Raw genomic sequence first — 72089 nt, forward strand, 5'->3', positions numbered from 1 at the left:
GCTGTAAATTTCTTTCTTCTGCCTTACAATTTACTATCCTGCTTGTACATCTTTATTACATACTGAAGGGGGAATATACTAGTTCATCCTGGCTTTTTCCTGCTTGAATGTTCACAATCAGTTATGAACCTAGCTTGGCTAAGCCAAATTGTTTTCCCTCATCCAGTAATGACTTTCTGATCCACTTAGAGTCAAATCTGAGCATTCACTTTAACTCAACATTGATGATTATATTCCTTACTGCCTGATATCACTAATTTTCTGAGCTCCAAGTATAACCAGTTTCTGTGTTCTGTAAGTTAGGTTCTAATGGTAACAAGAGATTAAAAGGAAATGGATCTGTGTGCATAGAATTAGAGCAGGGTGGGCAAAATGGAATGGTGCATCCAGTCTTGTGCGACAGGCAAATACCTCTATTAGATTAATGGGAAAATTCTATAAAAGGTTTTGGGAGGAGAGAAACTCACGGATCTTTTCAGAAAAGGAGAGAAGCTTGGAAGTAATATTGGAGGTCATCCATATTAGGGTGATACATTGGTTGAAAACTTTGGCATTGTTTGTAGATTTCTCAGTCAATGAGATGCTAAGAAACTGGAAGGAGATTGCAGAATTAGCTTCAGCTAAGAAGGTATCAAACTCTCGTTGGATCCCTCTTCATGGCTTCACTAAACTGAATTTTGATGGCAGCAGTATGGGTAATCCAGGCCCATCCAGAATAGGGGGAGCAATAAGAGATACCTGGAGGGCTGAGATACTTGCAGCAGCTCTTGAAGGGGTACAGAGTCAAGGATATGCATTTTAATAAAGGAGACTCTGAAGTTGTGGACTGGTTAAAAGAGATTAACTCTAGGATATGGAATTACCGCAATGAAAAGAGAAAATATAAGTGGCTGACTAAGGATATTGAAATTCAGTACAAATGGGTAAAGAGAAGTGCAAACTCACTGGCAGATGGTCTAACTACGCAAGGGGTGAACACAAACTCTATATTTTGGGCTGTGTATTGTTATTGTATTTTGGTGTTCAATGGTTGTACTCAGGAGCTAAGATTGTTTAGCCCCCTTTGTAATTTTTCATAATTACAAAGAGTGGCTCCAAGAGTGGCAGATATTGATTAAAAGAAAATGATTGTAGCAGAGATGCATATTTTTTTTTTTCCAGAAATGCATATTCTGAGAAAGATAAATGGAACCAAGAGTGGCTCCAATTGGGTGATAAAATGAGTAGACTAAGATGGTTTGATCACATGCCTGAAATACCACCTACAACATGTGTAAGCTAAGCAATCTCTTACAAGTGAATTGGCTAGAAGGGATAGGGGCAGATAAAAAAGGACATGGGTTGAAGTGATAAGAAATGATTTAAACCAATGTTTTCGAACCGTTGTTGACCTGGATGGTCGGACTGGAAACCGTTCAGGCGATCGGTTCTGTTTTACCTCAAACTCGGCATATGGTAAAAACCGTTGAATTAGTCAAGGAACCATTGACCCGGACGGTTTGATAGGTGAACCGTTTGACCCGGAGAACAATTTGCTGCTCAGATATCAGATCTGAGAAATATTTGAGATTGAGAAATTTCAGATCTGAGACTGAGAAATCTCAGATCTGTCTTTCTCATGCGAGAAGGTGAGAGAGAGGGAGTGAGATCTGAGACTTAGAATGCCGCCGCTGTAGTTCGCCTTTCCCATCGCCATCGCCATTGCCATTGCTGTCACTGTTGTCGTTGCTGCTGCAAGCCTGCAAGTCCTCTTCTTCTCCTTCTAAACTCTCAGTTCAGCCAACAGTTTTCTTTCAAGTTTTAACCCTTATTTTCTCTATATAGTATGCATCTTACCAAGATGCTCAAACCGTTTGAACCGTTTGATCCGGATGATTGAACTGCTGACCCGGAAACCGGTGGCCAGAACGATTCCGTTTCCGGTTCAGTTCTTAAAACCTTGATTTAAACATAACAATGGGTTTGACTGTATACAAAGTGTGGAATGGCGAAACCGGATTCATGTAGCCAGATCAAATATGGTAGGGATAGGGAAAGCTAAGATGATGGTGATGAGATTTAATGGTAAGAAAATGGTGGTACAAGCTTTTGATACTCGTGTTCCAAGTTACTGTAATGTGCCATCAACTTTAACTAATACGTCGTCATAGTTTGAGTTTTCCATCAAAATGATCGAGCTTTCAGATGGGAATTATTGTCCATGATGCATGTTTTTTGACCTCTCGTGCACTTCAATCTCTTCATCATTATTGTCCAAGAAATTATTGTCCATGATGCATGTTTTTTGACCTCCTATTTGATAGTTTAGCTTTCATGAAACAAAATTTGGTTAGTATAAACATATAAAATATTGGGTTAAGGTTTGGAAAAAAGTTTTGATAGATTGGATGTAGGGTTTTTTCCAATCTGCACTGTCATTTTTATCCATGGACATTCAATGAAATGGGCCATTGTGAACATCTGACACATTAAGATAGGTTTGAAATGTAAAGATATTACAAATGTGTATAAAAGCTGCATATTTAGATAGTTTCTACATGCTGTCCCAGTTTGCTAACCAAAGTTAAACCAGACGTTCATATAATCTAATAAAAATGTGTATAGGTATAATTTCTTCTGCATCATGAGTTGTGTTTGTCATTACCCACCAAGTCAGCACAGTTGGGGATAATTTCTTACCACTGCAGCACAGCACCAGACTATTTCAATTAAAAAGGTGTGCTATTTGCTACTGACTGCAGAAGTATAGCATTTGATTCTTGTTGAACAGAACGTGGGAAATGTCCTAAAATCGCTGTACTAGGCAAAGAAGTCTTCAATAATGTAAAATTCTTTCGGTATAAGATCCAAATGGGCTACTCTGATGGTTAACCGACGGATAATGAATCAACCCTATATCCTACCATTGGTATATTATATTCAAAGCACACAGATGTTTACATCAAGGTTTTAAATTTCGCAATACGTGTCGACCTGATACATGTCATTTCAGAAGAGTTTCAGAACATGAATAATTAGATTGTTTCGTATTTTTTTCGTTAGGATCTGTATTAGCCTTGTACCGATTGATACAACTTGAAATGGGCCGATACGTATTATGTATAATTTTTTTCTCCTTTTAAAATTTAATTTATCTCCTCTCATTAATATCAATTTTAATTAAGTCTTAAAGTTTGAGATGTCACTAAAATGCTAATATTATTTAATTAAATGCTCATTTGAGTTACCTTTAATTGCCACATTTAATATGTTATTAAATGTTATTTAAGCAAATAACTTAGAAGGTAACAAGTTTTGAACCCAATTTATTTGTTTACAATAATAATTAATTAACCATTATGCCAACCTTAATTACTTATTAAAATAACATGTTTTTTTATAGTTAAAGTAATCTTTATTGCCTTGGTGGATGTTTCAACAAATGCTAAAATTTGATTATTAATATTTATATAATAATAAGATGAATATAAATTATATTAACTTATTAAAATTAAGGTATATTAATTTGTATACATAATAAATATTATTTAAATCTATATATAATAAATATTAACTAGTAAATGATTTAAAAAAATATTACCTAATAAATATAAATATACATGCACATACATTTTAGTAATATTATTTTTCAACGGTTACTAATTATATACAATACTTTATATAAATCATTAAAAAATGGTTCTTATGTTTAAATAAATTAGTTATAATTACATAAAATTCATTTTTATTATTCATATTTTTTAAGGATTTTTTTTTTTTGGATTTTCTAGTGTATCCATGCATATCTTGATTTTTTGTTTGTATCTATGCGCTTCTAAAGCGTAACTTGATGTTTCTTAAAATTACTTTTTTGATGCACCTTGTGTTTTTGATACTTTGAACCTTGGTTTACATACCATGCATCCAAAGCATTCCACGATATCCATTGGATCCATGCATTCAAAGCAAATTGCAATATATACTTCAAAATTGCCTTGAGATTAGGGGTGCAAGTTAGGCACGCCGGGGGGGGGGGGGGGGGCGCTGGGTTCAAAATTATTAGCAATTAATAGTAAACTATTATGAACAATAATTATGAAAATTCTACTACTTTTGAGAAGTACTATTTAGCTTAAAAAATTATAGAATTAACACTTCTATAATTTATGAAAGTTGTATAATTTTTGAGAATGACTAAATTTCTATAAATTCTGGTAGTTCTTGGTAATTTTATATAATATTCTAGAATTTCTGATACTTTTCTATAATTTTTGTTAATAATAATTACTATGAAATTTCAATAATATTTTTCATTAATTTTCAACTAACACCAATTTACTATGAATTTTGAATAATAATTTTTAGGAATTTTCAACTAATAACGTTCAACAATAATATTCATTTTTCAAATAACTACAAATTTTCAATGATTTTCAAAAATTTTGAACTAACAACAATCATCAATTTAAATGAAGAACCTAAGCTATACATAATGAAGATCCAACCCATATCTAGTCCAAATGAGCTTTCTTTTCTCGATTTACAACTATGGTGTTCACTTGAAAGAGCAAACACACAACAATTGTAATGGATGAAAAATAGCAAGTGGAATTACCTAGAATGTGGTCCCAAAAAGCAATTCAGATCTCCTACTGACAAGAATTCTTCCCACTTGACACTACAGTTGTACATTGGGAACATTTCTCCATGAATGGTAACATGCAAATAGGGGAGATGTTCTCAATGTTCAGATGCAGTGAGGCATGGGTAGGTGTGAGTAGGGTTCTTAGGAGTAGGAGATCTAATTTGGGTGGTGAAACCACCTATAAACAAAGAATTGACATTCCATCTATCCAAAAAAGCAGTGTAATCACCCAAAAACAAAGGGACATTAAATTGGCTTACTTGGGAAAATCGGCTGAGAGTGATTCTTTAGCTTTAAGTGGTAAAAAAAAAAGTGGATGGAAATGGGGCTTATTTTAGATTCCATTCAAAAGAACGATTGGGCAAAATGATTCTAGAAGAAATACAAATTCTACCTGAGATAAACCGGGTAGATTTGAGATCCAAACACCTACATTGGAGAAGCTTGGGAAATAGTACTGTAGTATTGGGATTGAATGAGTTCATCCAAATGGGTATTTTAGTAAATTGTTCCACTAGCTTATTCATACTTTTAATAGTAGTATAACATAGATGTTTCCAATTACTTTACATTTTTTTTATATTTTTATGTGTATAAAATAAATTCTTATTTGTCACAACTGTTTTGTTTAATATGATGAATATACAACATTAGCGATGTGCCCAGATATTTTTTTTTATAAAATTTGTAAATCCTTTCACTTTTTTTTTGTATTTTTATCTTTTTAATATTTAATATTTTTATATTACATATGATGAACTATTGACTTGTTGCCAAATAGGAAAATTTGGCAACAAGTTTAGAGAACTAACTGGTCTAGCTAGTGAAATTGTGAATCAGATCACTAACTAGTTCAATCAGGCTTTAAAAGTCAGTGGTAACAAAAACTGGTCATAACTCATTAACTAGCCAACTAGGGAACCAACAAACCAGTTTCAGTTTCATAAAATTGAATGATATTTTTTTTCTCTTTTCATTTTTAAAACTTCTCATCTCACAAAACAATGTTGTTTTTAGTGAAGAGGAATCACTAAAACGGTGTCATTTAGTTTTCTAGAAGGGAAAAAAGGCCAATGGTGCAAAAGATGCCTTTTTTGGTCTAAAATATTAATTTTTAGTGCAAAATATTTTAGATGTAAAGTGTGTGTGTGTAAAAGTGCAGATGTAAAGTGAGAGTTTTTTGGACTAAAATTGCCTTCTATTTCTTTTCTTGAGAAAGGGTATAAAAGTCATTTTATTATACTTTTAATGCCAATTTTAATGGCTATTACATGCATGCTCATATTTGTGTATTTAGTTCATCTCTAATCTCTAATTGTAAGGATTGAAAATGTAACTTAATTATTACTTTCCACCTCATTTAATCTCCCCTCATTAAGTCTTATACTTAAGGTATTAGCTTCCATTTTCTTTTATTAAATTCTATATTTAAGTGATTTTTCACTAATAAATGCTACCAATTACATATATATCAATATTTTTAACTATACAAACCTATATATTTTAAAATTGACTCAAAAACAAAACCACACTTTATCCAAGTGATGGCTAAGAAATTCAACCATCTGAATGAAATTGATCAACATATGAAGTCATAGTTAGGTAATAAAAATTTTAAAATAAAAATAAATAAAGAAAATTACAAAAATGTAAAAAAACTAGACACATTTATGATATTACCATTGATTAAATTAAAAAAGTGTAATAAATAATAATTATTTTTATTGGTGATGAAAATGAAATACATAATTTAGAATTGACCCAAAATGAAATTAATTTATTGTTTGGTGATGTAGGGTGATTTGGCCCGGCCTCGTAGCACAGGGACACGGGTATATGACCTGGCATAAGCGACAAGTTAGCATGACAACTTGACCGCAACTCGGTGTAACAAGCTCGTCGAAGCCCAACCAAGCGACTCGGCGGGTGTGACAACCCGCCGAGAAGCAAAGCCCTAGTTCGCCCCAAGCCTGAAGGCGGAGCTCCCCGAGCACCTCCTAAGGGGCCCCGAGCTCTCCCTTCCTAAGAAGGGAACACCCCGGCTTTTGGCTAAGTGTTTCGAGGGAGAAACACCTCGGGGCAGCACCGTCGAGACTCTTGTTTGAAATTGCTTAAGGCTCGCCCCCAGTGCGGGCACCTCGGCACCTCGGTGCAAGGCAAACCTGCCCCAGGTGGTTTGGTGTACGGTAGCTCGGCAGACTACAGGGAGATCTGCCTAACATCTGTGCCTACCTGACATCCGTACCTACCGGATCAGGTGGTAGTGTTCGGATCCCTTACCAGGCGACGTTCTGCCCGCCATCTCTGAAAAGCATGGCACGCCTATTGGGTCCGTACCTTGCAGCAGCAGCCTGCACCTGCCGCCCTTGCCCTGGGAGTAACAGCTAGGGCTGTGGCGGTTATGCCTGACGTGACCAAGCTCCAGTATAAAAGGACCCCGACCCTCACGAAGCAAAGGTATCGAAGCTAGCACTTTCAGCACTCTTAACTTTCTGTGTGTCTTCTTTGAGTTTCCTCAAAGTTCTAATTTAGCCTTCTTTGTGTTCCTATTGGGAGAGCTCCCCGGGAACCCTTCACCTCCGTCTTCCTCTCAGGTGCCGTTCGCCACAGGTAGGAGCCAAGTCACAACCAGCTAGGAGTGCCCAGATCGTGCAGCATCATTTGGCGCCGTCTGTGGGAATACGCTTCAAAAGGCCTTCCTTTAACTTTCGTGAAACTTCCCTCAAAGAACTCATCATCACCATGGCTTCCTCCAGCAACTCCGGACGCTAGAACACCCCAGAGGAACAACTCCAGCTACCCCCTGTCTGCATCGAGTAGTTCACCGTCCCCCTCTCCGTGGACAGGGTACCTAGTCTGAATGTTCCCCTGACGGTGGCACCCGTGACCGTTCCATTAACCTCTACCGTTGGAACAACCTTCGCTGAACCCACCATCCTCCCTCTGGTGGCTAGCCAAGGTAAGCTCAAAGACCTGATGCAGTGCATGCGAGCCATGCAGGCCCAAATGCAACAGTTCCAGCAACTTCAGTTCCACCAGTAGCAAGCGCTGCACCAAATGTCCCAATACCAGTATCAACAACATTTCCCTTCACTCCCTCCTCGGCATCCAGCTGCATAGCCAACCAAGCCTCACCGCCAAAGTGAACTCCCTTCCCACCAAGGAGAAACCTCGGTATCATCCCGTGGAAGGAAGGAAAGACCCCTTACCCCTGCCTCATGGCCTGCAGTCAGGTCGGGGGCCTCCCAGCTGGTTAGGCCAGTATCTCCTCAACGCTCGTAGTTTGAACCTTCGCTTTCCGAAAACCGGTTTGAAGTGCTGGCCAATGACCTGGGACAAGGCCCCTCTGTTCGTAGCTACCGATAGCTGTCCGAGCTTTTCCCTGGGCCCATCGAGCTCAGTAATACCAAGGCCAGCAGCACCAACGTCGAGCCGGCTAAGAAGCAGCGAAGGCGTCGCCGAGCTCGCCGAGCTGTCACCCGCGACTTGCCCGAGCTCAGAGGTAAGGTAGAGGTGAGTTCGGGCGAGGTAAAAGCTATACCGCTCCTTTCAGTTCCCTCCCCCCTGTTACCAGAGCTCCTTGCTGTCCCCATGCCAAGGGACTTCAAGCTCCCCCCATTGGACAAATATGATGGGTCCTTTGATCCCAACGACCATGTGGACGCCTTTCAGTCCCAGATGCATCTGGCTAGGGCGAGCGAGTCTTGCATGTGCGTGGCCAACTCGACTCAAGGCTGATCCTAATGTTAGGAATACAAACTTGTATTGTAGTTTTCATAGAGATCATGGTCATAATACCGAAAATTGTAAAAACCTTTGCGATGAGATAGAAGAACTCATCCGTCGCGGATATCTGAGAAATTTTGTACATCATAATAATAATAATAAAGTAGGTTGGCACGGAGAGCAGAATAAAGAGGCTCTTGAGTCCAGCAAACAAGCAGAACAGCCACAGAGGCAGCCTCCCGACGAGAGACCAGTCCGGGGGACCATCCATGTAATTGTCGGAGGATCAATTGTCGCAGGCTGCACCTCGGCAGCAGCTCGGTCGTCAGCCCACGAGGCCACCAGGGAAGAGCTTAACCCCCCAAAGCGGCCAAGGATGGAGGAACCGATCTTCTTCACCGAAGACAATGCACGAGGAGTCCATTACCCCCATGATAACGCACTCATCATAAAGATTAAGATCAACGACTTCGAGGTCAGGCGTGTCCTAGTCGACTCGGGCAGCTCGACAGATATTCTCTTCAAGGCAGCCTTCGATCAACTTCAGCTCCAGGAAAGCGACCTGAAGCCCGCAAACACTCCACTCGTGGGATTCAGCGGTAAGGAGGTTAGACCTTTAGGGAGAGTCACTGTACCTGTGGAGGTCGACACCTGGCCTAGTGTGGTAAGGCTCAACCACGAGTTCCTAGTGGTCGCGACCTCCTCCCCGTACAACGCAATAGTAAGTCGGCCCATCACCTATGCCTTACGAGCAGTAGTCTCCACCTACCATCTGGCGATGAAGTTCCCTATAGACTTCGGAGTCGGAGTGACGCGAGGCGATCAGCTTGAGTCCCCCAAGTGCTACGTAGCCGCCCTCAAAGGAAAGGCCAAGGTAGCAGATGACCTTGAGCTAGAGCGACCCACGGAGCAATAAAAATATGACTTCATTTTCATAGAGCTAGAGCTGCCCTCAATAGAGTGACCCAGGTAGCAGATATTCATTTTCATCACCAATAAAAATAATTATTATTTATTACACTTTTTTAATTTGATCAATGGTAATATCATAAATGTGTAGTTTTTTTATATTTTTGTAGTTTTCTTTATTTATTTTTATTTTAAAATTTTTATTACCTAACTATGACTTTATAAGTTGATCAATTTCATTAAGATGGTTGAATTTCTTAGCCATCACTTGGATAAAGAGTGGTTTTGTTTTTGAGTCAATTTTAAAATATATAGGTTTGTATAGTTAAAAATATTGATATATATATAATTGGTAGCATTTATTAGTGAAAAATCACTTAAATATAGAATTTAATAAGAGAAAATGGAAGCTAATACCTCAAGTATAAGACTTAATGAGGGGAGATTAAATGAGGTGGAAAGTAATAATTAAGTTACATTTTCAATCCTTACAATTAGAGATAGAGATGAACTAAATACACAAATATGGGCATGCATGTAATAGCCATTAAAATTGGCATTAAAAATATAATAAAATGACTTTTGTACCCTTTCTCAAGCAAAGAAAAAGAGGGCAATTTTAGTCCAAAAAACTCTCACTTTACATCTGCACTTTTACACACACACACACACACACACACACACACACACACACACACATATATATATATATATATATATATATATATATATAATGTATATATATATATATATATAATGTATGTATGTATGTATTAGCTCTAACATATTTTGCACTAAAAATTAATATTTAAGACCAAAAAAGGCATCTTTTGCACCATTGGCCTTTTTTCGCTTCTAGAAAACTAAATGACACTGTTTTAGTGATTCCTCTTCACTAAAAACGGTGAATACATACATACATACATATGTATGTATTTATGTGTGCATTATATGTAAAATAGAATATATATTATTTTATATTATATTATATGTATGTAATTAATATTATTATGTATGTATTGTGTAATTTTAATATATGATGACATGTTATAGGTTAACCAGTTCTACCTGTGTGGTTGAATTGGTGACTCGCAATCTAGAGGATAAAACAATTCAGCCTCCAAGTTGGTTCTCTAATTATTAATGAAAATTATGGGATTTACATCTAATTAGTAGAATTTATTAGAGAGAAAATGCCTAAAACATAGGATGTAATGAGTAGTAGTTCAAATTTCATTTTCAGGCCCTTCATAGTTAGAAATTAATGGATTAAATTCAAAAAGATGAATATTTTGAAGTCTTTATATTCTATTTTTCAGAGCTTTTTACCACTCAAGCTTTTGGGAATTCGAACCTATTTTCCAATCTCATAAATTCTATTGTTTTAGAAGAGGAAAATCTTTTTTTTTTTTGACAGCTATTCCTTTTGAGGAAGAAGTTAAAAAAGCTCTTTTCAGTATGCGGAGTCTTAAGTGTATGCAGGCGTTGATTTACAAGGAATGCTCAAATATGATGGGTAATGGAATTGTTCTATTTGCTCAAGAGTTTTTCAAAATAAGTAGCTATTACGTAAATTGAACCCTATTTTTTGTCTTATCCCCTCATAAGTAGATTATACCAAAGTTCATGTTTATAGACCCATCAATCTTTGTAATGTCTTGTATAAGATTCTTGCAAAAATTTTAGCCAATTGTCTTAGTACTGTTTCCCCAACCCAAGCTGCTTTTGTTCCTAGCCATCAAATGTTGGATAATTCTATCATCACTCATGAAATGTTTCATTCTTTGAAACATCATAAAAGGGGTATAGGCTATGTGGCTATAAAGATAGCTATGTTTAAAGCCTATGATAGACTAGAATGGCCCTACTTATTAAAAATTTTACAAGCTTTAGGATTAATTGTGGATTTCTATCAAATTATTCATGAATGTTTCTCATCTCTCACTTTCTCAATCTTAATCAATGGAACTTCTAAAGGGCACTTTAGGCATACTAGAGGTCTAAGATAGGGAGACCATCTTTCTCCCTATCTTTTTATCATAGCAATGGAAGGTCTTTCGAGAATGCTTCTTAAAGATGAACAAGAAGGTAGTTTAAAACGAATTCAAATTTCCCCAAAATCTCTTCCTATATCCCATCTTTTCTTTGTGGATGATATCATGCTCTTTCTTAGAGTTCATAGGGAGGATCTTGATAATTTGAAAAATATTTTACTCTAGTTTTCAAGGCTGTTCTGGTCAAATGATCAACTTTGATAAATCGGGCATTTATTTCAATAAAAATATATACTTAAGACATTAAAGAATGATTAGGTATCAGTTATAGATCAATAATTTGAATTCTTAATCCAAGTATTTGGTTTTTCCTCTGTGTTGGTTTAGAAATAAGCATTACAATCTCAATTATATTTTGGATAATATCAAAAGCAAGTTGAATAAGTGGAAAGCTTTTTAGGCAAGGAAACATATTCTTATCCAATCAGTTTTGTAGCCAATACCTCTTCATTCCATTCCATTCCATTCCATGAGTGTCATTCGATTTCCTCAAAAAACTCTTCATGAAATTGGAAAAACAATAAAATATTTCTAGTTGGCCAAAATCCTAGTCTAATCCCAATCCTTTCCAATGGTGTGCTTGGCATAGAATTACTTAACCAAAGAGCAGTGGTCGTCTAGGATTAAAGAATATGAAATTGGTAAATCCGGTCATGTTAAAAATGTTAGCCTGGATGTTTATTAATGATCAACACAAATTATGGGATCAAGTGTGGAAATCAAAATATTTGAAGAATAAAAGTGTTTTTTCCTTACAATATTAGTGCTTCTATCTCCTTTTTCTGGAAATTAACAGCTCCTAAGCTTTGAGATATGTGCAAAGGTATTGGTTTTCTAGTTAATAGGAATTCTTCTATGCCTTTGGACTAGGTTCCTTGGATTAAATCAAATAATGGCTTCAGAATCTTATTTCAACCTTTTGTCTTCTGTCTTCAAAAATTTTCCCATTTTAGTTATAATTTCTTCTGAATCCTAGAACCAACAATTTCCCAATCTTCATTTGAAGAAATCTTTGGAATTTTAAATATGCCAAATTTTCTTGAGGAAAATACTTTGGCTTGGATTAGGATTCATTATCCATTAAGTTAATTCTTAGGCAAACAAGCTTATGCTCAACTTCAACAATCTAGTCTTACAATTCATACTTAAGATGAGAAAAAATGCATTAAATGGATTTGGAGGCTTCCTATACCCCCTAGATATCAATTGTTCTTGTGGAGAGTGGCCAATAATTTTATTCCATTTAAAGAATATTTATTAGTCTCTTGTCAAGATTGTTAATGTTGTTTGTGGAATCAAGGTATAAAGTCTGTTAATCATTTTTTACTGATGTAGGTAGTTTGAATTCACAATCATTCTCTATTGTTGTAATTTGTTTATCAACTAACTTTAACTTATCTTGTTTGGGTATGGCTAAGAATTTAGGCATAGAAGACAAAAGGTTGAAATAAGAATTTGGGAAAATTTTTGAAGACAGAAGACAAAAGGTTGAAATAAGATTCTGAAGCCATTATTTGAGCTTCAAAACTAGAATGGTTTTTTTATAGAGAGGAAAACAAACAAAATCATAAAATGTGTTGTCATGCATTACCTTCTTGGTATAAAACAATCATTTTCCATTTCTAGATTATTAATTAGTAGCAAATTTTCATTGGTTCCTTTTCACATGGATGTGAGACACCACCATCATTATATTTAGCATTACCTCATACTAAGATTTGGAGATTTAGTCATACCCATAACCCATTATTCTGTACATCTTTTTTATGAATTCTTATTCTATATAAAAATTAACAAGTGTTCTACTTTATTGTTAGTTGTTAAGAAGTTGCAATTACTAAACTTATTAATAACTATTTTTCTTTTAACAATTCCACTTTTTTATTGACCAGGAAATATTGTTCTTTAGATATTTACATCTGTTTCAAGTTTTGTATTTTCCTTCTTTATTGTTTGTAATTTAGTTTTCCTTAAGCTTTAATTGTATCAAATAAAGTCGGTGAAAACTTATCAATGAAAAAAAGTGGATGAATCTGATGATTAGTCAAAATTGGTACCATGAGAAGGACCATTGGCTAGGAACAAGAAAAAAAAATACATGATCACCAACATCGGACAAGATGGATGACCTGGATGTTGGAAAATAAATCCAACTGTTCCCCCATCCAGAACCAACAGTCAAAATGAGAGCTACACTTTTGCTAATGTATGATAAGACATGGAAAGGACAAAAAATGCACAAGGTGTAGGGTGCAGAATGTATGCCAGAAGTTGAAATGTGCAACCTAAATGTGATTGAGTTGGGTTGGGTGAGCAAGTCTATCATATTGAATAGGTTGGGTTGGGTTCATCAGGGTTTTAATAGGTTCAGCTAAGTTTGACTAGGCTCAGCTAGGCTGGGTTTGGTTCAGGCAAGTTTAAACAGCTTGTACTGGGTTTAGGCAAGTTTACACTGGTTGGATTGGGTTTAGCTAGGTTATGTTAGGTTGGGCTAAGTTGGGTTAGGTTCAATCAAGTTTAAAAAGGTTGGATTGGGTTCGGCTGGCTTCATCTAGGTCCAGTTAGGTTGGGTTGGGTTCAAGCAAGTTTAAACTGGTTGGATTGGGTTTAGTTAGACTCATCTAGGTTCAGCTAAGTTGGGATGGGTTCAACTATGGTTGGGTTAAGTTTGGCTAGGTTCAGCCTAGGTTTGGACTAAGTTTGGACAAATTGGGTTTGGTTTCCTATTGCAAATTGTAGCTGTTGGATGAGGTAAAGGGAGTGGGTTCAGGTTTGGCTTACTGCTGTAAATTACAGTAGACAGACGGGTTAAAGGAAGTGGTTTTGGGGCTGATTGGGTGTTTGGTTTTTTGCTGCAAGTTGTAAAGTTGCAGAAACAAGTTGTAAAGTAGTAAAGTTGGTAGAGAGAGGAGAGATGTTGCAGAAACAAGCGAGTAGTAGTGTAAAACTAAAAAGTGGATGGATGAAGATGAGTTATATAAACAAGTTCGGCTTCAGTCGAAGCACCCTCAGTCAGGTGATGGTAGCCATCCACTCGGCAGCGACTTAACAACCATTACCGCTGGTGATGGTTGTTTGTCGTTGGCGGTAATGGATGTTAAATTGCCACCCTCCAACTTGGTTTGGCAGTTTCTCCTAGAAGGGTTTCTATAATCCAGAAATTGTGGTCAGTAGAACTTTAACACCTACTTTGAATGTTGTTTCAAAGTTACATTTATCACAATATCCATTAATGGGTAGCACCATGTTTGAAAATCACATATTAGATTTCTTACTAATGAATTTTTAATTGTTTGAAGTTTAATTCTTGGGTTATGCTAACTTATTTTTTGTTCTTATTTTTCTATGACTTGTTTTAATTAAACCAGTAAATATCAATGGATACACGACAAAGTCTACGAAGATCACGTAGTGGCCAAGAATTAAGAACTTCTAATCAACAGCAACAGATAAGAGATCATAGCCAATCCCAATCGCATCAAGAGGTTGAGGGTCATCAACCCTCACCAACACATTCAAATGCAGAGCACTCAGATGGTCCAAGAAAGAGGATTCGAGGGCGCACACATCGGAGTGATTTATGGGGAATGGATCCAAATAAACGAATTGAAATTCAAATTAATGATAGAGGACAAGGTTATGGCGATGGGGCTAGAAAGGTTGTTGATCTCATGAGAACCTTTGCAAGAAATTGCCATAAGGTTCCAATTGAAATCTTTGATTGGCAAAAAATGCAACAAGAGATTAAAGATGAGGCATGGCAGCATGTTAAGGTATATATATTAAATAAATTATTTCTTCTATCATGTTACATTACTTAATATAAATGATTATAAAATTGTATGCTTTTAAATGTCATTTAGGAGTGATTCTAGAGCAAAAAAATGGGTTATGGACACCCTCGCTAAAGCTTGGAGGGAATGAAAGCATGCATTAAAAGCTGAGCATTATGATACTGATCCATGGGTTAATCTTAATCAATGGAAGAAGTTGGTTAGATTTTGGCATTCAGAAGAGGGAAAGGTACTTACTTCACTTTTTTAGATAGTATAATATGTGTATGACTTTCTCTTTGTAATTAATATCACATTTTAGACCAACATTCATTGTCTCACCTCTATTTACTAATTGCAAATTACATTATTTTTATTAATGTTATATTATAGGTACGTATAATAACAAATAAATCCAATCGTACAAAACAAAAAATGGGTCATAGCACAGGTTCCAAGAGCTTTGGAAGGAATCGAGAAGAGGAGGTAATTTTATTAACTTTGTTCCTTTAATTTAGTAAAATATTTTAACCTTTATATATAATTATTAAATGATTCCATATATGCAAGTATAGCGGGAAAAAAGGGTGGAAAGGAAATATCATGAGCAGAGTTATTTATTATAACTCATACCAAAAAGGATGGACAACATGTAGATGCAACATCGAGTGAGGTGATGGTATGTAAAATATTTGTGTTTAGTCTTATATAAAGATTTTTCTTTTTAATATAACAATTGCTTCTTGATTTGGCTCGACCTCATAATTGGGTGACACATGTGTGTGATTCGACATAAACGACAACTTGATACGAGTAGATCAGCACGTGGACATGGCTCAACACAGGTGACAATTCAGCAAGTATCAGCTCTCTACAGAACGAGCTCGAGTATACTAATGTCCTGAGTTGAAGGTACTTCAGGTTGAGTCCATCCCATTTCACGAACAAAAACAACAACACCAAGTTCTCAGCAGTCCGAACCCAAGCAAGTGGGCCACCTCGAAGATGACTTTCCTCGGGTAGAATCACCTTGGCACGCCACCAGCAGCTCGTCACGGATAGCTCGCCACCAAGTAGCTCACTACAGGGTTGCTCGTTGTCAGGTAGCCTGGCGTCGCTCGAGAAGCTTCCTGCCTGACATAACCGTACCTGCCAACCTTGAAGACTGCACCGCAGTATCTGCCAACTCTGAGGATTGCACTCATGTCTCTCACCTGGCGGCGTCATGCCTGCTAACCCCGGAGGTTGTCTCCCGCCTAGCAAGACCGTACCCTACAACGGTCACATTAGCCCACCTGCTCCCCAGTCTTGATGATGACAACCAGTCACTTCGAAACGTTACCTGACAACAGAGATTCGGGATCAATCCCACCAAACCTGTCAGGATGCCAATATATAAAGACTTCAACCCTCCAGGGGCCAAGGTATCGCATATTCACCACTCTCTAGCTTTCTTATCTTCTTGCAAACTCATTCTCTTCTAGCTCGCAACCGAGTACTAACTTAAGCATCGGAGTGCTCCCGTTGGGTGAGCAACCTTGGGTTCCTTCATCTCTCTTCATGCAGGTATCTCTTGCCCATCGCCAACTAGGAGCTCAGTCATTTCCAGCTAGGAGTGGTCGGATTGCGCATCATCAATTGGCGCCGTTTGTGAGAAGCGCTTTGAAAAGCCTTCTCTACCAAACTTTCACCAGCATCAATGGCGTCTCCTAGCAACGTCGGGTAGAACAATGAAATGGACACTTTTGGGGGCAACTTTAGGCCCCCACCGAGCGTATCGGTCAGTTTACTGTACCTCTTAGCACTTTTGGGGTCCCCATGCTGAACCTATCCCAGGCCGCCGAGGCGGTGAACACCCCATCCCCTCCTACGGTGAACACCACCTTCACCGAACCCTTCGTGGTTCTGCCCGCAGTGGGGCAGAACCAGCTGGGTGACCTAGTACCGTGCATACGGGCCATTCAGGTCCAGATGTAGCAAGTCCAGTAGCTTCAACACTACCAGCAGCAAGTCCTGTGTCATTTCTACCAGCAACAGTTCCCAACGCTGCAGCAGAGCCGACAGCCAACTCCACCACGGTGCCCAATAATGCCGCAGAACCAGCAGCCGCTCAACCGCCGCCGAAGTGGCCATCCTCCTCGCAGAGGAGAAACCTCCCAAGCCTCATCTCGTAGCGGGAGAGAGCTAGTAGCTCCCACCGCCTCGTGACAACGAGGTGGATCAGAAGACACTCGCCCCGCCAAGGCTGGTTCACCTAAGCGCGCGCAACTGGAAACCTCACTGACGGGCAACCGATTCGAAGTCCTAGCCGCGAGCTCTGAACGAGACCCTTTGGTTCGTGAAAGCCAGTATCAGCCTGATTCTCACCAGGCCAAGACCCGGCCTAACAATATTGAAGCAAGTAGCACCAACACGGATCCTGCCAAGAAGCAACCAAGATGGGAGCGAGCTCGGGAGTCGTGAAGACCGCCCCTCTCCTCTCAGTGCCATCTCCCCTCTCCCCCAATCTCCTAGTAGCTCCCATGCCAAAGGACTTCAAGGTACCCCTTTAGACAAGTATGACGGGTCGTTTGACCCAAATGACCATGTGAACTCCCTCCAATCCTAGATGCACCTCGCCGGGGCCAGCGAAGCCTGCATGTGCGTTGCCTTCTCCACGACCTTCAGAGGAGTAGCGCGCACATGGTATAGAAACCTCCCATCCAGAGCAATCCAGAATTGGGCGCAGTTCGTACAAGCATTCACCTCGCACTTCGTTACTAGCAAGAAGTGTCTGAGGTCACAGGAAAGCCGTCTTAGCATAGTCCAGAAAGAGGGAGAGTCCATCAGGAGCTACATCAAGTGCTTCAATGGCACTTGCCTCCTGATCCCGGACCTAGACCCCGCTGTGAGACTCTTCGCAACAAAGAAAGGAGTCACCACCGGGAGTTCAAGTGGCACGTAGTGGTGAACAAGCCCAAGGACATCACCACGTTCCTCAAGCTCGCTGACCAATTCATCGAGATTGAAGAGGAAATGAATAAAAAAGCCGGAGCTCCAGCAGAGAAGAGGAGGAGAGACGATGACAGGACGCACCACGGAAGCGGCAAGAGGAAGAAGAGAAAGTCCCCGACCAGGGGAGACATCAAGTCAGGTTGGCACTCCCAAACTCCTCCAATTGAAATGACGAGTTACACCCCCCTCAACGCGAGGCGAGGGGAAATTCTTATGATGATTAAAGATGCTCCGTTTGTAAAGTGGCCACCCCAGATGAATGGGGACCCCACTACCAGGAATAAGAATGTATATTGTCATTTCCATAGAGATCACGATCATAGTACCAAAAATTGTAAAAGCCTCCGCGACGAGATTGAGGAACTCATCTGTCATGGATACTTAAAAAATTTTGTACAAAAAAGTAATAAAAATCAGATAGATCAACAAGGGGAGCAGAGGAGAGATACTCCCGAGTCCAGTAACAGATAGAATGAGTAGGGACAACCGCCCGAGGGAAGACTAGTCCGCGGAGTGATCAACACGATTACTGGTGGGTCCATCGTCGCGGGCTGCACCTTAGCAGCAGGGAAGACCTCAGTCCACAAACTAGAGCATAAAAGACAGAACCCGCCAAAATGCCCACGGCCCGTGGACCCCATATCTTTTACAGAGGACGATACGCGAGGAGTCCAGTATCCTCATGGTGACGCGTTGGTCATAAGGATGAAGATCAACGACTTTGAAGTAAGACGCGTCTTGGTGGATTCGGGAAGTTCGGCCGACATCTTGTTCAGGAGCACCTTCGACAAGCTGCAGCTCTGGGAGAGCGACCTCGAGCCCACAAGTACCCCTCTAGTGGGCTTCAGTGGAGAAGAAGTTAGGCCCCTTGGCCGAATCTTGTTGCTTGTAAAGGTCGGAACGTGGCCCAGCATTGCGAGGTTTGAACACGCCTTCCTAGTAGTTTTAACGCCTTCCCCATACAATTCCATTATAGGACGGCCCATCACCCACGCACTTCGCGTGGTGGTATCAACCTACTACTTGACAATGAAGTTCCCCACGGACTTCGGGATAGGGGTAGCCTGGGGCGACTAGCTTAAGTATCGGAAGTGTTACGTTGCGGCCCTCAAAGGGAAAGCTAAGCTAGCGGAAAGCAATGAGCTCGAACGGCCCGTGGAGTATCTTGAAGAGCGAGTTACACCGACCGAGAGAATGGTCCTCGTCCCAACTTCAGAAGATAATCCGACCAGGACACTCCAGATCGGGGCAGCAGTCGGAAAACCTCTTCAACTGGTAAGTTTCCCACTCAATAATTTAGACATATTTGTATGGTCCGCGGTAGAAATTCCTGACATAGACTCAAAGATAATAACTCACAAGCTAAACACTGATCCCCTAGTCAGACCCATTAGACAAAAGAAACACAACCTCGCCCCGGAGCGCTGGAGGATAGTCGACGAGGAGGTCGGGAAACTTCTCGCAGCCGATTTCACCAGGGAGGTCCATTACCTGAGTTGGGTAGCTAATCCCGTTCTGGTAAAGATGGCCAACGGTAAATGGCGCATGTGCGTCAACTATACCAACCTGAATCGGGCTTGCCCAAAGGACTGTTTTCCTCTCCCCAAGATCGACCGTTTAGTGGACGTGACCTCAGGGCACGAGTTGCTGAGTTTCTTGGATGCATACTTGGGCTACAACCAAATCAATTTGTATCCTGCTGATGAAGAGAAAAGAACCTTCATTACCGAACTGGGCTTGCATTGTTATAAGGTCATGCCCTTTGGACTAAAAAGTGCTGGGGAAACCTACCAAAGACTTGTGAACCGAATTTTTGGGCCGTTGATCGGCGGAAAATTTGAATGCTATGTAGACGACATGGTCGTCAAAACCCAATTCTCGAACTGTTTAATAAGTGACTTGCAATGTGTGTTTGAAATCCTGCGCAAGTATAATATGAAGCTAAACCCTAACAAATGTGTCTTTGGTGTCACCTCGGGAAAATTTCTGGGTTACATAGTTAACCGACGTGGCATCGAAGCCAACCCTGAAAAGATAAAGGCTATCTTGGACATGAAGCCCCCTTGCAAGATAACAAAGGTTTAGAGGTTGAACAGCCGTATGGCTGCCCTAAGCCACTTCATGTCCAAGTTAGCAGATCGCTACTTGCCTTTTTTTAAGGCAATTAAGAAAAGCAAAGACTTTGAATGGACTGAAGAATGCTAGTTCGCCTTCGACGAACTGAAGAAATACCTAACTAGCATCCCAATTTTGACCCAACCCAAGGAGGGTGATGTTTTGAAGCTGTACCTCTCGCGAGCGATGAGGTGGTCAGCTCAGTACTAATAAAGGAAGTAGATCGGGTCCTACGACCTATCTACTATGTGAGCAAAGTTTTGCAGGGTGCCGAAACTAGACACCTAGAGATCGAGAAGTTGGCGTATGCGGTGATCACAACAGCTCGAAAGCTCCGGCCATACTTTCAAACCCACACAGTCATCGTTCTTACCAACCAACCCCTGAGGCAAGTCCTACTCAAGTCCGAGGTATCTGGAAGACTGACTAAGTGGGCTGTAGAGCTTAGCGAGTGCAACATCCGGTACGAGCCCCGAACAGCAATTAAGGCCCAAGCCTTGGCCGACTTTGTGGCAGAATCTACTTTCAGCACTACAACCTCCGAATTAATAGAGATCAAGCACACGAAGGAAGCCTCAAGCAGTGTAAAACCAGTCCCGATTAGAATGAAGTCAACCTGGGACGAGGAACCCTAGATCTTTCACGTAGACAGTTCATTGAACCAATAAGGAAGCGGAGCCGGAATGATCCTGTATGGGCCAGGCAGAGCGAAACTGGAATACGCACTCCGGTTCGAGTTCGTAGCATCCAACAATGAGGTAGAATACGAAGCACTGATAGTTGGACTCATGATAGCAAACGAAGTACAAGCGAAGCACCTCGTCATTTGTAGTGACTCCCAGCTCATGGTCAACCAGGTAACCGGCGATTACGAAGCTCGCGACCCCACCACGGCCGCTTATCTAGCCAAGGCCAGGGAAGTTCTATGCGGCTTCCAATCGTACTTCATCAAGCAAATCCCAATATCTGAGAACGCTGAGACCGATGCATTATCCCGGTTAGCCAGCACGAGCAACAACTCCATGAGGACCGTGTTTATAGGGAACCTGCCTCGGCCTAGCATTCTTGGGGGAGGGGGGCAGAAGAGGTGGCTCCTGTTGCACAAGCAGAGCCGAGCTGGATTGACCCACTCGCGAGCTACCTACTTCACGGGACCCTCCCCGCAGATCGCAACGCAGCTAGAAGGGTAGAGCGACAGGCAGCCAATACGTCATTATAGACGGATGACTTTACTAAAGATCCTACACGCTCCCCTACTTGTGTTGCTTATGACCCTCAAAGGCCGAGCTCGTCCTCCGTAACACTCATGATGTGCGGTGCACACTTGGGAGGCAGAGCCCTTGCCCAGAAAGTATTACGACAAGGATATTACTGGCCCACGATGAAAGCATCTGTGCTCGAGCTCGTCAAGAAATGTGATAAATGCTAGAGGCACGCCAATATCCATCATCAACCTGTTGCCGACCTGAAGTACCTCACCAACCCATGGCCCTTCGCACAGTGGGGAATTGACATTCTTGGACCATTCCCACCAGCGACAGGACAGAGGAAATTCCTAGTGGTAGCAGTTGATTACTTCACAAAATGGGTAGAGGCGGAACCCCTAGCGACAATCACAACTCGAACTATGCAAAACTTTTTATAGAAGAACGTAGTATGCCGCTTCGGACTACCCCGAGTACTTATCTCTGACAATGGCAAACAGTTCGAAGATATCAAGTTTCAATACTGGTGCGTCAAGATGGGGATACAACAGAACTTTACTTCGATGGCACACCCTTAAGCAAACGGGCAAACAGAAGTCACGAACAGAGCTATACTCTGTGGACTGAAAGCCCGCCTAGCCCGGGCAAAAGGACTATGGGTAGACGAGCTGCCCAGCGTATTATGGGCCTATCGAACTACTGTCAAGACCGCCATAGGTGAAACCCTCTTTAACCTCACCTATGACACAGAGGTAGTAATTCTAGCCGAACTCGGGGTACCTACATTACGCTTGGAGGCGTACGACAGAGAAGCAAATGTTGACAAACTCCGCACCAACCTCAACCTGATAGAAGAGGTACGGGACCTTGCGTATATCCGGACCGCAACCTATCAGCAAAAAGTAGCTCGGTACTATAATAACCGGGTTAGGAAGCGACACTTCCGTGTCGGCGACCTGGTCCTTCGAAAAGTAATGGTGCCTGAGCTCGGTGTGGGTAAGCTCGGACCGAACTGGGAAGGTCCCTATCGAGTAAAACGGGTACTCGGGGAAGGTACGTACGAGCTCGAAATGTTAGAAGGAAAGCAAGTACCTCGAGCTTGGAACATTAGTAATCTAAGACAATACTACTTGTGATCGTTGAACCAGGGGAGCAGACTAAGAGTCATTCCCAAAAAGCCTAGGAGTGGACTATGAGTTGCTCCCAAGGCCTAAGAATTGATGGACTCGTCGCTATATAAGCCCCAGTTGCCTCTTCGGCATGGGCAAATTATAGGAGTGGACTCCGATTCGCTCCTAGAGCCTAAGGGCTAAAGTGCCGAATTGGAAAAGACCTCGGCACCGCATATGCCCCAGTTGCCTCTTCGGCATGGGCAAACTTTAGGAATGGACTCCGAGTCGCTCCCAGAGCCTAAGGGCTAAAGTGCCAAACTGGAAAAGACTTTGGCACCGCATAAGCCCCAGTCGCCTCTTCGGCATGGGCAAACTATAGGAGTGGACTTCGAGTCGCTCCCAGAGCCTAAGGGCTAAAGTGTCGAACTGGCAAAGACTTCGTTACCGCATAAGCCCCAGTCGCTTCTTTGGCATGGGCAAACTTTAGGAGTGGACTCCGAGTCGCTCCCAGAGCCTAAGGGCTAAAGTGCCGAACTGGCAAAGACCTCGGCACCGCATAAACCCCAGTTGCCTCTTTGGCATGGTCAAAGTTTAGGAGTGGACTTTGAGTCGCTCCCAGAGCCTAAGGACTAAAAATACCGAACTGGTGGAAACACATAAGACCTTGTTGCCTTGCTACTAGAATCGAAAGTATAGATAACCCAGGCATGAACCCTCAACGACAATCTTAGTCTAGGTCCGTCAAAGGACCAATGCTGAAACAAGTGGCTCATATACAAACAACTCGAAGTGACAAACATTTAGAAAAATTTTTCCGTGGTTACCCTCACTCGTTACCAAGCCTGGTAGCCTGATAGTTCGGGGTGACTCGTGCAGTTTGGAGTGACGATCCACACTTCGGTTACCCTCGCTTGTTGCCAGCTCGGTAGCTCGATGGCTTGGGCAACCTATACATGTGTCATCTAGGTCGAAAAAGAATCCTTTGGGTTGAAACAATATTCTTTCATTAACAAAAGATCTAAGTACAAGAGTTTTTACTAAAACTCGAGCTCCGCAGCTCGGGAGAGTACATCCACAACTCAAAAAAAAAAAAAAGAGATAGAGCAAGGAGCCATCATGCGGAAGGATCCACCACTTCAACCTCGTTATCACTCTCCTCTTCTGACGAGTCGGGCTCCTCCTTCGCTGCATCTGCTGCCTCCAGAGCCAGGCCCTTCATCGTGATAGCACCGAGGTCAAGATCAGGGAACTCCTGCCGAACCAGATGTCTACAGAGTTTGAACCCGGAGCGGTAAGAGCTTGTGCTATACTCGACCTGAAGATCGTGGAATTCCGAGGACTCCTTAAAGCGATCAACGGCCTTGGCCCTCTCTTCTGACCGCGCCTCCTCAACAGCAACATCAAAGATCTGAGCCCTCTCTTTTGACAGTGCCTCCTCGGTCAGCGAAGTGATTCGCCCCTCTTGGTCCTGGATCAGCAACCTTTGGCTTTCACTCCCCTTTTTCGCCTGATGCACTTCACCTTGGGCCAAGTTCATCTCGCGATGGAGCTTCTGCGTCTCTACCCTAGCATCCCGAGCCTTTTTCGAGTGAGTCGCAGACTGACACGCCAACGCGTGAAGGGCGGAGTTCACATGTCAAAAGAAAATTGAGGTAAAACAAAAAAAAAAAAACAAAAGAACGGGGCCAAAAGTAGAATGCTTACCACCATGTAGTGAGTAGCGGCTAGCCCCAGAAGCCGCCTCGAAAGTATCTCCGACCACTGCACGACCTCATTCAGGAAGACTACATCCCGACTCTTTCGCATCGCGAGCACGTGGTTCGTGATGCTCTCCTCTCCCGGAACGGGAGCGAGCTCTAACTCCGGAGCAGGCCCCTCTGAAGCTGGCGCGGGCACATCCTCTGATTCCTGAGGATGGGCCTCCTCGTCACTGCCCTCTATTATCTCCACCTCGGGGTCCACAGGTTGGGCCTCCTCTGTGGGGAGCTCGGTAGAGATTGGCTCTACGACCTAGGCTTCGGGTGCCCTAGACGACGAAGCCTCGTCCAGACGCAGCCTCTTCGCCGCCCTCGTTTTCCCCTTTCGGGAACTCATCAGGAGGCTTCGTGCATCGACCTCTGGCATTGTAACTACAAAAGGCAAAAAATAAGGTTAGCACGAGCTATCAAAACTTAAAAAGGAAAAAACCCAAAGCAACCTACAAGGACTTAAGCCGGCCTGCACAAGCTTATCTTCGACAAGGTAGTCCGCATAGAGAAAGTTGAGCTCTACCCAGGACTGAAGCGCCTACCTCGTCTTCAGGTCTAGCCTAACACCAGAATCCTGAATGGCAGCCCTTTAGTGGGTTAGAAAAGGCCATCCCTCGGGGTTGCGGACCACAAAGTAGTCCCATTTTCAGGTCGGGATCTCATTGGGTAGCCTATGAAGAAGCTTGTAGTCCGGGCGGGGGGGCAGATAGTAAGACCGCCTGTGCGTTGGGGCACCGCGGGAAGCATTTTTTATAGACAAAATCGAAGAGAAGATTTCGAGGGTGAGAGGGAGACAATACTTGTGGAAAAGCGAAATAGTCCCTACTACGTTACGGACAAAGTTCGAGTGTAATTGATCTATGGTAACGTTAAAGTGTTTCAGGACCTCTACGATCAACGGGTGCAAGGGAAGGCGGAGGCCAACCACGAGCTACTCCTCAAAAATCATGATCTCGTAGTGATTGTGCTCCCAAGGAAAATTGCCCCCGGGGAGACTATAGGAAAGCTCCCTCGGGAGGTGATACCGAAGTACTAGAGCCCGAAGCCTGTTCGGGGTCATTGAGGAAGGACCAAAGTTGTATGGCTCCCGACCTCGATGAGAAGCGGATGCTAGGTTACCATAGGCCTCTCGAGCCTCTGGGGGGAGACTGCCCCTCGGGAAGATCGTGGGTTACCCCTAAGCCCGAAGTAGGCTCGTCTCGGCTACCGACCCGGGCCGAGGTACCCACCTCGGCCTCATCTAAAAGGCTATCAAAACTAGAAGACATAACTGAACCGAATTGAAAGGAAGCAAAGGGACTCACCAAAGAAAGACGACCAAACTGGAGAAAAGACGTGAACTGGGAAGACCGAGCTAACGGAGCTAGAGGGCGACCTCAAGTCGAAGGCAAGACAACTTTTGATATAAAAATGAGTCTCAGGACCCCCTATTTATAGCCATTGTGCCGAAGAAGCAACGATCCAGATCAAAGCAATTTGACGACTCACAAGAAAACCGACTGCACGACCCTCGAGACCGAAGATAGTTTAGCGCGTTTTTTGGCATCCGTGGGACTTATAGTTCGTGTGACGTCAGTGCGTAAGCCACACGCAATCTGACGGGGCAGCCTGAACTCTGAGCTAAATCCACTTGTCACATCATGAACTCCTTGCACCAGGTCCAAACCCTTAGCTCGAGGGGTGGGGGGCATTTGATAAGGGGTGATTTGGCCCGACCTCATAATTGGGTGACACGTGTACGTGACTCGACATAAACGACAACTCGACATGAGCAGATCGGCACGTGGACATGGCTCAATGCAGGTGACAACTCAGCAAGTATCAACTCGCTACAGAACGAGCTCGAGTACACTAATGTCCTGAGCTGAAGGTACTTCGGGTTGAGTCTATCCTAGTTCACGAACTAAAACAACAGCACCAAGTTTTTAGCAGTTCAAACCCAAGCAAGTGGGCCACCTCGAAGACGACTTGCCTCGGACAGAATCACCTCGGCACGCCACCAGCAGCTCGTCACGGATAGCTCGCCACCAATTTGCTCGCTACGGGGTCGCTCGTTGTTAGGTAGCCCGACGTCGCGCGAGAAGCTTCCTGCCTGACAGAACCGTACCTGCCAACTCTGACTGCACCTACGTCCCTTGTCTGGCGGCGCAGTATCTGCCAACTCTTAGGACTGCACTCATGTCTCTCGCCTGGCAGCATCGTGCCTGCCAACCCCGGAGGTTGTCTCCCGCCTAGCAGGACCGTACCCTACAGCGGTCGCATTAGCCCACCTGCTCCCGAGTCCTAACGATGACAGCCAGTCACTCCGAAACATTACCTGACAACAGATCGCTGCGGCAGAGATTCGGGATCAATCCCACCAAACCTATTAGGATGCCAGTATATAAAGACTTCAAACCCCCAGGGGCCAAGGTATCGCATATTCACCACTCTCTAGCTTTCTCATCTTCTTGCAAACTCATTCTCTTCCAGCTCGCAGCCGAGTACTAACTTAAGCATCGGAGTGCTCCTGCCGGGTGAGCAACCCCGGGTTCCTTCATCTCTCTTCACGCAAGTATCTCTTGCCCATCGCCAATTAGGAACTCAGTCATTTCCAACTAGGAATGGCCGAATTGCGCATCATCAACTTCTAAATTTTGTTTTTTTTTTCTATTCTTTAACTTGTTTATTTTTTTTATTATAGACACAACTCAAAAACTTGATATCTGAGCACCAAGAAGAATCATCAAACAATACTACCAGGACTGATATCTTTTCCCAAGTAATGGGAGAAGAAAGACGTGGTCGTGTACATGGTTATGGATTATGTGTTACTCCATCATCTCTTTGGGGTTCAAAGAGATTGATGCATTAAAAGAGAGCAAACGAAAAATGGAAGAAAATATTGAAACTATGCAAATTGAGATAAGAGAGATTAGAGAAATGATGATAAATTTAAATGACAAATTGGTATATTGTCCTCTTAATTGCACATATATTTTTGTTACTTGAATTTCAATACATATTACATTTTATAATATATAATTATTCTTTTCAGGATCACAATGGCTTTAGAACTCCTAATGCATCAAGGCCGCAAGTTCCATCTTCAAGTGCAAGTTGTACAATTCCATCTAATGAGGTGATGATATTTATTTACATGAATATTTTTATTACATAATTAGAAAGTTTAAAAAACTAAAATTATTGTGGCAGGGTTTAACAACATTAGGCATGAATATCAATGTCCCAATTCCTAATGTGTCCCAACAATCTCAGGTACTATCATGAATTAATTTGATAATGTATACATATTTGATTTATTTTTTACTAATAATTGATATATTAATAATTTGTAGGCAATAAATGAATGTAATTTGTTGAGCTATTCTAGTGGGTCCAAAAAAGTTATAGCAAAAGGAATAATTATTAGTGAAGACCCACATAAAAAGTTGGTGGTATATTATTGCGACATGGATAGAGTGAAGTATTAATTCTGTTTCAATTGCTAAGGATGAACCTTTAGAAGTTCAATTGGAGCATATGTTGCTTGGCTTTCCATATTTGTAAGTGCTTTAAATTAGAAAAGTTTTTTACATTTAAAAATGATGCTTAATTATTGTCATTAAATCAATTTTTTATAATTTTTTTGTTTGCAGGTTGAATGAATATTGAGTTGAGGACCAGCCTTCTCATAGGAGGATGAGGATATGCCACATTTTTAAATGTAGAAGGTTGTGTTGCTACTACTGACAAAGATGGAATAATTGGGGGGGGGGGGGGGGGTGGAGTTAGTAAAATCAAAATCTAAGACAATGTAACCATAAAACCCATCTCTCTTATACTTTTTAACAATTAGGAATGTTTTGATTATAAAGCGAAAAAACTTATGGATGATTTACAAGGATTAATTTTTGTCCGACATTATTATTATACACAACTATTGCCACCAAATTAAGGAAGTCAAGGAATAGAAAATGGGGCGGGTATCCATATAAAATGTCACCTATTTTAACTTTTATCGACAAATTTTAATCGTCATTTAATACCTTTTATCGGCGGTCATGTTTGTCATTAAAATTGCAATGTGTTTCATCTATTTCAAGTTTTCCCGGTGAATTTTTAAATTGTATTGACGTTTTTAATCGTCGTTTGAAAATTTTTCTCGACAAACAAATCTGTCGCTAAAATTATTAAAAGCGTCATTTATTTCAACATTTTTTTGGCATAATTGTTACTTTAAATGGCGGTTTTGAGCGTTGGCCTAACCATGTTTTGGTCAGTGGTCTATACATCCGCCGGCCAAAGCTACCACGACACAAGATTATATGACGCTCACAGGACTATCGTCCATCTACCGGGATATCCTTATCCCGACGGTTTTATTCACTTTGGCTGGAGGTTCAAACCGCCGTCTAAAAGCCTATTTCTTGTAGTGGATGGTCTGGTTCTAGGCCCCATGCCCCATTTGCACTTTGCCCATTAGGACCAAGCTCAACTTATTAAATGAATAGATTTCATATTACCTTAATTGAATTATTGTATTTTGGAACAAAAATTGCATACCATTCACAGCCCTACCAACTACTATTTTTCTTCTTGTTAAGAATAATTTTGTTTGACCATGCTAAATTAGCCAATTTGAAAACAAGTGTTAGAAGGGGGAAAACTTCACAAACACTTCCACTTCTCACTAATCCAAGTAAAACCGTAAAGCTTGTACCATGAAAATTGAAGGGAAGTTCTTAAAGGCTCTGTTTGGGAAGAATACAAATATAAAAATGTTTAGTATAAAACACAAATATGTTTAGTTCATAAAAATGCAAAGTTAGTTTAGTTTTGTATGCAATGACAATTTTGTATTCTTGCCAAATGATTTTTGGTTTTGATGGGTACAAATAAAATCTTTAGGGCGAAACCCACCTTTTTTACATTGACCAACTTTGAGTGCAAAAGTTTAATTTTTTTTTAGATGTAAACTTTGCTCTTATTTTGAATGCAAACATGTTTTGGAATTTGCTTTGATGTTATTTTCAGTACATAAATGCATTTTTACTAAAAACCAGCAAAATTAAACCAGGATGCATACATGCACTGAACCGGCATTTGCATTCTTCCCAAATGGAACCTAAAGACCATCTTTACATTTCTCCCTTGTTTTTTTGCCAAACCAAACATCATTAAAGAGAATTATATATATATAGATATATATATAACAATTGTGTGCCTTTGCCTTTTCCATTGTTTTATTTTTCATTTTCTTTTATTTTTTTTTTCAAAAAAATTGTGAAATCCAATTCACATATGAGATTATGTTTGTATTGATAGTGTATGCCCTTAGCCCTAATCAGCTTGATGTACATAAAATTTTATATGTAAATGAATAAAGTACTTTGTTGTTTCATGTTGATATTGGTACATTTTTGTGTATTACTTCTTAAACTGGACACTTAAGAGACTAATTTTAGTTTAAAATGTTCGCAACCATTGGATAGATTTGGGGAGTTTATCTTAACAAGGCTGACACTGGTGTGCTGCTAAGGAGTTGGAGCAACTTGTTTCAGTTGCTAGGGTTAGACTCTAAGCACAACCAATGGGTGTTTATTAGAAGCACTGAACATTGACCAATTTTTAGTTTTGCCTTGGACCTTGGAGATAGATGGGCGAAACTGAAAAGTTGATTTGATTTTGATCATTTATGTGTGATGTGCTATGTGAATGTGATTCGTACATGGGCCATAAGTGCTTGGCCCATGAAAAGACTTGTGTGGCTCTCTACGCCCATCATGGATGAATGCACATCATTGCCATGATGTCCATGGATCATTGTATGATCTCCCTTTAATGGGTCATTCCCTTGTTTCCTTTCCAAAGAGGAACTCCACGGGAACCCTAGCCCATTTAGGGTTAATTTAAATATGATTTTATGAAAAGTCAGTGGGAACCATTATGGTAAGACCTAAATCTAAGCTAGGGACTGATATACTTGTTCCCTCATGATTAATATGAGTGCAATAAGATAGAGAATATCATAAGATGATATCTCTAAAGGCTTTCCATCATTAACATGAAAATATGCTAAATTGGTGAGTAGACATGCACCATAAAATTGAGTTATCCGTTTTACTAAGACAGTCAGTGGGATTGCCAAATGATAAGGGCATCATAAACTAGTGGCTTTCAATATGACGGGTCAACACTTACTAGCTAGAAAGGTTTAACCTAAAATGACAATGAACCTTATCTGATGAAGGCCAAGGGGAAATCTCATCAAATGGGTGGATATGTGATCCTTCACAAAAAGTGATGGGGTTATGAATAATGTCTCCGTCCTTGAGATAAAGGAAAATCTCAGAGATGAACAAATGGAAATGGAACGTAGGTAAAAGTCCTTTCTATGATACATAACATAAAGCAATGATTAGGTTGTGGACTAATATATTTGTGTTATTTGTCAGAAATGGCACATAGACTGTTCGCTAGATTGTTAGACGACAACAAACTCAAGGGACCAAATTACATAGACTAGTTTTGTAACCTTAACTTGGTTTTAACGTCAGAGAAATTGAATAAAATTGCCACCAACTCGGCACTATAACATCCATTGATAGAGATTCTGAGGCAAGATGAAGGGAATATTTGGAATGGGAAGAGAAAAACTCTTGCTTGATGTTACATCATTGCTTTAATAGAAAACTCTATCCAAAGGCAGTTTGACAAAGTAGAAAGCTGCAAAGATATTCTGGATAGTTTATAGACCATGTATGAGGAGCAAAATCGTTCTACATGGAAAAATGTCCTCAAATTGTTAATGACCACTAGGATGACCAAGAACCAGCTAGTTCATGACCATGTCATGAAGATGATAGGTTTTATTAATGAATTGGAGGCTCTTGGTTCCAAGCTGAATGATGACACAAATACTGATGCCATCTTAAATTCTCAACCTACATCCTTTAATCAGTTTGTCATGAACTACAACATGAACAAACTAACACCTGGCTTGCAAGAGCTTGGCAATATATTGTAGAGAGACGAGAAACTGATTAAAAAGGACAAGCTAGTAGCCATGCTTTTTGGAGAAAAATTTGGTAGGAAGAAATGAAAGGTCAAGAAGAGGCCTCAGAGGAAGGGTGGGAAACAAAAGAAGTAGAAAAAAGACAAGTCAATAGATGAATGTCACTTCTGCAATGAGATCGGGCATTGGAAGAGGAATTGTCCTCAATATTTGGAATCCCTCAAGAAGAAGAAAGAATGTAATTTTGAAACTCAATCATAGAGACCAATATGTTGGTCACTTTTGCATCTTGGTGTATTAACTCTAGAGCTCTACTCATGCACATAACACATTGTAGGGGTTGAAGGAAAGCAAAAGGCTGAATGATGATGATGTCGTGTTTTACTTGGGGACATATGCAACCATTGCATTTGCTGCTATAGGAATAGTAGGTTTAGTTTTTAAAGAAGTGACTATTACTTTAAAAGATTGTCTTTATGTTCCATTACTTAGAATAAATTTGATTTTAGTTTCTAAGTTCTGTAAGGATAGTTATTCTATTTTATTTAGTTATGAGATTACAATTAAATTGAGTAACAAATTCCTTATTGAAAAATTGAGAATGGTCTTTATATTCTCTACCCTTATCTAGAAACAAATGATGGAACACATCCCCAAGAAAAGAATATGAGAAATGATTAATCCCACATGCATGTACCATTATTAACTTGGCCATATAAATAAAGAATGTATTACAAGATTAGTGAAAGATGGTCTTCCAGATTTTCTCATAGTGGAATATCTACCAACTTCTGAACCTTGCCTTCAAGGCAAGATGACAAAAATGCCATTTACAGGTAAGCCTAGAAGAAGTACGAACACACTTGACCTTATACATACTGATGTATGTGATCCAATAAATGTTAGGACACGGAACCAACACTCTCACTTTATAACTTTCACTGATGACTATTCTCGGTATGGTTACATGTACCTAATGAGACATAAGTTTGAATCCTTTGAAAAGTTCAAGAAGTTCAGACTTGATGTTGAGAAATAGTTAGGAAGACAAATCAAAATCCTTCGATCAAATTGAGGAGGTGAATATCTCTCTGACAAATTCAATGACTATTTAAAGGACAATTGGATTATATCACAATTGTCTCCTCCTGCTACACCACAATTAAATGGTGTATCAGAGAGAAAAATTGAACTTTATTGAATATAGTTCGGTCACTTCTTGTCCACTTAGAGTTACCCATATCCTTTTGGGGACATATATTAAAGACTACAATCTATGTGCTGAACCATGTTCCAACCAAGTTAGTTCCTAAGATTCCTTATGAGCTTTAGACTAGCAAAAAAAATCAAGTGTTAGGCACTTGAAAATATGGGGTTGTCTAGTATGTCAAAAAGATAAGTGCAGGCAAATTGGAATCCAAAGCAAGTTGCCTATTTGTAGGCTACCCCAATGACACTATTGGGTATCTTTTCTATGACCCCCGAGAACAAAAGGTTTTTGTTAGTCGAAATGTCTAATTCTTAGAAGAGGACTACATCTTAAACAATCATCATCAAGAAGTCAATCTTGATGAGGGGGCTCAGGGGTAGTGGGAGTTAGTCTACAAATTTCATATGACAATATCCAACCTAGAAGATTTACTTGAGTATTTATACATCTTGTATGATTTGACTATGATCAAGAAAATTACTTGATGAAAGTAATGGATAATGAGGAAGATCTCATGACTTATACGGAAGATATGTTAGATATAAACTCCTTAAAGTGGGTAGATGCCGGAAAAGTTGAGATGGACTTGATGAAAACCAAGAGATTCTGGACTTGTAGACCCATAAGCTAGGGTAAAAGGTTGAGACCTATAAAACTCAGGTTGTGGTGAAAGGTTATACTCAGAAATGAGTTGATTATGAGGAGACCTTTTAGTCTGTGGCTATGCTCAAATCCATTAGGAAACTATTAGTTATAGTTGTACATTACGACTATAAAATTTAGCAAATGGATGTCAAAATGACATTCTTGAATGGAGATCTTAGTGAAGATATCTATATGTAGTAGCCGGAAGGCGTTATTGCCAAGGGTCAGAAACACATAGTGTGTAACCTGAATAAATCCATATATGGATTAAAGCAAGCTTCCAAAATCTTGAACATCCGTTTTGACTCAACTATCAAACAATTTGATTTCGAGCAAAATTTCGATGAACCCTGTGTTTATAGAAAGACAGTGGGAGATAATGTTACATTCTTGGTTCTATATGTAGACGCCATTCTACTCATTGGGAATGATGCATGAGTGTTGACCATAATGAAAGATCTTGGCGAAGCCTCTTACATCTTAGGATTTCGACTCTATATAGATAGATCGAAGAAGTTAATTGGATTATCCCAATCTACTTACGTTGACAAGATCGTCAAAGCAGTGTCACTTAAGACCCCCGAGGAGATAGAGGACATGAGAGAGGTTCCCTATGCCTTAATCGTTGGGAGCATCATGTATGCTATGTTGTGCACTCGGCTAGATATTGCTCAGGCCGTAAGTGTTGTGAGTAGATATCAATCTAACCCAGGACGAGAGTGCCGAACAACTGTAAAGAACATATTAAAATACCATCTTGTATTCGATGGTAGTTTACTACAGATGGTCGGGTACACAAATGCCGACTTCCATAGTAGACTCCACAATTGAGGCCGAGTACATTGCCACAAGTGATCTATCAACGAAGCGATTTGGATGAAGAAATTCGTCTAGGAATTATGAGTCATACCATCCAGTACATCACTCATTCCACTATTATGTGAAACACTAGAGCCATTGCTTAGGTTAAGGAGTCTAGAGCCCACTCGAAGTCGAAGCACATCGAGAGAAAGTACCATATTCTATGGGAGATTATTAGTAGAGGAGACATCCATATTTAGAATGTAGCATCAACGAAAAATGTGGTAGACCCACGACTAAGCCATTGACACAGAAAGTGTTTGAAGAACACGTGGATAGTATGGGATTGAGACTTATACCCGATTGGACCTAAGTGCAAGTGGGAGTTGTTAGAAAGTGTATGCCCTTAGCTCCAATCAGCTTGATGTACATAAATGTTTATATGTAAATGAATAAAGTACGTTATTGTTTCATGCTGATATTACTACATTTGTATGTATTACCCTTTAAATTAGACACTAAGAGACTCGTGTTAATTTAGAATATTTTCAGCCATTAGATAAATTTGGAGAGCTTATCCTGACAAGACTGACACTAGTGTACTGCCAAGGAGTTGGAGCAACTTGTCTCAGTTGGTAGGGTTAAACCCTAAACACAGCTAGTGGGTGTTTATTAGAAACACTGAATCGAGACCAATTTTCAGTTATGCCATGGAAAATTATATCCCCTACTTTATCCCTTCCACCCAAAGTTCTTCATTTCTTGAAAATTATCTCCCATACTTTCTCTCACATCAAATATGCTTTTCCCTCTGGAAAATTTTCTTGTTTGTCTCTTAACTCTCTTTAGTAGTTAAACCTAACCTCTTGTGTTCGATTTTTTTTCTTTTTTCTTTTTTGTTTTTTTGTGGCTCACATCACTGTTCTCTTGCTAAAGAGGGACCGCCTCTTAAATTTGAAGAGGCATTTTCAGAATTCAGAGGTGTGTTTGAGATATTCATACTTAGTGAGCACTTTTTTTTTGTTCTTTTAATTTCATAGGGCTATAGATAGAGTCTGACTTTATTTACAAGTCACTACAGCTGCACATTAGGAACATTTCAGTTATCATTCATAGGAAGATGCATGTCTGTAGTGTTGTATGAGTAGCGTTTTTGTGGGTAGCAGATTCAATCTCCTACACAGGGGTTAGCACATCCCCCAAACCAACCACCTCATCCCAAGTCTCAGATCCAGCCAAAGACTTTACCAACTGAACCACTTGACACACTTCCATTCTAAATTTCTAATGATCATTGACCTCTGAAAACAAATTTTTTAGAGTTTTGAGGGTGATTCAGGAACCACACACCATCCTAAACCGAGTTCAGATCTGCACCCCACAAATGCCCCACATGCACATCTCAGCATGCATTGAGAGTATCTCCCAAAATTGTCAGTGAGAGATATTCCCAATACACGGTTGGGATATGTTGTAAGAAGTTTATGGGGCGCAGATGTGAATTCTCTTAAACCTACATTCGACTCGTAGCTACAAGCTAGTCTCATTATATTTAATATGGTACATAAGAGAGAGATGGGGATATTGAGGGTCTTCCCCAATGTGAATGATTTTATTTTCTAAAATAAAAATAGCTTCTGCATCAACAAATTTTTGGAAAACAAACGACAAACACCCCTACGCAATTGATTTGGAAACTGCAAATGACCTTGGATTCCTACCTTTAATTAATCATCCATTTAATGAGTTAGTTCTCCACTCTGTCATTGTAATTGGGACTTCCATATGAGATAGCTTGTAAGTTTGGGAACTACTATAAATTTATATGATAGGGATAAACACTTAAGCCCACTTAAATTTTTCACAAACACTAAAACATACCTTAACTTTTCTGAAATGACTATGCTATCCCTTCAAAGTAATGTCGTAGGACAAAGACCACCTTCCATCAATCACCATTTGCATAAGATAGCACAAGACCTTTAGAAATTCCTTTGTAGCCCATTGTACACAGCTTGTTTGTAGCGCATATCTAAAAGTGTAGTGAATTGACACAACATTAATTTATGTGTATGGATGTGAGGTATGCGAGGGTTCAAGATTGCAGAAGGGTCCTTTTGTGAATGGATATATTTGTCATTTGGAATTTGAGGTCCCAACCATCCAAGATAGTTTCAAAATAATTTTTTAAATTCAAGTTATGTTTCAATATTTGTAATTTATCTCAAGGGATATTTTGATTTCAGTTTGGGAAGAGTGCAAATATAAAAATTTACGGTGCAAATACAAGGTTTAGAAATACCGTATACAAGGAAGAGTGCAAATACAAGTTTGGGAAGAATGCAAAATCTTGTATTACAATATTTCTAAACCTTGTATTTGCACTTTAAGGCTTAATTTGGAAAGACTATAAATGCAAATATGTACAGTATAAATACATACAAAATAATATAAAATATAAGGTTTTGCACTCTACAAATTTATATTTATACTCCTTCCAAATTGAGCCTTAAGTATTTAATCATAAATCATATTTTTACCACATTAGGTTTCCTGCTCACATCACTCTACCCACATTTTTTCGAAGATAATATGGTCTTACAATGTATACTTTTATTCAAGGATTAAAATATTGATGAAGCATATCGCCTTCTATCAATATATCCGGATGTTTTTGGATACCTCAATGCATAATTTTTTTAAATATTTAAAACATTCTAACCTTATTCCCTAATCCACTTATCATTATAAAATAAAAAAAAAAGAAGGAAATCTAAACACCATTTTTGTCATGTTTTAATTGAGGTTTTGACAAATAAAAGGCAGAGACCTAACACGCTTTGTCAAGTGCCTCCTGGTGGGATGTGATGATACGAAAGTCAACTCTTCTTGTTGCAACTTGTGAAACGTGGACCATAAGGGGGAAAAAAAGGTGATGATGATCTTTTTAATTAAAATCAGATACGGACCTAGATCCAAATTCAAACCATTAATATTTGAATGAGAATTAAAACTTAGGGTTCAGATATTATAATATTGTTAACAAATCAAGCGGTAAATCAGAAAAAATATATATTATTAATAAATGAGCTCGGAATGACTTGGATATTGCATATGATCATGAATAAAATGATTTCAAATAACTTATCTTACAATTGAACCTTTGACCCTCTATTAGAAATACAACACTCACACCAAGTCACCTACCTGACCCAAATGCATTTTACGCCTAAGTTTCAGGGGTTTAATGATTTATGGGTTGAGTTAAGGTTTTGGTTTAGGGTTTAAAATTTAGGATGTAGATACCAAGAGGGGGTAAGATGCCTTTGTCTGACCAAGGTAGGAGTGACCTAATTGTATAAATTTTAGGGGTAAAATACAGATGCCACCCTATACTATTTTGGGTAGGATTGTCAATGGATCGAATACTGGTTCAATCTGATCCGGTCCATTATGAGTCCATTATAGATGGGCCAGGTTCAATCCAATGTGATGGATACTTTGAATTATTCTGGATTGGTCCAATTCAATGCTTGGACCATCCAAACTATTCAATTTGATTTTAATTCAACCTGAATCATTTTCGTATTGAGTTCTGGAGAGGGCTGGTCGCCGTAGACCTGAACATCCTCAGGAACGAGGATTCCTCCCCCCCACTGGGTGATGTGGGGATCCCATATCCGGTTTGTTGTAATAACGTGCGAGTGAGGAATTAAAGTAGAACCATGCGAATTGGAGGCTTCAGGGGCAGGTTCGGGTGTAGGCACGTGAGGCATCACCGTATGGGCAATTGGATCCAGCATACAATAAGAGGTTGGGTTGACATACATCAGGTCTCCACCCTCCTCCTCAAGGTTCACCAACTCACGCTCCCTCTCAACCGACCTCCTTTCTGCCGACTCCTGCTCCATTGCTAATGTATGGGAAGAATCACCGGCCTTTCTCTTCTTCTTGGAGGGCCTCTTAGCAGCATTCAGGATAGATGGGGTGTTGGACATATCTGCCATAGGAATAAGGAAAAGTTAGTTAAGGAAATAAAGCATAGCAGACCAGGAAAAAAGCCAAGTATGACAAGGATGACCTACCCTGAGGGCTCAAACTAGCTCCGATAAGCATTATCTTGGTTAGAAACTCGTTGACCATTGATTGCCAACCAACGGGGAATTGAACCTTGTTAACCAGTTCTTCGTCGAATTCAACTTGTAGGACCTTTCTAAGGTCAACCCTCTAGGTCGTGCCCATAGGCTAGTCATTCTCCTAGGACAAGAAGAAGAACCTCCTATTCTATTGCGCTACCTTAATAGGGAATCTACCCAAAAGTTTGAAGCCAACTCGGTAACTCAAGTAAAAGTAATAGGGAAAACTCAACGTGATGGAAAAAGGAGATGGTACCGACAATGGTCCTAATGGAGTTGACCTGAAGTGATGTTGTAAAACCTAAGCAATTCATAAATAAAAGGGTGGAGAGGAAAATGGAGTCTGGCCACCAATGCCTCCTCGAAGGCACATAACTCATCTAGTATGTAGTAGGTATCGATTAAGTCTACTATTTTCTCACTACTCAACTCGGTGGGTCCAAACTCTGACCTGGTCTTTGGTTGGCGATGAGAGGTCGAGGCCAATTTTTGGGATCCTCGCCTCTCTTGAGCCAAGGTCCCCTCCTCGGCTTGAGTGTCCTGGTATTATTCCCCCTTTAACTCACCGGAAAACATAAATACTAGAACAAAAAGCAAAAATGACTCATCTACGGGACTGAGAAAAAACTAGACTGACCTCGATAGCCTCACCTGTGTTTTCCGAGCTCTCCAACCTCCCTCACTTATGCTCCAAAAAACTCCAGGAAATTGTGCAAATGGGACCCCCCATGGGCCCCCTATATATAGATAGAAGACTTGCGCAACTGATGGCTATAATGCATCCAATCTGATCGTTCCCAGGGGAGCGCCGCTTCAAGTTTCAAGAACGGTTTCAAATTTAAATTTTGCACACCCTATTTGAAATTCAAATTTTCTACACAGAGTCTTTATGCCCCCCAACGCGACCTATTAGACCGGTTCGGACGAGTGAACTATGTTGGCACAAACGAACCCGCTGAACTACGTAACTTTGGGTTAGAGACCTCCTACAACGGGCTACTCCCTTCCCCGAGCTAACATCAACTTGGGAGTGTGGGGCAATTGATTAGGGGTAATTTGACCCTCCAATGACTTTGCACCACATGGCACTTTTGAACCGTTGCACAACACCTCAATGCTACATAGGCAATGACGTGTCCTTATCGGATGAGTCAGAACCACCTCAGTTCTGTCTCGGGCACACCTTGGACACCTCGAGAGACTGGTGCGAGTGCCTAGCATCACCTTGGCTAGGACAGAGGAGGGAATAGCCTTATGCAACTTATGCACCTCGGCAGAGCAGACCAAAAACCTTGGCAGGAGGGCCAACCTCCTATCAGGTACTTACCGACCTGACTGAGGTTCGAGGTGGTGACCTCTGTGCCACCCGCTTCGGAGATAATCGTATAAGCCTTATCACTTTCTGCTAAAACCACCTCCAAGGATGGTGGGCCGATAAGCCATGCTCACTCGGAGATCTCAGATACGCTACGTGAGACCGATGCCTATATAAAGGCACCTCCTTCACCTACAAAAGGTACATACGATTGTGCACTAACCTTGCTCATTGCATTCTAAGCTCTCTTTCTCTCTTTCTATTCTCATTAATGACTTAAGCATCAAAGTACTCATCCCAGGTAAAACATCCTATGTACCTTGACTCTGTCTTCTTACAACTCGGTCTACCGACCTCATCAGCCCAACGTCCAAGTTGTCCTCCAATAAGGAGTTTCCAAATCATGCACCATCACATACAAACACTAAAAGTTGCAAAAGACTAAAAACACAACAAGAGATATCGCATTGTAACATGCCTATTTTCATTATTTTTGTATTTTCCATAATTTTCAAATCTGCATCGGACTAGACGGTCAGACCGAAAAAACTAAGAACCGGTCAGGTGATCAATTTCGATTTTCCCCAAAACCGAAATTTCTTCTAAAACCATTGATTTTTATTAATAAACCACTGAGGCGGGCGGTTAACCGTTCGAACGGTTTTAAAAACCACGGTATTTTCTTCTCTCTGCCTATCAAAATTTGAATGAGCAGGTGCAAAATATTGAAATTTGAATTTTGAGGATGAGTCTGTCACAAATGAAAGTTGGGGGCTTAGCATCACTACCCCAAAGTGTTGTATGGCAGTCTATAATTTAATATAACTTTTATATTTAGATAGAGTTGGATTAGATCAAATGCAATTAGAGTTGTTCTGTTTTCAATCCAGTCATAAATAGATCAAAGTCATATTGATTTGATCAAATTCAAATCCAAATCCACAATTTCTTCCTTGTTGATGGAATTCACTTTTTTACTGTATCTGTATGTTTGATAGGCATTGCTAAACCCTAGACTAATAGTAATAGTAAATGTAAATGTATGTATTAGAAAAGTGAGTCTAGATCAAGTAGGCGCATTTAGTGAGCACGTAAGCACAGGGTAAATTTTCTGCAGACAGTTGTCCCATAAGTACCCGGCCTATCCTTAATTACTCTTTAGTGTTCCTGAGCCAAACACAACCCTAAAATTGGTGTCATCACTTATTGCTCTTTAATTAGCTAAATGAAGGAATAGCTAAAATCAGGAAAGCCAAATGGAGGTGGGAAATTAGGGCCCCAACAACCAAACAAATCCTTCAGTCTCAACCTGAGCAAAACAAATGAAGAGCCTTAAAAAGGAAGAATAAAATGAGAATAGGAGTTGTAGGACACAAGCATGAAAGTTGAAACCGAAATATTTAGAAACTACTATCTTGATCAACAAAGGCCAAATAACCCTGACTGTAGATCCTCAGCACACTACCTGTATAAGTCTCCATCCAACAGTTAAGAGGACAACACTCCTGAAGGAAAAAAGAAAGATGGAAACGGAAGCCTACAATGACATGGACATGGTGACTGGGGCCTCTGGGCCCTGGGTGTTGAGAGGACACTTTGGCTGAATCCCATTTTAAAGCATTTTAAGTCTGATAAGGCCAGAATTGAGCTTGATATTAGTATAGGAGGAGGGGGGAGTTGCTGCTATTTCTCCTGTAATAATTCCACCGTATTCCCACTGAAGGTTTCTCGGCAATGGAGCCTATGAAGGCTTCTCTGCAACAGAAATCATCTCATGGTGGATGGAGATCGGCCAGATACATCATTGGTAAGCAGTTTTATTGTTTAATTAAACTTGATGCTAATTCTTGTAGTTTCTCAAAGACAAGTGGTTTCTTAATTAAACTTGTCTCGTATAACAGGAGTCGAAATTGCTGAAAGGTTTGCTTATTACGGCATGATGGGGAACCTCTTCACCTATCTCACCCAGTCCCTTGGTGAGTCCAATGCAACAGCAGCCAAGAACGTGAATATCTGGTTTGGAGTATCGACTCTCCTTCCCTTGTTAGGAGCTGTGATTGCTGATTCCTACTTGGGTCGTTTCAAGACTATCTTCATCTCATCTTTGATCTATCTACTGGTGGGTCTGATTGAATTTGTTTTGTTTGAGTACTACTGGTTTCTTTCAAATGACCCTGATCATGATCATGGGTGTGTTTGATTCAACCACAGGGATTGGGTCTGTTGACATTCTCAGTGTCGAGTGCAGTTTCATCACAAATTCGGCCACCATTGGTCTTCTTATCTCTCTACATCGTCTCAGTTGGGGCAGGCGGGCACAAGCCGTGTACTCAAACATTTGGGGCGGATCAATTTGATGAAGATGATCCAGAAGAGAAGAAAGCCAAGAGCTCATTCTTTAACTGGTGGTACTTTGGGCTGAGTGGCGGAGCCATGGCAGCGTTGTTGATAGTAACTTACATCCAGGACAACAAGGGATTTACTCTTGGCTATGGAATTACAGTCGCAGCCATGGTGGTTGCGCTTGTTTTGTTTTTGTTCGGACGACAGACGTATAGGCAGCCGGCGCCGAATGGGAATGCATTAACTCGAGTAGCACAGGTGTTTGTTGCTGCTGGCCGGAAGTGGCGATTGTCTGCTCCGAAGGAAGAAGGCCAAGGAATAAATAGTATTGAAGAAGGGAGGAGAGTTGGTGTGGCCATGAACAATCAGCCCATGAGTCGAACCCTGGCTCCTACCAATCAATTCAGGTAAGAAGTCTTGATCATTTAATCGATCAGTGGTCTAACTAAATCCGGTAGCAATAACGGGTTGAAACTACCAAATAATAAAGCAATAACTGGTTAACATCTCTGCCCCACAGCACATCCCCGCCATGTAGTTAGAACATCTCCCGATGATAATACCAGTCTCGATGATAACGATATTCATCAGGTGGGGCGGAGATGTGATTTCAACTAACTGACTGATCAATAAGGTTGTATTTTTAAGTGATAAATTGAAATTCAAATCTTTTACCCACAAGAATCCTAGCCACATGGCATTGCAGCACAAGAATCCTACCCACATGGCATTGCAGCTGTACATTGAGAACATCTCCTCACTCCATGAATAATAACATGCAAATATTAGAGATATTCAATGTGCAACTGTACTGAGGCGTCCATAGTGTGGGTATGAGATCCAAATTGGTGTCTCTTATGAGAGTTGAGTTGAAATTTCAGTAAAGGGTCCATTTGGTTTGGGGCCCAGAATTGGAATTGGAATGCTAACTGTTAGGTTGGGCGTAATCAAAATCATTTCCATTCTTGGTAGAATAACATTCTCACACTTGTGAGGGAATGGCCATTCCTTTTCCTTCCTTGGGAACAAAGAAAGAGAATCCATTCCAACTAATTCTAATTCCGATTTTGATTCTAATTTGAACCCAATAGGTGAGAGGAATAGCTCATTCTGATTCCGATTCTGAGGAATACTTAAGCTGATTCAATTGCTTTAAAGCATTTCATATAAGCTATTTAAAGAGACCGAAGAGAACAGTTTTTTAAATAACTGACTGACAGCTGGCTCTCCAAACATAACTTATAAGCTGTCCAAGAGAGAACCACTTAGGAAAATCAGAAGCTGTTATTTATCAAAAAAAAAAAAAAATCAGAAGCTGCTGTGCTTCGGCTTTCCCAAACGACACTTACTAATTAGGAAGAACTCTTGTGTTTCGAGCTGTCCTGAGAGGCGGTTTGAGAGCTCTAATTAAATGGTTGCCAAAGTTGACCTGAAAAATCCATAATGATCAGACAATATGTGGGTCTGCACATTGGAGTCTCAATTATCAATTTTTTATCTCTGCATGTCGAGTTTCAATTATAATAAATTATAATAGGGTCGGGTTCACATGCTTTGCTTGTACTTATTTTATAAAATGTCTGAAATTGTTACTTTATGGGGAACATATAACGGGGTCTTATCGGGTCCACCTCATAATCTGGATCAATAATAGGATCAGTCATAGGTCCATTACATACATACATACCTTACAGGGTCTGGACTGATGGGGATGGATTTGGGTATATGTGTTTCATTACCCGGCCCGGACCAGATTGACACGTATATAGCCCTTGTATTAATCCATACAAGGCCAAAACAAGCCTGTCAAGTCCATTCGATGCGTTTCAAGCTGGACTTGTGGAAAGCATATGGACTTGTCTAGAAACCCCTCTTTGCACCATAAAGAGTGTAATCTCAATGGGAGGGTCCACTTGTTTAACTACATCTTCTTTTCTTTCCACGTGGCAAGTTTCACAGAAATGCATTTTACCATTCATTCGTGATCTGCTGTTTACCTATTACTGGTACCCAAATGGGTCCCCATTAGGAATGCACCCTCGAGCATGTAATTGCTTTGTAAGCAACCATATGGAGTATTTTTATGCTCAAAGGTGCATTTCCTATTAGTGATTATTACGCACATAGAGTTCTTATGTTGTCCTCCTTTTCGATTAATTCATAATAATTTATAAAATAGTTACCACAACTTTCTTAGTTTTCTCTTCTCTTTTAGTCACACATGAAAAGGTTATAAGCATCTCTTACATTTATTTATGGGAACTTACTTAATGAATACAAGGAGAGTTTATACTGTTTATTATGCAATGTGTATGGTGCATTATGGGGCTTTAGAGTCACACTTTGTTTGCATTTTATACATTTCCACATGATCCGATGCTTAATCTTAATTATTGATTTTTAAGTACAAATTGTGGTATAAATATAATATTTTTTTTTTGGAAAATTTATGATATTGGAAAGACATGATACCAAAAGAATTTTCACTAATTAAAATTCACCCGTGAATTTTGATAAATTCCACCATTAACACATTTATGATACCGATTGATTGGTCACAATTTTTTTTGGATATCATATCTCAAACCCTTGTACTTGGGGGGCGTTCTTTTTTTGGATTTTGAAAGGGGGGAAAGTTGGTCAATGAGATTTTGATTTCCATTGACCAAGAAACCCATATTCGTTTTTCAGATTTATGTAGGGGCCAGATAAAGTTTATTTTCCTGGTTATCACTTACCCGGGTAAGTGATACCCATCTCCTAGGTGAATAAATAACTTTCCCACTTGGGGGAAAGTAATCAACACTTAAATGGGACAAAAATGCCTCTTTTAATAATTAAATTATATGGATAAAATGGCTATTGCCTTATTTACATGCGAAATAAAATAACATGGATAAATGCACTTACCCGGGTAAGTCTTTCTTGGGAAACACTTACTTGGATAAGTGTATTTACCTGGATAAATAACTTACCGAAAAACGAACGGGGCTTTGGTGTAAACTGTATAAATATAATACACGGCTTGTATTTTAAATTTTTAATTGTTGAAGGTGCTTTCCCATTGTGGTGAAATTATGAAGGGTAGTTTACAAATACACCCCTATGATTTTATGTAATTACTAAAACCTACCTAACCTATAATTTGTGTATCACTTAAGACAACCTCACTTCGCAATCACTTAATGCTGGTTCTCGTAGATGGAAACATGATATGACGTTTTGCAACCCTTATATTTTGTTCAGCGAAGACAAATAAAAGAAAGGGTAAATTACAACGACCCCTGGTACAGACCTCCCTTGACCGTTAAGGCAAATGACGAAATGCGTTAAATTACCAAAATATTCCACTAAACATTTTTTATTTTTTATTTTTTGCCCTTTTTCTCTTAAAACCTATTTAACCTATTGTTTTCCCTTTCTTCTCTTCTTTTCCCCTCTTTCACCGTCTTCTCTCATTCTTTCTCTCTCCCAACTCTCTGAAATGAAGGGACGGAGGAAACCCATTTCTCATCTTCCCTTTCTTCTCTTCTCCGTCTTCAATCTTGCCTCTATAGCTGTCGTCGACGATGTCGTGATCATGAGAAACTGCAAAGCTTGATAGCCCAACAACAGATGTCTGCCCATACCTCTGTTTTCTCCGTCTTCTATCTTTTCCTCATCGTCATCGTCGACTTCTTATGCTTCTATGGCAACCAACAAAGGGAGAAAAACTTGTAATTGACAGAGCCAGAGACTCTCCTCCTGCAACACTTGCGGAACCGCCTCTCCTGCAACACTTGCGGAGACGGAGCCGGCGTCACGTCTCAACCTAAACGTGTTTGCTGTGGTTGGACTCATGGACTACTTACTAACTAGCAAAACCATTTAAAGAAGATACGTGGTTTTGGCATCATCACGCCCATCGACTGACTACTTACTAACTACCAAATCTGTAGACTATGCACATTTCCTTTCCAAGCTTTTGATTCTCCAATTTGAGAAATCTACATGGAACAAACCTATTTCCTCCCTCCCCCTCTCACTCTACCCTTCCTTGAAATTTCTCTCCCCTTCCCATCTCAATCCTTTGATCCTTTCCTATATATCCTCACTTCTTCCAACATTCATTGGATTATCAGCCTCGTTTACTTGGTTCCTCTTTTCTTCTTTTTTCTATTTATCTCCATCTCAGGATTCCCTCTCCCTCTCTGCTCAAATATCTTTGAATCATCAAAGGAGAAAAATGGAGAACAATCAGTAGTTGTTCTAGCAATTCAGCGATTAGCTGAGGCTACAATTGACAAACTTGGCAAATCTTTCTCTTAACAATTCAATATGGGGGAATTCAGCGATCAACTGAGTCCACGAGCCAGAGTAGGTGTCACATCGTGGTTGGATTCGTGGACTACATACACCAATACCGCGTATCTTCTGTAAATGGTTTCACAAAAGAGAAGCAATGAAGATATGTATTGTGTTCATTAGTTTCCAGAGGCTCCATAAGGCATTGAAACGTTGTCCCCAACTCAATGGAGAGAGAGAGAGAGAGAGAGAGAGAGGTAGGGATTGAATTAAATGGGTTCAATCCCAACGCTGTTGGGGAAGGGCAAGAAGAGAGATAGGGGGAGAGAGAGGAGAGAGAGGGAGAGGGAGAGAGAGAGAAATGTGAAGGAACGGAAGGGTAGTACGTATCAGAAGGTCGGGAAAGATGAGGAGTGTTTTTCTCGTCTAATTATTACAAGGGTAGTATGGGGATTAAAAAATATTGTAATGGCTTTTTGGACGGAAGGCTAACAAAAGGGGGTCTTTGTCTCACGGTCATAGTACAGGGGGGTTTTTGCCGTAAAACAAAGTATAGGTTGGTCTTTGTAATTTACCCTAAAAGAAATTATCTTCATTTGTTTTAACTTTACTTTTTGTTTTATAGCTTTTCCTATTATATTTTGTTTTATTTTTACAATAAAATAATATGGGGTGAAGGATTTATTTCTAAAAGTATGAGACTTTTTATGGGTATTTTTGGAATAAAAACCATTTCTAAATGGATATACAAATGGTTCCTAAGAATAGATAGGGTAGGTCTTAGTATTTATGTGAAACCATAGGAGTGTCTTAAATGACTCCCAATTATAATGTAATTTACATGGTTTTAAAAAACGATTTGGAAATGGAACCGTTCTGGTCACCAGTTTTCAGTCAATGGTTCGACCATCTGGTTCGAACAGATAGTCCATTCTGATAAAAAAATGAAAAATAAAAAAATAATTAAAAAACAAAAAAATGAGCAAAAAACCGTTGAATGGATCGACGGTTCGACCGCCCAGATCAACGGATTGTTGACTAATTCAACGGTTTTTGTCCAAAGACCAAGTTTAGAGTAAAATAGAATCGATTGCCTGTTTTATTTATATTGTGCTATTCAAATTTCAAACCTCCTGTTTTATTTATACTAATTTAAAAAATAAATATAAAGCAAAAAGATTGCGAGGAATGATAAACAAATGGACAAGTAGACATTTTTAAGGTGTTTGGTCTACTAGTAATGACCTTTGAAAATCTGTTTGGTTGAGACAAGCAAATCGAGTGTTAAAGTGTTTGACTTCATTATTATAGTATTTTATACCAAAAACATTTTTATTACAATAAAAGTATGATATCTAACTTGTCAATTTTTTTTTTCAATTGTTGTTGAAGATTATTTTGGCATTATATTAGGGCAAAGCATTTGCAGATTACATGTCCCGAAAATTAATTATTTTCAATTCAATAATTTTTTAGCCGTTTGAAAAACCACATTTGTTCAAATCCGGATTTACTCCTCAAAGATAGCGCCTCACACCATCTTTACAGCACTTTCTGTACATCAAAACTGAATCTATTAATGGGTCAGGCTTGAATTTGGCTTTCGCCAAAATTTGAATGAGCTCAGCCCAGAGTTTAACCTGAAACAGTGTAAAGTCAGGCTCGAAACTCGGCCCTTGAACAGGTCTAATGAGAACATATCCCGTACTTAATTTTGTCATTCATGAAAAGATATTTCAAATGAGACCAAATCAGCCCCTCACAATGTCCCACAATACATCCCTACCGTGTATTAAGAACATCTCCCGATGATGATATTATCATTTTTGGGATTATCATCGGGAGATATTCCCACTACACGGCGGGGGTGTGCTGTGGGACGTTGTTGGGGGCAGTGAGGGGCTGTAAATCCGATTTTCCTTTGCTGTACATCTATTGCTTGGAGTCCAAAGTTCTAAAGCAAATTTAGAGATGGAAGATTATTATACAAATAAATAAAAAAGAGTATTAATTAAAAATGTTGAGGTGAATCAAGAGTAATACTATTAAATTGAAAAGACAAAATTGTCCTTGAGAAATTAAGAATCAACTAATTGCATGGTGTAGCCATGAAATCATCTTACGTAAAGGTGTGTATACGTAACTACAGGTTTCTGGACAAAGCAACAATCATAGACGATGTGGATTTCTTGAACAACTGTAGAAACAAATGGAGGCTTTGCACAGTGACCCAAGTAGAAGAAGTGAAGCTCCTCCTTCGCTTGGTTCCAATCTGGTTCAGTGGTTTGATGTACGCCGTGGTATTCGCCCAGATCAATACCTTCTTCGTTAAGCAAGGTAGCACAATGGACAGAAGGATTGGATCCAAGTTTCTTGTACCTTCTGCATCACTTCAAGTCTCAATTCCCCTAGTCATCATCTGTTTCGTGCCGATATACGACCGGATTTTTGTTCCGATTGCAAGAAGATTCACCGGAATTCCAACTGGTATAAGAATGCTACAGAGGATCGGAATTGGCCTGGTCATTTCGATAATCGGAATGGTCGTGGCAGCTCTGGTAAAGGCCAGAAGGATTCAGATCAGCAAAGATCATGGACTGGTTGAGCAACCAAAAGCACCCTTGCCCATGAGCGTGTGGTGGCTACTTCCACAGTATATGGCTTGGGGAGTTTCAGACGTATTCACAGTGATCGGACTGACTGAACTCTTCTACGATCAGATGCCGGAGGACATGCGCAGCGTTGGGTCTGCAGCTTTCCTTAGCATATTTGGCGTTGGAAGCTTACTGAGCAGTGGAATCATATCCATTGTGCAGTCGATCAGCTCAAGGCATGGAGAAGAATGGCTGAGCAACAATCTTAACGAGGCACACCTTGACTATTACTATTGGGTGCTAGCAGGGCTGAGCTCTCTGTGGCTTGGGCTGTATATGGTTATAGCCAAGTTGTTTGTTTACAGAAAAATCCATACTGATGCTCTTCATAGAGGTTTTGATGGATGATTGGCTGTTGCCCTGTTGGTTTCTTTTGGGCCTTTTGGGCCCATCCAGATAGAAGTGCAGTGCACTGGTCTTGTAGTTGTAGACATAGCAAATAATGGGCCAAAGGGTAATAGAAAATAATAATTTTATATCAACATTTTATGTGTTTATAAATATATGGTAAAAAATTGAATACAAATTTTGGTGAAATATTCAAATATCAACAAACTGTGTCTTTGTTTCATTTAATCTAGAGTGAATACACCACCGTTCCAAATATGTAAGGTGTAGGTCCCATTGTGTGTTCACTTTTGATTGGTTATGTAGCCCATTGTATACGCCTTTGTTGGCAGCAGACTTAAACCTGCTAAATGCTTATACCAGTAAAGAACAAATTTAATTCTCGAGATTTGACTTATTGAAAGTTTATCAACAATTTTTATAAATTTAAATTGTATTTAAACTAAAATAATAATTATAATAAAAATTAAAAAAAAATTATCTAATAATAATTAATAAAAGTAAAATTAAATTAAAACCCATTTAAATTCTATTTAAACATAGTAAAAAATTATAACAAATTTATTTGACAATACATAACCAAAAAATAATGCTTAGGTTGGACTTGGTATGGCTTGGCCCAATTGGGAATATCACAAAGCTCCTTTTGCCTCAATTGCACTTAACAAAGTCCGTGCATCAAACAGGGTCTCTCGACTTATAAATATATACAATCATGCACAAATTATATGATTAAATTCTCTCAAACAAAGAAACTTTTAGGGAGATGAGCAAGGGCGTAAATGAATCCATTAATCAATCCAACTTAAAAATATACATATATACATACATGTGTATACATACATATATTATATATACATATATATAATACTTGTATTTTCTTACAATTATTTATACTGTAATTGCTTAATGGAGCAGTGTCATTTTCAGATCCTTGGGCAATTAGTACTTAGACGAGTATAAGTATTTTTGCATTGATATTTTTTCATCAGCTTTCAAAGAACCCAGCCTAAAACTATTACTTAAACCTTATTTGTAGTTTTTGACAATTGCTTAAACCTCTTTTGAATTTTGATTTCTCCAAAAAATCTCCCTCTACCTTTCAGGTGAATTAGACAAACCAACCCTTCAGTTAGTTTGATGTTGAGGATGTTAACATAAAAAGACGATAACCCACACATTTGCCACCCCTACACTTACATGCACAAACAATACGTTAGGAAACTTTCCTTTCTGGTCTGTTTGGTTGCCAAGAAAGCAAGGGATGAGAAGGAATTGTTTTCCCAAATTGCACCTCATGTTTATTTGTCGCGAAATAATATAATTCATTTTCCAAGTTTGGTTGCTGAAAAAATTCAACAGGATTCATGAGATAGAATCCATTTTAATATCTTTACATACTTGTTCAGCCCATAGTATTGACTTAGGTTTTGTTTGTTTGCAGTGCAAATTCGAACCAGATACAAGTTTTTCACCCTGTTCAGTTTTGCATCTTTCTTTTATAGTTATTATTGTATTCCTGCTTGATACAAAATTTATACTTTTTGTCTCATTTTCACTCATTAACTATATAAATATGCAAAATTTGTAGCACTTTCCTCCAATTAATATCAATTCTCTCTCATATAAAGTGGTTATTACATCATCTTGCTACTTTCACACATTTCCAAACAAATGACACCCTCTCTCTCCATTCCATATAAAGTTGGCACCACTTCATTTTAATTACTTTTTATTTCATTTAACAGGAAGTTAAAATCAAATGATTCAAATTTGAAACAAACAAGATCTAGAATTTATGTTCAGCCTATTTGTACTTTCATATAATTACACTGATGGTCTGGTGCAAATGAAATTCGCAGTGCAAACAAACTGATCCCTTCTCTTAGCACAGAAGAGTTTAAATTAAAGGAGAATAAAAGGTCATTGAACTTTGAATTTAGTGGGTCATTAGATCATGGAGACTCTGATTTATTTTTTCGATAAAAAACAAAGATTAGAAACCTATGGTCAAAAACCTAAAATTTTCCCAAGAACAAAATAAGTAGAAATACAAGAAGTCAAAAAAACAGCAAATAAAAGAAAACCCTGAATTGATTAAAACCAAGACATATGCATTATCTTCAATTCATATTAGACAGATTTCTTGCTTGATTAAAAAAAGTTTCTTATTGGATCAAATAATATTTTTCCAGCCTAATTTCCACCACTAGCTATCATCACTGTCTGCACATTAAACCACTCTATAAACTAGTGTTGGCAAATTTCCCCATAAAATCAGAGCCCATCCCACCCCCCTCTGAACGGGGTGGGTTTTTCCCAATCTTAAATGGGCACAGGGAGGGGATGGATTTTGCATATAATTCTCCAAACCTGCCACAAACCCAATGATAAATTAGTAAAATGTGATTAGATTTAATATTGACTTTTAAAATAGTTCTAAATTTCCCAAATTCTTAAAATCCTAGGATCTCATAATTCCAATTATAAAATACCCATAAATTATCATAGTCTAATTCCTAGAATACCCTCAAACTCCCATAGCCCTATTTGTAAAATGTCCACAAATAAGATTATTTTTAGATGATTGCCTCGAGATAGGAAAATTTAGGGATTCCCTATCCTCATTGGGGAGTGAGTGCCCTGCCATGCCACTGGGGACCAGTTTGAGTGCCTTAACTACGGGACAAGGATGGGGTGCCCCTCTCCAAACCTGCCCCATTGCCATTCAATTCCTAACATAGACACTACTCTTCGACCAACTTGACATGCAGAGAGGAAGGGTGGCCATGAGTCAAGCTTTTCACGAGTTGTTTGAGCTCGTCTCGTGCAAAGCTTGGCTCGGTTTGAACCGAGCTTCGATCCAAACTCAAGCCTTGTATATAGGTTCGTTTGCTAATTGAGCTGAGCTCAAGCCTAATAAAACGAGCCTAATCGAGTTTTTACATATATACATGCATATATATACAAATATATGTTTATATATTAATATATACATATAAAAATATTATATATATAAAATTTTAATTTTTATATAATAATCATTATGTTTTTGTAATTTTTAATTTTAATTTATAGTTGAGCTCAAGCCAAGCCAAACTCGAACTTTCAAGCTAAATTTGAGCTCAGGTCTCTAGCTCAAATCAAGCCCGAACTCGAGCCCGATAATATATTGGCGAGCTGAACTAGAATAGCCAAATATTTGGCTTGATTCGGCTCAAATCCACATGACACCCTCTTGGGTTAGAGAGTCGAAATACCCTCTTGGGCTCAAATCCACATGACACCCCTTGCAACCGACAAACAAACTTCCCTTCTCAACTCTTGCAATTCCAAGCCTTCCGACAAGCCTGAGATGTCATCTTCAATGAAGCTTCATTTCCCTTTGCTGCTACTACTGCATCTCCTTCCACAAGTCCTCCTGCGCTCCCACTTGCACCTCCTCATGTCTTTCAGCCTAGTGATCATGCTCAGCCATCAATCCCACTATGCATCCTACTAATAACAACCCTTCTGATGACAGTAATACTTCCATTCCTCTGTGCTCACCTACAGCTTGCTCACACTCTTCCATCGGTGTCAACACATCCTATGCGAACTAGGTCAAAGAGTGGATATTCAAACCTAAAGTTTTTAATACTGTCAAATACCCACTTCATGAAGCTGAACCAACTTGTTTAACACAAGCTCACAAGGATGCTCGATGGCAAGCTGCTATGTGTGATGAATATGCTGTGGTCACGTGCAACAATACTTGGGTTCTCACTCCACCCAAATCTGGTGCTAATGTCATTGGATGCATGCAAGTGGGTTTACCGTATCAAACGTAAACCTGACGGGACTATTGATGGATTCAAAGCACCTCTGGTTGCAAAAGGCTTTAGCCAAGGTGAAAGCATTGACTATTCAGAGACATTTAGTCTAGTTGTGAAGTTCACCACCATTCGTGTTGTTCTAGTCTCGCCATCTCTAAGAATTAGCTTTTTCGACAATTAGAAATACAGAATGCCTTTTTGCATGGTGAATTTCAGGAAAATGTTTACATGACCCAACCTCCTGGGTTCATTGATAAAGATAACTCTAGTCATGTTTGTCATCTCATAAAATCCCTTTACGAGCTTAAATAAGAACCTCATGCTTCGTACACCATGTTAGTCGCTTTTCTCATTCATAAAGGCTTTGTGAATTCTGTGGCTGATTCCTCTTTATTCATCAAGCACTCCTCTGCTGATCTCATATTAGTTTTAAATTATTATTAATTTTAATAATATGTTATGATTTTTTTATTTTAAATTCTTTAATTTATTGCATTTTGTTATTTAAACTATTTAAAACATAGTTATGTTAAATATTTTGTATTTAAATATTTAAATAGTATATAAAATATTTAAAAATACTCATTATTTGAATTTAAGATATTTAGCTATTGAAATATTTAAATAATATTTTTCTATGTAGTTATTTAGCTATTTTTAGTATTTTATTATTTAAGAAATTTTAGTTATTGAAATACTGAAATAATATATTATTTTTTAATGTTAAATTTATATTATTTGAATAACATTTAATTTGAATAATCTGAAAAATAATAATTTATATTGTTAGTACATAATTTCGTGATGAATTTTGTAAGAATATAAATCTATTAATAATATGAATATTATTAAATCTATTATAATTATTTTGTGTGTTTTTAAAAAATATTTTAAAGTTTATACTCTTATTACATAATTTCACTATTAGTTTTGTAAAAATATTAAATTATTAATTTGAATATTATGTTTTTCATTTAAGATTTGTTTATTTTATTGCATAATTTCATTATTTTATACTATTTAAAATATAGTAATGTTAAATATTTCGATATTTAAAATAATAGGTTATTGAAATATTTAAATAATATATCAAATATTTAAAAATACTCATTATTTGGATTTAATATATTTACTTATTGAAATATTTAAATAATTAAACATTTTTCTATGTAATTATTTAACTATTTTTAGTATTTTATTATTTAAGGTATTTAGTTATTGAAGTATTGAAATAATGTTTTATTTTTTTTAATGTTAAATTTCTATTATTTGAATAACATTTAATTTGAATAATCTGAAAAGTCATAATTTATATTGTTAGTACATAATTTTCATGATGAATTTTGTAAAAATATTAATCTATTAATATTATGAATATTATTAAGTCTATTATATTTTTTTTGGTTTTTAATAATTATTTTAAAGTTTATACTATTATTACATAATTTCATTATTATTTTTTAAAAATATTAAATTATTATTAATTTAAATATTATGTTATGATTTTTTATCATAAGAATTTTTTTTATTTTATTGCATAACGTTATTTTAACTATTCAAAATATAGTTATGTTAAATACTTCATTATTTAAAATATTTAGTTATTTAAATAGTTAAGTAATATATAAAATATTTCAAAATACTCATTATTTGAATTTAAGATATTTAGTTATTGAAATATTGAAATCATATTTTATTTTTTAATGTTAAATTTCTATTATTTGAACAATATTCAATTTGAATAATCTGGAAAATCATAATTTATATTGTTAGTACATAATTTCGTGATGATTTTATAAAAATATAAAACTATTAATAATATGAATTATTTAATCTATTATAATTATTTTTTGTGTTTTTAATAAATATTTTAAAGTTATTATATAATTTGTTAAAATATTTAAATAATTTTTAATTTAAACTTTCTTTATATATATAGATAAAAAGTGGCAAAGAAGATAAATAGGAATTAGAGATAATTTGGAGAGAAATTCTCTAGTAAATTAGAGATAAGTTAGGAGATAAATAGGAATTATAGATGATTTAGGTGAAAGTGGAGGAGGTAGTTTAGGATAAATTTTAGGAGAAGAGATTGTGGGGGAAAGAGAGCATCTCATTGGTTCTTTAAAAAATTGACATTGAATAAAAAAATAAAAAAAAAATTAAAAAAATGAGAAAATTTCTTGACTACTTTGTTTTAATATATATACTAGCGGGGATCTCTGTGATGCATGGAATTTATTAACCAAAAGCTAAATAATAGAAAGGGTCATTTATTAAAATACCCTTATAGTTTCATGGATTTACTAAAATCTACCCTATTGTTAGCATTTTACTAAAACACCACTTATAATTTGCAATGGATTTAATTAATCAATCTTCCATTAGATGACAGTGGAAAATGACGGTGTTGACCCTAATGCTCATTTAAATAAATTTAATCAAAAGAAATAAAAATTAAAATACCATTTTTGCCCTTAATAAGACACGAGCAACCACTCTATTGGCTATTTTTGGTCAATTTTGATTTTTATACAAAAAAGTGTTAAGGGTATTTTTGGAATAAAAAATCATGGGCCTAATGGCAAAACAAACACTCTTTAATGGAAGGTTGATTAAGTAAGTAAGTTGTAAAATATATGGGATGTTTTAGTAAAATAAAAACTATAAGGTAGGTTTAAGTAAATATGTATAAATATTAAGTGTGTTATAGTAAATGACCCTAATAGAAACACATAAGAGTAGAATTCACATTTGTGCTTCACAAGGGGGCACCCCATAGGGTTGTGCAAAAAAAACCGAAAACTGAACCGAAAAATTGGTTAACCGATCCGGTCGGTTTGGTTTCGATTTGATGTTTTTAAAAAACCAAAGGTACTAGTTCGATTTCGATTAACCAATATAAAAAACCAGCGGCTAATTGAACCGACCGGTATACATATATTTGTGTATATTATATATATTTTATATTTTTTATATATTATAAATTAATAAATATGCATTATATATATAAATATATATTTATTATTTAAAATATAATATTTTATATATATTTAGAAATTTTTATTATATATTTATATAGATTTTTATAATTTATATTAAAAAAATAAAAAACTGAAAATCCGACAAACCGAACCGATGGTTAAGCAAACCGGTTAACCGATAGGTTTCGGTTCGATTTCGGTTATCGGTTCAATTACAAAAAGTGCACCATGATTCGATTAACTGAACCGTGAGCACCCCTGGCACCCCACGACGTCCCATAGTACATCTCCATCGTGTATTGGGAACATCTCCCAATGATTGTATAAGAACTGATGATGTCATCATCGGGAGATGTTCCCAAAAAATGACAGGGATATGCTGTGGGACGTTGTGGGGCACAGATGTGAACTTATATTTTCAACCTTTTTAATAATTAACAATTATTCATATTTTATATACTACTTTTAATAAATTTTTTATAATACAAAAATATCAATAATTAATTTCAGTTAGGTTTATTCATCAAACTAATGAAACCAACCAACTCGATCAACTTGACCCGAGTTGATCGATTTTCTAGGAGGTCGGCTTTGGTTCAAAAATTTCCCAGTTTGACCAAGTTAGATCAGTTTCACTTTGGCCATTTGTAAACTGACCAAAATTGAATGACCTAACCATGGATATATATTAATATTTTATATTTTTAATATGGAAAAGTGGGAAATTTCCCATATTTCTTAGTCTAAAATGTTTTATATCATAAATCTAATTTTTAAATTTATTTTTTAATAATTGCACTATAATTTTTTAAATTAAATTAAACTTTTAAGTTTAAATCTTTGAACCGACTGACCAAACCAATACAACTTGAGTGGGTCAGTTTTCACAAACCAACTCCCCAACCTAACTAGGTCAATTTGGTTGGCAAAATAACCTACGACCGAATCGATCCAACTCATGAACGCTCATAATTTCAGCTAAATTAGTAGTTTCATCTCTAATAAATAACAATAGTTTAATGTCCAATAATTATTGAAAATTTATAGCGAAAATACATAATAATTGAAAATATATTGATAATGAAAAAAAAACAATGATTGCAAAAATATAATAAGTACTAAAAATATATTAGCTTAATCAATAAATAGTATAATTTCAAATAATAGTTTAATATCTAATAAATATTAATCAATAACTTATAACAAAAATACAATAAGTACAATAAATTAAATTTAAAATTTTCAATAATAGTAATTTAATCTCCAATAATTATTGGAAGTTTTCTATTAATAATTGAAAATACATTTATCACAAAAAACAATAAATATTAATTTAATTTATATAATTATATAATAAATATAGCTTAAGAGTTTAAAGTTATTATTAATAAATATTAATTTTTTGAAAGTTATTTTCTCGAATTATTATTTGATATAAGTGAAATTAATTATTTACAATATTATGTAAAAATGTTAAATTGTTATTAATTCCAATATTATGTTATAATTATTTTTTTACTTTGAAGAAATTTTTTAAATTTATTACATAATTTCATTATTTTAATTATTTAAAATCTAGTTATGATAAATATTTAGTTTTTTAAATATTTAAATAATCCATAAAATGTTTAAAATTTTTTGTTATTTGAATTTTATTTATTTAAAGCTATTATATATTATTAAATATTTAAATAACATTTAAATTGATAATCCGAAAAAACATAATTTAAATTGTTAGTACATAATTTCGTAATATATTTTGTGAAAACATAAAATTACTTTTTGTGTTTTTAATAAATATTTTAAATTTATTTTATAATTTTGTTACAATATTTAAATAATTCTTAAATTTTTTAATCTAAACTTTCTTTAGATAGATATAGATAAAAAGTAGGGGAGAGGATAAATAGGAATTAGAGATAATTTAGGAGAGAAATTCTCTACTAAATTAGAGATAATTTTGGAGATAAATAGGAATTAAAGATAATTTAGGAGAGAAATTGTCAACTAAATTAGAGATAATTTTGGAGATAAATAGGAATTAGAGATAATTTATAAAATAAATGGGAATTAGAGATAATTTTGGAGAAAGTGGTGATAGTGGGGGAGGTAGTTTATGAGAAATTTTAGGAGAAGAGATTATTTAGGCTATTGGGAAAGTGCATCTCATTGGTTGTTTCAAAAATGCCATGGAATAAAAAAATAAAAAATTCTAAAAAATATATTAATTTTAGTATATTAAATATAGATTGTTAGTACATAATTTTGGAAAATCATAATTTATATTGTTAGTTCATAATTTCGTGATGAATTTTGTAGAAATATAAAACTATTCATAAAATGAATGTTATTAAATCTATTATAATTATTTTTTTTGTTGTTAAGAAATATTTTAAAGTTATTATATAATTTGTTAAAATATTTAAATAATTCTTAAATTTTTTAATTTAAACTATCTTTATAAAGGTATAGATAAAAAGTGGCAAAGAGGATAAATAGGAATTAGAGATAATTTGGAGAGAAATTCTCTAGTAAATTAGAGATAAGTTAGGAGATAAATAGGTACAAACGAAATTATGTAATAATAGTAAATTAAAAAACAAACTTATGTTATAATAGTAAATATGTAAAAACGAATTTATGTAATAAATTAAAAAAATCTTCAAAGTAAAGAAATAATTATAACATAATATTGAAATTAATAATAATTTAATATATTACAAAATTATGTAATAATAGTATAAATTATGATTTTATGGATAATTAAATTCAATAAATAATTAATATTTTAAAATTTAAATATTTTACATGTTATTTAAGTATTTAAATAACTAAATAATTTAAATATAAAAATATTTAACATAACTAGATTTTAAATAGTTAAAATAAAGAAATTATGTAATAAATTTATAGAAATCTAAAAAGTAAAAAAATAATTATAACATAATATTGATATTAATAATAATTTAATATTTTTACATAATATTGTAAATAACTAATTTCGCTTATATCAAATAATAATACGAGAAAATAATTTTAAAAAAATTTAATATTTATTAATAATAATTTAAACTCTTAATCTGTATTTATTATATAATTATATATACTAAAATTAATATTTATGGTATTTCAGTAATTATTTATTGTTTTTTGTGATAAATGTATTTTCAACGATTATGTATAAATTTATTTTGTTTTGTTATTTAACATAAAACTTTCAATAATTATTGGAGATTAAACTACTATTATTGAAATTTTTAAATTTAATATATTGAACTTATTGTATTTACTGTATTTTTGTTATAACTTATTGATTAATATTTATTAGATATTAAACTATTATTTGAGATTATACTATTTATTGACTAAGTTAATATATTTTTAGTATTTATTGTATTTTTTCATTATTATTATATTTTCAATAATTATCTATTTTTGTTATAAATTTTCAATGATTATTGGAGATTAAATATTGTTATTTATCAGATATGAGGCTATTAATTTAGCTGAAATTATGAGTGTTCATTTGTTGGTTCAGTTTGGTCGTAGGCTATTTGGGAACATCTCTCGATGATGACATCATTGGTTCTGGTACTATCATCGGGAGATGTTCCGAATACACGGTGGAGATGTGCTATGGGACGTTGTGGGGTGCCCCCTTGTGGGGCGCAGATGTGAATTCTACTCTTATGTGTTTCTATTAGGGTCATTTACTAGAACACACCTTATAGTTTTACATATCTATTTAAGCCTACCTTATAGTTTTCATTTTACTAAAACATCCCAAATATAGCCAATAGAGTGGTTGCCCGTGTCTTATTAAGGAGTGTTTGTTTTGCCATTAGGCGCATAATTTTTTATTTCAAAAATATCCTTAACACTGTTTTTGTACATAAAACAAAATTGACCAAATATAGCCAATAGAGTGGTTGCCCGTGTCTTATTAAGGGCAAAAATGGTATTTTAATTTTTATTTTCTTTTAATTAAATTTATTTAAATGAGCATTAGGATCAACACTGTCATCTAATGGAAGATTGATGAAATCTATTGCAAATTATAAGTAGTGTTTTAGTAAAATGCTAACTATATAGTAGATTTTAATAAATCCATGAAACCAGAAGAATATTTTAGTAAATGACACTTTCTATTATTTAGCTTTTACTTAATAAATCCCGTGAAAGTAATAAGGTGTACTCCCTTTATCTGGTTAAGGTAGTGAACTAATCTTCAAGACCCGCTTCAACACACATAGACTCCACCTGAATGCATTTATGGAATTACCTTCAATTAGACTTGTTCATGTATGGGCCAGACTCAGGCTTAGCTTTTGCCAAATTTTGAATGGGCCTGGCCCAAAGCCTAAACCCAAAATAGTGTAAAGCCAAGCCTATGAACAGGTCTACCTCCAATTGCCATGGAGATTAAATGTCTCTACCCGGCAGTCCTAACCCCAGTAAGAAGAGAGACAACTACGGCTCTAGTAATAAAAGTACCAACCACTGAATGTCCACATGGTATACCCATAGGAATCATTAGAATCATTGGCATCATCATCATTGACCACAGTGGCCTTTTCATAGGACTTGTTGGGAAAAAAAAAAAAGAACAAATTTAACAGTTTCATATTACAAGGAACATAATCAAGAGATGGTCCGGATTGACCATGCTCTCCCATTTGTCCTTAGTGTGTGCCTAACTTGGCATTGCGCAGATGTTGAAAATACTCTATCCTTGTCAATTTGTCAGGGCCACTAAACTTAAATTCTGGAGATTCCAACTGTTGATAAAATCAAAATGCATGCTTTCTGAAATGAACTATAACTAGCAGGGGAGAAATCTCCATCATTGTAATCCATAGCAATCAAAATTCAAAAACAATGAACAACAGAGCTTGCTATAAAGTACTGAACTGCAAGAACAGAAAGCTAGTTTTGAATTCAAAATTTTACCACCAAGAATCCTGTCATTTCTTCATATCCTGTTACTAAGTCATTTTTGACTTCTTGCATTTACCAAGTTTATTTACTGATCTATTAAAACTTCAATATAAAAGTGATGGAAACATGCAAATTTATTCATGAAAGAGCATAGCCAATATATTTTGATCAGGGAATTAAAGGAACAACGATTACAAATGAACTAAAGAAGAAATCTGAGCAACTTCAAACAAAGGAGTTGAAAGGGCCTACAGAGAGGACGAAGGGAGATGGCACCAATCGTCTATGCTCTGCTTCGAACGTCAGGCCTCTATTAAAATTTAAGTTTCATTCCTCCAATCCTTCTAGGGCTTCTCTATATCTCCTTGTTCTGAGCTCAGCTTGTTCTCCATCTTCTAGGCTTCTAGGTCGAACAAAATGCAAGGATTGATGCTGGAGCTTTCACAATTGGTTGGTTCACGAAAATAGTGGAACCTTCTCAAGCTTGCAATGCCGATTTATCACCAGTTCTTAGGCATTTTCTCAGTCAATGGTTCTCAGCGGAAAGATGATTGTATGAAGCCTTCACGAACGCGGAAAGTAGCAGAGGTATTCTTCCCTTTCTTTGAACTTGAATGCAAGGCGCGAAGAGTAGAACAACGCCGGGCGGGATTCCGTCTATTTGAAGTTTTGTTTAGTCCATTGGAATGCAATAGGGATGGACCGGTTTAAATTTGGTTCAAACTTATGCACGATGGAAAGACCGCCGCCCAATACGTTTTGGTTTTCTAGCGGTTCTATGGCGGCGGTCAAAAGGACCGCCGGATATAAACCGCCGCCTTAGAACATTTTTCTTGTAGTGTTCAAAAGGGAAAAATGCTTATTATTCCTTAATCAGCCCGACTCATCTATCATTCATCTGGTAACTGGTACAGACTATGTGAAACCAGAGCTGTGGAAGGGAAGCCGGATCCACTAACCTACTGAGCTCCATGACCCATTTTTGTACAGCCTAGAGGTTATAAGTATTGATTTTCATTCTGTCATTTGGCTTTCATAATTGTAAGTTATAACTCAACAAATATCACTGACCTTTAACCCGACCCGAACCGGATTAGATGAAAGGACAAGTGTGGGTTGAAGATGAAAAACTATAATAGAATAGGGACAAAATAAAGTGCAAATAAAAAATTGTAAATAAAGAGTAACTCCACTTGAACTTGATGGATCCGACAACACTTGAACACAACATTGGACTTCACAAAGCTGATGATACAATCCAAATTGGGCAGAACCTTGTTGGAGGTTTTGATAGCCTTCCAATAAAGTGAATAATTTTGTTGGGGGGGGGGCTTTGTGACTTCTGCACATTCCCTTTTATAGGCGATTGCCACAACGTCTCTCATATGAAAAAGGAGATAAGAGCCATTGCAAAAGATTTACTCACCAACACTTATCTTGTTCTACCCCTTCGGATTGAGACAAGTGTCTCAATGATCATGGTTTTAAACCACATGATCACTCAGCCCATTCTAAGCCAAACATCCTCTTGCTGACTTAGTCAAAAGCTGAAATGGATCCAGCTTAAACCCAATAACCACCCTGAACAAGTCAAAAAAAGTTTATAGAAAACAGATTTATTTTTTTTATTAGAAAATAAATAATAACATATAACAAAAATTATAATTGGTGTGTGTTGTATTGTGTTCACAAAGATGATATCATTAAGCTACTCCATCAACGTGTGGCTTTTCACATGGCCAGTGGATTCTCCTACAGATTGAGGATTCCAAATCGAGGGCCTATGGCCACTCGTTCCAACATCTCCCACTTGGCCAGTTAGGCCCGAGATGTTTGGTTGGTTCTCAATCCCATTGACACCACGTGCCTTTTAAAATCACTAACCCCAATGGGCTTTGTCAATGGATCAGCAACCATATCATGTTGGCATGTGCTCTACCTGGATCTCATTCCGTTGGTAGATATCATGAAGATACCAGTACTGCAAGTCAATGTGCTTTCCTTTTGGACCAATTTCTCCATTTTTTATCGTCTTGATGACCGCTTCATTATCATTGAACATTCTGATAGCTCCTTTAGGTGCACCTGGTATTTTTAATTCTTCCAAGAACCTTTTTATCCAAATTCCTTCTGATGCTGCCGTGCTGCAAGCTATGAACTCAGCTTCCATAGTATATTTGGCTACACAACCTTGCTTTTTGCTTGCCCAAGAAATGGCTCCTCCTCCCAGAAGGAAGATGAACCTAGTAGTAGATTTTCTATCATCCGGGTCTCCTGCAAAATCAGCATCACAGTAACACATCAATTCTAATTGACCACAAGAGTATGTTAGTCTATAATCCTTGGTTTGTTGTAAATATCTTAGAATTCTTTTAATGGCTGACCAATGTGCAGTTCCTGGATTACTTTGGTATCTACTAACAAGACTAACAACATAAGACAAATCAGGTCTTGTACATAACATTGCATACATTAAACTACCAACTGCTTGTGCATAAGGAACATTCTTAATGTAACTTACTTCTCTTTCATTTCTAGGTGACATGTCTTTAGACATTTTAGTTCCTTTGCAAATAGGAGTATCGATTCCATTACAATCTATCATGTTAAACCTTTTAAGTATTATTTGTAAATAATTTTCTTGTGAAAGAGATAATGTTTTATATTTTTTGTCTCTTTCTATTTTTATTCCAAGTACATAGCTAGCATCTCCCATGTCTTTCATTTCAAAATTAGTACTTAACCAATGTTTTGTTTCATTTATCATAGATATATTATTACTAGCTATTAGAATATCATCAACATATAAGGAGAGTATAATAAATGAACTCCCACTATTCATTGAGTAAACACAATGATCGAATGGATTTGGGATAAACCCAAGTTTTGTGATGGAATTATGAAATGTGTAATACCACATCCTAGAGGATTGCTTTAGTCCATATAGAGACTTGTTCAATTTATATACTTTATTTTCCTGCCCTTCTCTTATGTATCATTCTGGTTGTGTCATATAAATTTCTTCATTTAACTTTCCATTTAAGAAAGCGGTTTTTACATCCATCTGACATAACTCTAAATCAAAATGTGCAACTAAGGACATTAAAATTCTAATGGAAGTAAATCTTGCTACCAGTAAGTAAGTTTCATCATAATTTATACCTTCAACTTGTGTATACCCTTTGCTACAAGCCTAGCTTTGTATTTTTCTATAGAACCATCTACTTTTAATTTCTTTTTGAAGATCCATTTGCTTCCAATTGGTCTTCTATTACTAGGCAAATCTACCAATTCCCACACTTGATTTTTATTTATTGAATTTAGTTCTTCATTTATGGCTTCTTTCCATTTTTCTTTATCGGGTGCTTTCATAGCCTCCGAATAACTTATTGGATCATCTATTGATTCTTCATTTAAGAAGGTATAATAATCTTTCAATTTGGAAGAGGGAAAACTTTCTCTTTGAATTTTTCTTAATGTATCATTCTTTGTTGTATATGTTTCTTTTTGTATATCTTCCTTTTCTATTTCAAATAATTGAGTCAAGACACTATCATTTTCATCTTTTATTTGGTCTTCTAAGAACACGACATCCTGACTTTCTATGAATTCAATAGATCCATCAGATTTATGATTTATGAATTTGTAACCTTTGCTGTTTTCTGAATATCCTATAAAGGTGCATCTTATGCTTTTGTTATCTAGTTTGTTTCTTAGTTGATTAGGAGTTCTAACATAGGCAGTAGAACCCCAAATTTTAATATTATATAGGTATGGCTTTCTACCAGTCCAGATTTCATGAGGTGTCAATTTATTCACTTTAGTTGGTATTTTGTTTAGAATATAAATTGCTGTAGTTAATGCTTCACCCCAGAAATGTGTTCCTAGATTGGAGTGTGATAACATTAACCTTACCATGTCAAGTAGAGTTCTATTCCTACGTTCAACAACTCCATTCTGTTGTGGAGTATAATTCATGGTTAATTGATGTTTTATCCATTTTGTATACAAAAATCATTAAATAGATTAGATATATACTCACCACCTCTATCACTTCTTAATATCTTTATTTTTCTTCCTAATTGATTTTCTACCTCTAACTTGTATTCTTTAATTTTTTCTAATACCTCAGATTTTCTTTTAATCAAATAAACATATCCATATCTAGAGCTTCATCAATAAAGGTCACAAAGTATTCCATTCCCTTGTGTGTCTTGACATTTAGTGGACCACAAACATCTAAGTGTACAATATCTAACAATTCTTCTGATTTTCTTCCTTTATTAAATGGTCCACTGGATAATTTTTCACTAAGACATGGTTCATAGTATTTAAAGTTAATTTCCATCTTAGGTATTAAGCCACTTGAAGACATCCTCATCATTTTGTCTTTATTAATATGGCAAAGTCTCATGTGCCATATATAGGCATTTTCATCCACATTATATACACAATCAAAATAAGCAGAAGAGACATTCACTTTATTAATAGATAAATGATACAAACCATCAGACTTAGTTCCAAATAATAAGACTCTCCCATGTTTTCCAATTGACACTTTTCCTCCCCTAAAACGAACTTCAAAACCCTTTTCATCCAAAAGGGGTATAGACAAAAGATTCCGCCTAACACTAGGCACATACATTACATCATTTAAGATCAGATTTGTATTTTCATTGATGACTATTTTCACTTTCCTAACACCTAGTACATCACAATAGGTATTGCTTCCCATGAAGATCCTATGTTCGCCAGGCTTCATTTCCTTCATCTCCATAAATAGTTCCTTGGATTTGCATACATGGCGAGAAGAACCCGAATCAATGCACCAATCAACATAATCAATATCAGTAAGTAATGATTCAGAAACCACACAAATGATATCTTTCTTTGCTGATTTATTATGATTGTTGTCTTTATTCTTCTTGTTTTGATAACAATTATATTTGGTATGGCCTGGTTTCCCACAAATAAAACATTTGCCTTTAATTTTCTTGAACTTCTTTGAAAAATTAGGTTTATTATGATACTTCTTTCCTTTACTTTTATAGTTCTCAATTTTTTCAGTAGTTTTATTAGTTTCAATTGGACTAGTGGCAACTATCAATGATGATGATTGAGCCTTTTTGCTCTTTCGTTCAGCTTCCAGGCCTAGCAAGGTTGGTAGGTTTTTCATATTAATGTCTCTTCCAGAAAGATTTAAGGCAACAACCACATTATCCCAAGAGTCTGGAAGACTATGCAATATAGTAGACACCTTAATCTTTTCGGGGATGGGATTCTCAGTTGCTGCTAATTCTTTTGCAATAACATTCATCTTATTAATATGATCTATTACTGAATCTCCATCTTTCATCTTACAAGTATAATATTTTTCTATTAACATCTGAACATAAGATTCAGTTACCTTTCCATAAGCTTCCTTAACTGCATCAAATAATTGTTTAACATTCCCATATTCTTCAAACAAAACTTCAATGTTTGGTTCCATAAAAGTTAACAAACAAGAGCGTGCTGTTTTATTATCTTTTAGGTATTTCTTATAGGGTTTTCTAACAGCCAACGATGCATCATCATCAGGAACAGAGGGAACATCTTGTTCTAATATGTATTCAACATATTCTGATCTAGTATAAGTTTGATCCTACGTTTCCAGAGAGAAAAATTACTACCGTTAAGTTTTTCAATTTTGCTTAATTCATTTGCTATTGCAGATCCAACCATTATGTCTATGAATAAACAAGGAGGCTGCAAGCAAAAATAGAATGAAATTTATAGTGTAATGGTAAGCTAATATGAGCAAGCAGCTATTTTCAGTCAAGAAAATTGGTGAGATCTAACTATGATTAACTATGATTAACAGTTAACTGAAAATCATAAAAAAGAAATCAGCTTTCTTAAATTTTGCTCCATAAGAATGAGATTAATATTTTACCCAAGATAAAGCTAAGAAAATTTATAGAAGCACAAAATAAATGCTTAGCACACAATAGTGCAGAATAGACTTCGGTAGAGATATCAATCATACCAAGCAATAAGTATTTAGGAAAAAAAAATTATTAAACACTACCTGAATGTTTTCTCAAAAAAAGGGTTGAAACCTTAAATGTAAAGAAAAAGTTTAGAAAATACTTGGATAGATCTTTGTAATAGAGATCTCAAACCTTTTATGCTTTCACCGAATCTCGATGTCGTTTCAGTAAACCAGATGTTGGAGTCGTAAATCAAATAGGGTAAACTTTGTCCTTATTGATAACAAATATTTTCTTTTGGGAAGACAAATGTGTAATAGTAGTGAAGAAGAGAAGACTCCCTTTTTGGGGTCTAAGAAAGAAAGCTGCCAAACCACTTTTGCTCTTTCTTTTTACTTGTCCACGGTCCCTTTTACTTTAAAGGACTGATATGGTGTAGCACATGCACATGCACACCATAGATAACAAAGCTCTGATACCAATGAAAAACTATAACAGAATAGGGACAAAATAAAGTGCAAATAAAAAGCTGCAAATAAAGAGTAACTCCACTTGAACTTGATGGATCCGACAACACTTGAACACAACCTTGGACTTCACAAAGCTGATGATACAATCCGAATTGGGCAGAACCTTGTTGGAGGTTTTGATAGCCTTCCAATAAAGTGAATAATTTTGTTGGAGAGGGTTTTGTGACTTCTGCACATTCTCTTTTATAGGTGATTGCCACAACGTCTCTCCTATGAAAAAGGAGATAAGAGCCGTTGCAAAAGATTTATTCACCAACACTTATCTTGTTCTACCCCTTCGGATTGAGACAAGTGTCTCAATGATCATGGTTTTAAACCACATGATCACTCAGCCCATTCTAAGCCAAACATCCTCTTGCTGACTTAGTCAAAAGCTGAAATGGATCCAACTTAAACCCAATAACCACCCTATGAACAAGTCAAAAACAGTTTACAAAAAACAGATTTATTTTTTTTACTAGAAAATAAATAATAACATATAACAAAAATTATAATTGGTGTGTGTTGTAATAGCCATTAGCTTTACACATGGCTAATGGGTTCTCCTACACGTTGAGGATTCCAAATCGAAGGCCTATGGTCACCCGTTCCAACAGAAGACGGTTGGCAAGTCAGAGTCAAGAGTTGGTGCCGCGACTGAAGAGGAGGAATCATAGTCAATGAAGCTCACAGCACAGAGCAGAAGGTGAGGGTGAGGGAGGTTAAAAGCGTGATCAGGAACGGGCCAGGACTCGTTACAACATTTAATGAGATATAAAATATTAAAATTACTATAATGTTGTAGTGGTTCTTACGGCATTGTATTAAGATGCGACGATTATTTTTGATCATTGATTCATCTTCATTACCTAAATACGATTGCTACGACTCCATGGAGTCATTTTTACCCGGCCTAATAAAATGATTATAATACCATTTACGGAGATTGACCACAAGAAAAGGTAAAGACAATCATGCTACCGTCGAGGGCCCACAGACAGACTATTCGACAATACGACATTATCAATTAATTGAAAAGGTCAGTTAACCAATTAATTGATTAATCAAAACTAAATTGACGGTCCCAATGAGATTAAACTTTAATCTGGTCAACGACGGCACCCGTAACGAATAACGAGAAAGAACATCGTAGATCTCACATATATATATATTTAAGAAAAATTTCCGATAGGTACCTGTAATTAAGTTCGAATGTCAAATTAGTATCCCAACTTTTAATTTATGACAGTTTAATATCGGGTGTTAAATTTTCGTCAGTTAAAAGATTAAAAAGTCCTAAATACCCCAGCTCTTCTTCTCCCTCCCGCCTAGTCTTCGGTGTTTGCACTCCAAGAGCAGTTCATTGCATACTTCTATAAGCTTTCGAACAAGGTAATTCCCAAAAGGGTCCACCATTAACTGGCACACATGGCCCTTCACCTCCGAGAAGATCATCTCTATCTCCTCTTCGCTTCCCTCCTCGAATTTCTTCTGCAAGAAACAACACCCATTTTGATCCTTGGCCACCTCCATTATCCAGCCCCTTAATTCTTCCAAAGACGAGTACTCACGATGAAGATAGCGACTGCATGACAGGGCCCTCACCATATTCGAATTCTCCAGCTCTAACGCCGGACCATCTATCTTTTCTGTTCTGCAATGCGCGCCAGAGTCTAAGTGGAACCCGTTTGCATAAGAAGAGCGCCTCTGCTTCATGGACTCTCGTGCAGATGGTGTCCTCTGCTGAAAGCAAGATTGATTCCTAGAATGGCGATTACAACAAGATCCCCCATATCCATCCTGAGATGCCACTACGTCTAATCCTTCTCTACGGTTCAAGAACTTCATACGTGGATTGTTGCTGAAAACGGTTGGGGAGAAACAATCCAAAGTGTAAGGAAGAGTAGGATTACGGTCATGGTTCCGCATAAATGCAGCGATCTGGCCTAAGACGGCATCTTGTAGCCACAATTGTTGCAACTCGATCGCGGTTTGTTGCATCTGATGAAAAGAGAAAGACGATAAGCCTTCGTTTGTAGAAGTTCGATTGCTAACGGATTGATTTCCTAGCATCGGTGCACCATCGTAAGCGGGGGGTGCCAATGGAAGGAACGAAGACTGGAGAGATTTAGACGGACAAATGCTGATTCAAGAGACGACGGTTGGGGGAGGGGTTCAAGTAAAGCATCTTGAAAGGATGATGAGTTGTTGAGATACTGATGAAGGAGACGGTCATAGTTTTCTGGCGAAGTTTGAGACATGGCGATCGAAATTTCGCCCAACAAATTAGACTTCTCCTTCTGAAAATATCTATACGAAAGAAAAGGGTTTACAGAGGTTTTGGAGTGTTTGAAGTGTTTTGGCCAAATAAGAGGTGCCTTTGCGCGTTCCCTTCAGAAGCCAAGAAGGCGGCATTGGATGGACTCGAGGATGTGCTCCTGGAACCACCGCAAAGAGCTCATGTGGAGTCAAACAAGTACTTGAAGAGGACCAAATTCCTGCCAGACTTAACAGGGTACTCGCTCGAAGGGTACCCACGTCGCGTCTTCGTCGATGTTGGCTTGCCGGAGAGAAAAGGTGGCAGCCCTGGTTGGTTTGAGAAGAATTACCCAACAAGGAATCGGGATTCCGAAATTTACAAGATAGAGACAGTGTCCACGGATGAACTGTCAACTGACACTGCAGTGCCCCAACTGGAGATGCCAGACTGGTTAAGGAAGAATGTGAAGGAAGAAGAGTACGTGGTGATGAAGGCAGAAGTAGAAGTGGTAGAGGAGTTGGTGAAGAATAAAGCCATATGTTTGGTGGATGAAATGTTCTTGGAGTGCAAACACCGAGGATTAGGCAGGAGGAAGAAGAAGAGCTGGGGGTATTTAGGACTTTTCATCTTTTAATTGACGAAAATTTAACACCATTAAATTGTCATAAATTGAAAGTTTGGGTATTAGATTGTCACAATTTAATGTACTAATTACTAAATTGGCACTTGACCCAAAATACAACTACAAGGTACCTATCGGAAATTTTCCCATATATTTAATACAATAATTTAATACCATATATATACGGTATTTAATATCATATATATGGTATATGATGTAGCGCAATCCGGTCACTCCTATCTGGCACTCACGTGGTTCCTGAAAGATACCTTAGATATAGAAGAAGAAGAATCCCCGGGGGGTTACCCGACGGGAACACTCCGATGCTTAAGTTAGTATTCTGTAGGAGAAGCAAGGAGAAGACGAAGGCTAAGAGTGTAGATAGCGCGAGTATAGAAGATGATACCTCGTTCTTTGAGAATATGCTCCTTAAAACAGAATTCCATTGCTTCAGGCTCACTGGCCTCTGACAAGGCAGGTATAACCGCCACTGTCAGCCTACCGCAGCCGTTGCAGGCAGGGCTGAGGTGACATGCGTGGGGCCGTCATTGCAGGGTACGTGCTTGTCAGGTGTAAGGCACCCTCTAAGGTGGCAGGCACGATGCTGTTTGACGAGAGATATGGCTGCTGTCCCCATATTTGTCAGGTACGATGGTCGGGCAGGAGGTCTTCCTGCGGTATACTGAACTTCCCTTCCGCGAGTTACCCTATGCCGGGCTATCTCGTAAGCGGCGAGCTGCCCGTGGCAAGCTAAACCGAGCTGGCTGACCCGAGTTGTCTTCACCTCGGAGTATTTATAGGCGAATCAGTGTGTTCTTGTCTGGGAGTGGCCCGAGGTCCACTAGGAGGAGCTCAGGTATTAGAAAAGGTCAGGGGACCCCGAGCTCGGAGGCAGCTCGGGGTGCCTTAGCCCCGGGGAGGAGGTGTAGGCCAGGCGGCTCCCGACGAGTAGTCTATCCCGCCGAGTTGTCAGGCTGAACTTGGTGGGACCTTCCCTCCGAGTTGAGGCTGTGCCTATTGTGCTGTCACGCTGAGTCATCGTTTGAGCAAGGTCATGCCCACGTGTACCTGGGCTACGAGGTCGGGCCAAATCACCCTCCATCAATTGCCCCCCACTCCCTGTGCTGGCAGTGTTGACCCAGCGCGGGAGTTCAAGGAACCCGTAGCTAGTTTTTCTGAAAGCCGTTGGATCATTTTGATCATGACCATTAATGCTCGGGCGCAGCGGCTATTAATAGTGGGGGACCCTTGGCCATTTCTTTGCCACAAAGTCTCCATCGTCAAAGTTGAGTTCGCGTCTGAGGTTTCTAGCTCGGGTCTTCTAGCTCGGTTCGTTCCTCTAGTTAGTTTGCGTTTCCTGTGGTGAGTGCCCGAGCTCCTCTTTCTTTTCCGAGCATTCTTTCCCTTCTATCTCATAATGTCGTCTAGCATAGATGTAGATAGTCTCATTGACAAGCCCGAGGTGGGTACCTCAGCTCATGGTGGCTCCTCTGCCGCCTGACCGTCCGATGTGCGTGTGGCTTCGGGTCATCTGGCATCCACCTCCCACCGAGGTTCGGTGCCAGATTAGTTCGACCCTTCCACCATGACCCCAGAGAGGCTCCAGGACCTCATACAGAGGTTCAACCTCCCTGGGCAATATTCATACAGCCTTCCTACCGACAACTTCCCGTGGGAGCACGATCCTAATGAGATCGTGGTCTTCAGGGAGCAACTGATAGCTGGACTCCGACTTCCTATTCACCCCTTGATTGTTGAGGTGCTGGTGCACTTTAACATCACTTTGGACAAACTTCACCCGTACTCCATACGGAATGTGATGGGTACCATTTCCCTTTGTTTTGATCGATCTCTTTCCATTGACCTGGACGTTATCAGTACAATCTTGGCCATAAAGAAGAGTGCTTTGGGCGCTCTCCCCGGGCACAGACGGTCTTACTATCTGTCTCCCCGCCCAGGTTTCAAACTCATTCACAAACTCCCGAGTAAAGTCTCA

General features: G+C 37.9%; 3 protein-coding genes across 3 annotated transcripts in view; all 3 read left to right on the forward strand.

The window, feature by feature from the left end:
* The window catches only part of LOC104606039 (hyccin), a 20046-nt gene extending 17154 nt beyond the window's left edge, over window positions 1-2892 (forward strand). The window contains exon 2 of the mRNA XM_088898387.1: window positions 2605-2892. The gene's annotated coding sequence lies outside the window, so the exon portion shown is untranslated. The remainder of the gene's footprint in view (window positions 1-2604) is intronic.
* Window positions 2893-40729: 37837 nt separating this feature from the next.
* On the forward strand, window positions 40730-49127 carry LOC104606038 (protein NRT1/ PTR FAMILY 5.4-like). Its single transcript, XM_010271063.3, has 4 exons — window positions 40730-41171; window positions 41266-41483; window positions 41576-42114; window positions 48141-49127. The coding sequence occupies exons 1-4, from the start codon at window positions 41099-41101 to the stop codon at window positions 48991-48993; spliced, it is 1683 nt and encodes a 560-aa protein (XP_010269365.1). The 5' UTR covers window positions 40730-41098; the 3' UTR covers window positions 48994-49127.
* A 20303-nt stretch (window positions 49128-69430) lies between these two features.
* Window positions 69431-70105, forward strand: LOC148802433 (uncharacterized). The gene has a single exon (XM_088897908.1). It carries the CDS (start codon window positions 69431-69433, stop codon window positions 70103-70105), a length of 675 nt encoding a protein of 224 aa, XP_088754034.1.
* Window positions 70106-72089: the final 1984 nt, after the last annotated feature.

This window comes from Nelumbo nucifera, chromosome 2 (genome assembly GCF_055504915.1).
Source record: "Nelumbo nucifera cultivar China Antique chromosome 2, China Antique-T2T, whole genome shotgun sequence".
Lineage (NCBI taxonomy): Eukaryota > Viridiplantae > Streptophyta > Magnoliopsida > Proteales > Nelumbonaceae > Nelumbo > Nelumbo nucifera.

What these genes read in the sequence shown, in the direction of transcription:
- LOC104606038 (XM_010271063.3), top strand. Translation starts at nt 41,099, where the DNA reads ATGGAGCCTATGAAGGCTTCTCTGCAACAGAAATCATCTCATGGTGGA. An exon ending in CATCTTTGATCTATCTACTG is followed by an intron (nt 41,484 to 41,575) that starts GTGGGTCTGATT and finishes ATTCAACCACAG; the next exon opens with GGATTGGGTCTGTTGACATT. An exon ending in GCTCCTACCAATCAATTCAG is followed by an intron (nt 42,115 to 48,140) that starts GTAAGAAGTCTT and finishes ACGTAACTACAG; the next exon opens with GTTTCTGGACAAAGCAACAA.
- LOC148802433 (XM_088897908.1), top strand. Translation starts at nt 69,431, where the DNA reads ATGAAGGAGACGGTCATAGTTTTCTGGCGAAGTTTGAGACATGGCGAT.